The sequence below is a fragment of the Thamnophis sirtalis genome, unplaced genomic scaffold (genome assembly GCF_051295495.1).
Source record: "Thamnophis sirtalis isolate CommonGarterSnake01/CBP01778 unplaced genomic scaffold, rThaSir2_p1.2 scaffold_7, whole genome shotgun sequence".
Taxonomy (NCBI): Eukaryota; Metazoa; Chordata; class Lepidosauria; order Squamata; family Natricidae; genus Thamnophis; species Thamnophis sirtalis.
Genome location: NW_028261387.1, coordinates 93,612,006 through 93,677,005, shown reverse-complemented (window position 1 = coordinate 93,677,005; position 65,000 = coordinate 93,612,006). Strand labels below are relative to the sequence as shown.

At 46.3% G+C, this 65,000-nt stretch overlaps 1 protein-coding gene across 2 annotated transcripts; it reads left to right on the top strand.

Moving 5' to 3' along the window:
- Positions 1 to 17,196: 17,196 nt before the first annotated feature.
- Positions 17,197 to 41,492, top strand: LOC106548325 (serine/threonine-protein kinase 35). 2 transcript variants are annotated; one of them, XM_087720636.1, is made up of 3 exons: positions 17,197 to 17,964; positions 32,049 to 32,806; positions 41,111 to 41,492. In XM_087720636.1, exons 1-2 carry the CDS (start codon positions 17,460 to 17,462, stop codon positions 32,768 to 32,770), a joined length of 1,227 nt encoding a protein of 408 aa, XP_087576762.1. In that variant the 5' UTR covers positions 17,197 to 17,459; the 3' UTR covers positions 32,771 to 32,806; positions 41,111 to 41,492. The 2 variants fall into 2 exon arrangements, with proteins under 2 accessions (XP_087576762.1, XP_087576761.1); XM_087720635.1 differs by having other exon boundaries at positions 17,198 to 17,964; positions 41,093 to 41,492.
- The last annotated feature ends 23,508 nt before the right edge of the window (positions 41,493 to 65,000 follow it).

Genomic DNA, 65,000 nt, shown 5'->3' with positions numbered 1-65,000 from the left:
TACCTAGATACACCCAATATCGCTCGCGCGGCTGCATTCTGGACCAATTGTAGTCTCCGAACAGCTTCAACTCTTCTGGGAAGGCTGTCCACAAGGTTCAGGAGTGTGTGTCAGCCTCTGCTTTGCTGCTGCTTCGGCTGCCATGAAATGGGGAGGGAGGGCATGGTATTTGGGAGGGGTTTACTAATTGTGCTGGAGGAAGATTTTGGAGCTCTGCTGCCTGTCGGACTGCGCATGCGGAGGAGGTTCCCGCCAAGGCCAACGGCACCGACATTCCATCTTCGTGATGCCTTTTGAAGTTATCTCACACCTGACACTTGGGAGAATTATGATTGGACTGTAACTGGGATGCCAAGGGGTGGGGAATGGGTTATTCTATATATCAATCGCTTTCGCGCCTAAATAATCAGTCTTCGCTTCGCTACGCCTTTAATCATTTATAATTAGTAAAAGTACACTTGATTTCTACCTATGGAGTCTCGTGGTCTTCTTTCCTAATTACCCAATGAAGAGGTGCTGACAGTGTGTTTATGGGAATTTGTCACCATTCTTCCAGAAGCGCATTTGTGAGGTCACACACTGATATTGGACGAGTTTACATGGCCTACCACTTCGTTGTTGTCATTCCCAAACACTTCCACGTTCTTATAATACAGCTGACAATTGACTGTGGAATATTTAGGAGCGAGGAAATGTCACAACTGGATTTGTTGCGCAGGTGGCATCCTATCCCAGTTCCACGCTGGAATTCACTGAGCTCCTGAGAGCGACCCATTCTTTCCCCAATGTTTGTCAAAACAGTCTGCATGCCTCGGTACTTGATTTTATGGAAGTGTTTGGAACACCTGATTCTGATTACTTGGATGGGTGAGCGAATACTTTTGGCAATATAGTGTGTCTCTATATCTCTATCTATATCTTTAAAACAATTATTGTGTGTGTGTGTCTCTGTGTGTGTGTGCCCCGGAATAACTCTGGAACGCCTGGAGCAATTTCAACCAAACTTGGTACACAGATGATTTACTCTCTGGGAAAAAATACTGAGGTGGTAAGAAACCCCTAACACCCCCCGGGGTGTGTGTTCGGTTAAGATGCAGCCTGTTGTGCCTTAAAATGGCTTCTACTGTACTGCCGTAAAATGGCTTCTACTGTACAGCGCAGTGCGGTTGCCGTGGTTAACGGCTTCCCTATACTCCACCAGGGGGCTCTCTCTGGTAAGGGGAGAAAAATCCAACATTAGAAATCACGTTTGATCCGGATATTTTCCCCCTATAAATAAATAAATAATGGCTAGTCGATACTCCGGCAACACTGGAGTATCGACTAGCCATTTTTTAAAGGAACAAACCTATTCTGACATCCGACTTTTCCAGCAAATTATTCACCCTTGTTAAATGTGGTGTCCAGCAGAGTTCAAATAAAATCTTTGGATATACATCAGTTTTAATCTTCAAACCCGCTGAAAGCAATTTAAATTTAAGGCCTGTGACCGTTTTATTCTCAGGTTTTTTCAATTCTTTCATCCGCTTTAAGCCGTACCTGTTTTTAATGTCAATTTGAATTTTTGACAAAAGGGCTTCGGTGATTCCAAAGCTTGCTGGCGGTGTTGAAACAATATTTATTAGATATAATCATCTTGTTCTTCTGGTTGTTTATTTATTGAGAGTCACTGGGTTTATGCTTACTCGGTAGCGGGGGGAATTATTTTCGATCAACTTCTAAAACCCTTCAGTGAGTTTTATTAATCTCAGGCTGCTGGCAATATTTAGGGAACATGTTCCATCAAGTGCAGGCAAACCCTTTGTCGATTTCACACACACACACACACAAGAAAACTATCCTGGTTAGGATCACACAACTTCTTTAATCAAGTCACGGAAATATCTAACAGTTCCATTTGCATACTAGGTAATCCTGGTTAGCATTTGATCTGGTTAATGGTCATGTGTTCCTTAGTGGTTTGAACTAACCCAATTTATCAGTTGGCTGAAATTTTATATACTGTGTAAGGTATGAATGGGACGTGGTGGCTCAGTGGCTAAGACGCTGAGCTTGCCGATCAGAAAGATCGGCAGTTCGGCGGTTCGAATCCCTGCCACCGCATAACAGATTGAGTGTCAGGGTTCCAAATAGCTTCCAAAAGTAAATCAGAGTCCAAGGCAAAAGTATTGCTCAAAGTTCCAATTGATTAAGAGAGACATGTTGGCACATCTGGGGAAACCCGAATCTGAAAGCTTCCCGGTTTCCCCCACCCAGTTGAAAGTTCAAGATCTTGCCCCCCACACCCACAAGTCCATCCCACGGTCCAATCTCCCACTGCCATGCTGGCAGCTTCCACCCATCCAGTTCCGGTCAGGTGAAGAGGTGCAGAGACAAAGGATGACCTTGGCTTTCTAGAAAGAATGTTGTTATGGCTACATATCATCTAACTCCGTACAATCCCCCCTCCCGTTTTCCCACCATAGAAAATGCACAGTAGAATAATAGAAAGTGTGGCAGGCCAAAGACCCATAAGAAAAGATGGCTGCAGGCCTCACAGTGAGCTCCCGTGACTTGTCCCAGATTCTGCCAACCTAGCAGTTCGAAAGCACGTAAAAAATGCAAGTAGAAAAATAGGGATCCCCTTTGGTGGGAAGGGAACAGCGTTCCGTGAACCTTTGGTGGTTAGTCATGCCATCCACATGACCACGGAGAAATCTTTGGACAGTGCTGGCTCTTCAGCTTTGAAACATGGATGAGCACTGCCCCCTAGAATCAGGAACGGCTAGCACATATGTGCGATGGGAACCTTTACCTTTATGATGTATGAATACATCTATTCTATTCTATTCTATTCCTATTCTACTTCTATTCTTTATTCTATTCTATTCCTATTTCTATTCTATCCTATTCTATTCTTATTCTTATTCTATTTCTATTCTATTCCTATTTCTATTCTATTCCTATTTCTATTCTATTCCTATTTCTATTCTATTCCTATTTCTATTCTATTCTATTCTATTCGTATTCTATTCCTATTCTATTCTTTCTTTATTCTATTCCTATTCCTATTCCTATTCCTATTCCTATTCCTATTCCTATTCTATTTCTATTCCTATTCTATTCTTTATTCTATTCTGTTCTATTCCTATTTCTATTCTATTCCTAGTTCTATTCCATTCTCTATTCTCTATTCTCTATTCTCATTCTCTATTCTCTATTCTCTATTCTCTATTCTCTATTCTCTATTCTCTATTCTCTATTCTCTATTCTCTATTCTCTATTCTATTCCCATTTCTATTCTATTCCCATTTCTATTATATTCTCTATTCCACTCTGACAGGATGGTGGGGAGTGAAAGGATATATACTCCTTGGAGACCGCTGGTCATTTTCATCCTTTTAGAGGGTCGTTGAGGCCACTTGGAGGTTCATCTGTGTCCTCAGGGTCACCTGAGTGGTGCAAATGGTTCCTGTAGTCTGCCATTTTTCCTTCTGGAAATTCTTTCCTACTCCCACACCTTTCCAAGGGTCTTCATTCCAAATTGTATGGCTAAACATCTGTAGCTGATAACCCAGCATTGTCCTGGCATTTATTTATAGGAGGAAAATGTCTGGACCAAACGTAATTTTTAATATTGGATTTTCCCCCTTACCAGAGGGAGCTCCACCATGGCAACTCCACTGCGCTGTACAGTAGAAGCCATTTTAAGGCACAATAGGCTGTATCTTAACAGAACGCCCCCCCCCACACACACACACAGGGATTTTAGGAGTGTCCTATCGCCATGGTATTTGTTTCCAGAGAGTAAGTTTTCCGTGTATCAAGTTTGGCCGAAATTACTGGAGTAATGCTGGAACACACATACACACAGAGCCGATATATCACAGATATATATCTCCGCATTGTGATGGGCGACGGAAAAGAAATTGAAATGGTGAGTCTTCCTGGCTTTCCCAGATACATTTTAGAGGGAATTTGCTTTTGAATCTGAAAATACATTGATTTTTGGCAATTTAATTAACATAGATCCGGCATAGTGGAAGGAACCATAAAATGCATCAAAATTGCACATAGCTCTTGTCTCGAAGCCTTCAGTGATATCTCAAAAAAAAAAAAAAGAAAAAAGGAAGGGAAGGCAAAGAAAGAAAGAGTAGAGCAACTGACATCAAATTGATAATAATAAGCCTATTTAAAAACATTGTCTGATGCACCCAGAATAATTATAGCATTCTCTCAACTCCAATTCCCACGGGAATATCCAAGCTTTGCTTTCAAGGACAAAAGGCTGAGCTTTTTACGAATTCATATCATACGGGGGTAGGGAGGTGAGGGGGGGGGAATAATAATAACCAGACATTCATGCTGCAAATTTTCTTATCAACGGCATCAAATAAAAGCAGGTTAATTTTTTTTTTAGGGGGGGGGGAATCTGATGAAGCAGCCAAGTAGGGAAATCTCTGGTTTGCTGTAAAATGAAAGGAGATTCTTGCTGAACATCCGAAGAGAAAGAAAAACAAGCATTCATAATTACTAGGTGAGAGAGTGATCTTCTCCAAACGATTAAGTGGAATCTAAACCAGGTTGATATTCTGGGATGTTTTCAGTCACTGGATTGAAATGGATCGATTGCCAAAATAAATCAGGCATGTTTGTGGAGAGGAGGGAGGGGGGGAGGGAGAGTGGGAGGACTGTGGGGGGTCTTTGGAGTCAATTATTGACTCCAAAATTTCTGTTGCTAAGGAAGAAATGTGTGAGTGTTGCCTCATTTTACGATTTTTTCACATTTTTTTCAGTGCTGTCATAACTTTGGTTCACTAAACGGGACTTCGGTAAGTTGAGGACTGCCTCTGCAAGGTTTTCTGCCCTGAACAAGGGGTTGGACTAGAAGACCTCTGAAGTCCCTTCCAGCCCTAGGATTCTCTGTTCTTGCAAACCGCTAGCCCTGTGTCCTGTTCCAAGGTATTTCGGGAGCTGTGTCTGGTAGAAAAAACTGTTGTGGTAGACTCAGGCAGTGAGGAGGTTGGGGAGGAAGATGGGCCAGTCCTGGAGTCTGGGGAAGGCTCTGACGAGGGTTCTGCATCGGAGGCAGAGAGGGGGCCAGGGCTGTCTGACAGTTATCAGCTGCCTTCTGAGTCAGAGATCAGTGAGGCAGAAGAACAGCTGGAGCCTGTTCCCAGTGTGTGTATTTGCAGAGTTGCCAGACGAAGGGAGCAGTTAAGGAACAAGGGCTGACTCGGGAGTAAAGGCATGGGTGGACAGTGAATGGGTGGGTTCCTACCAGTACGCACCTATTCGGTAGAACCGGTTCGTCAAATCTACCGAACCGATTAGAAGAGGTTCCACCAGTGGACCCGGAAAGCAGGCCACACCTACAGAAGAGGTTCCACCACTGACACACACAGACAGACACACACATACACACACAGAGAGACTCACACAGAGAGAGAAAGAGAAAGAAAGGAAGGAAGAAAGAAAGAAAGAAAGAAAGAAAGAAAGAAAGAAAGAAAAAAAGAAAAAAGGAAAAAAGGAAAAAAGGAAAAAAGAAAAAAAGAAAAAAGAAAAAAAGAAAAAAGAAAAAAAGAAAAAAGAAAGAAAAAGTGAGAGAGAGATGAAAGAAAAAAAGGAAAAAGGGACAGAGAGACAAAAGGAAGGAGAGAGAGAGAGAGAGAGAGAGAGAACACATGGCTGGCAAGCCACCCCCACCAGGTCACATGGCCAGCAAGCCATTCCCACCAGGTCACATGGCCGGCAAGCCACTCCCACAAAGGAGGCCACACCCACAGAGTAGGTTCGAAAAAAATTTGAAACCCACCACTGGTGTTTATCAACATTCCCCTGAAAGACTGTGGCAACTCGAGCAGACTTCTGTCGGAATCTTCACAGGCTGTTTGTTGAAGCCTTGCGGGCTGTGAATGACCATAATTCACAGCCGTATAAATAAAAGTGAGTTTATGGGACTAAGATTGTGATTTATGCTTCCTCGTGGAAGCCTAGTCAGAAAAGAAAGTCCATGACTCGCTGACATCGTTGAGGTCCTCGGCAAGAGGGAGGTGAGGAATGAATTGCACAATTAATGTATGAGGTCAAGGGAGGAAGACCGAGAAAGTAGATGGTTGAACAACCTCGATGAGACCCTCTCAAGAAGAGTTAGATGAGGTCGAGAGAAGAAGAAGAAAATCAGGGTTGAACAGCGTCTGATGAGAACCTTTCAAGAAGAGTTAGATGGGGTCAAGAGCGGAAGAGCGAGGAAGTTGATGGTTGAACAACGTCTGATGAGATCCACTCAAGAAGAGTTAGATGGGGTCAAGACAGAGTGAAAGAGAATCGAGGCTGAGCAATATGGATGAGATCTTCAAGAGTCAGATGGGGATAAAAGATAATGTATGGAGCACTTTATAGACATGGGGAAAATATAACATCGGTTTGAAAACAACCGCTTCGCAAATGCATGGCACAACGTAGGCAGTGGTGGGATTCAAAAATGTTTATGAACGGTTCTGTGGGCGGGGAAAGGATACTGCAAAATCCACATTCTCCCCCCACTCCTGGGGAAGATACCGCAAAATCCACATTCCCTCCCCACTCCAGGGAGAGGATACTGCAAAATCCCCATTCCCTCCCCACTCCAGGGAGAGGATACTGCAAAATCCCCATTCTCCCCCCACTCCAGGGAGAGGATACTGCAAAATCCCCATTCCTACCCGACTCCAGAAAAAGGACACTGCAAAATACCTATTCCTATCCCACTCCAGGGAAAGGATTCTGCAAAATCCCCATTCCCTTCCCACTCCAGGGGAAGGATACTGCAAAATCCCCATTCCCTCCCCACTCCAGGGGAAGGATATTGCAAAATCCCCATTCCCTCCCCACTCCAGGGGAAGGATACTGCAAAATCCCTATTCCCTCCCCACTCCAGGGGAAGGATACTGCAAAATCCCCATTCCCTCCCCACTCCAGGGGAAGGATACTGCAAAATCCCTATTCCCTCCCCACTCCAGGGGAAGGATACTGCAAAATCTCCATTCCCTTCCCACTCCAGGGGAAGGATACTGCAAAATCCCCATTCTCTTCCCACTCCAGGGGAAGATACTGCAAAATCCCCATTCCTACCCCACTCCAGGGGAAGGACATTGCAAAATCCCCATTCCTACCCCACTCCAGGGGAAGGACATTGCAAAATCCCCATTCCCTCCCCACTCCAGGGAGAGGATACTGCAAAATCCCCATTCTCGCCCCACTCCAGGGGAAGGATACTGCAAAATCCGCATTCTCTCCCCACTCCAGGGGAAGGATACTGCAAAATCCCCATTCCCTTCCGACTCCAGGGGAAGGTTACTGTAAAATCCCCATTCCCTCCCCACTCCAGGGGAAGGATACTGAAAAATCCCCATTCTCCCCCCACTCCAGGGAAAGGATACTCCAAATCCCCATTCCCTCCCACTCCAGGGGAAGATAATGCAAAATCCCCATTCTCTCCCCACTCCAGGGGAAGGATACTGCAATATTTCCGACTCCGAAGGCAGCTGATTGTCAGAGGGCCTTGGCCCCATCTCTCCCTCCGATGCAGAGCCCTCGTCGGAACCTTCCCCAGACTCCAGGACTGGCTCATGTTCCTCCCCAACTTTCTCACTGTCCAAATCTGTTGCCAAATCCGTTGCCACAACAGCTTGAAAAAACTTTTTTTTTCAAAGCTTGGAAAAGTACTGGGAAATCATAGGTGTTCACCAGCTTTATCTAACTTTCCCTTTCTTTCGCTTAAACTGTAAATCCTTGGGGCTTATTCCTCCATAACTCTTTTCTTTATGCTTCGCCTTATGTTTATTTCACCGTTTATATCTATCTATTGAATTTATATAGCCATCCATCTCACATCCGTGGCTCTGGATGGCTCGCATGATTAAAACAGCACCCCCCCCCCTCCCGAAAAAAAAACCACGATAAGTAAAATACAGATGACAGTAGAACAACAGCCCCATTAAAACTGAATTAAAATCCATAAAACATAACCAGGAGGAGAGTACAGCTTATGAGTCAGTCAATAGATGCATCTCGGCTGCATATTATCATCAGCTCCGCTGGCAAGAAATCGGAGGATTTGAAAGGCAGGGAGGGAGGGGGGGGGGGAGATTGAAAGGGAGGGGGAGTTTGGTCTAATGCTTAACGGAGTAAAGTAGAAACTACGAGACGGCGAGTTCTAGTCCCACTTTGGGCATGAAAGCCATCTAGGTGACTATGGGCCAAACAAGAAGAGACTGTGAGTTCTAGTCCCACTTTAGGCACGAAAGCTCTCTGGGTGACTTTGGGCCAATCACTAGGAGACCGTGAGTTCTAGTCCTGCTTTAGGCATGAAAGCAGGCTGGGTGACTTTGGACCAATCACCAGGAGACTGGGAGTTCTAGTTCCGTCTTAAGTATGAAATCCAGCTAGGTGACTATGGGCCAATCACCAGGAGACCGTCAGTTCTAGTCCTGCTTTAGGCATGAAAGCAGGCTGGGTGACTTTGGACCAATCACCAGGAGACTGGGAGTTCTAGTTCCGTCTTAGGTATGAAATCCAGCGACTATGGGCCAATCACCAGGAGATAGTGAGTTCTAGTCCTGCTTTAGGCATGAAAGCAGGCTGGGTGACTATGGGCCAATCACCAGGAGACAGTGAGTTCTAATTCCGTCTTAGGTATGAAATCCAGCTAGGTGACTATGGGCCAATCACCAGGAGACCGTGAGTTCTAGTCCTGCTTTGGGCATGAAAGCAGGCTGGATGACTATGGGCCAATCACCAGGAGACTGGGAGTTCTAGTTCCGTCTTAGGTATGAAATCCAGCTAGGTGACTATGGGCCAATCACCAGGAGACCGTGAGTTCTAGTCCTGCTTTAGGCATGAAAGCAGGCTGGGTGACTTTGGGCCAATCATCAGGAGACAGTGAGTTCTAGTTCTGTCTTAGGTATGAAAGCCAGCTGGGTGACTCTGGGTCAATCACCAGGAGACTGAGAGTTCTAGTCTCACTTTAATCCTTAAAGCCACCTGGGTGACTTTAGGCCAGTCCCTCTCTCTTTCAGCCCAGTCCACCTCATAGTTTTTGTTTTTGTGGAGAAACTAGGAAGAAGGATTCTTAAATATGTTTGCCACCTTGGGTTGCTTACAAAAATAATTAAACTTGGGGTATCAATACATTTCAAAAACCACAATGTACAGCCTAACGGTTGGAGGTGTGGTTCTCTCGATGCTACATATTTTCATATATGGTGGACCTGCCAAAAGGTTAAGGCATTTTGGATAAAATCATGGTGGATTATGCAAAATATCTTTAAAAGAAGGATAAAGTTTACTCCTCAGTTATTCTTACTAGGTATATGTACTGACTTTACACTGGTAGAGACTAACTTGGTTCTGCACCTAATAACGGCGGCAAGACTGTTGGTGGCGCAATATTGGAAGAAGGAAGACTTGCCTACAACTCAAGAATGGAGATTGAAAGTCACAAACTTAGCCGAGATGGCTAAAATATCGGCATATCTTAAAGATCACTCAAATGAGAGATATAAACGAGACTGGAAAAAATGGATTGACTATATACAAAACAAATACGGGACTAAGAAATTCCAGATAGCCTATGCTTAAGATTAGGAATGATTTAAACTGTTCAAAGTTAGTGTAGCAGGAAGAAGCTAAGATCAATGTAGAGATGTTATTAACCTCTTTTTTTATTTCTTTTTTCTCAATATATTTTAGATTGTGTTTGTTAAAAATCTATACCATGTACGGGCTATGGGAAGTCGGGGGGGGAGGTGGGGTGTTGGGGGGGAGGGTGGGGGGAGAGGGGGATATATACCATGTGTTAGATTTCAATGTAATGCGACTTCACATGTATACTGTTTCTCTTTAATTTCTCTGTAAAAATAGGACAAGTTGAGTACATTGACATATAGTAGAAATACACCAAGGGGAGGAGGAGTGGGATAGAAGAAAGATGGGTAGAGAGGGCGGGAGAGAGGATGGGAGGGAGGGTGAGAAGGAAGGGAGGGAGTGGATCGGGAGAGAGGAGTGGTTAGAGGGGGAGGGGAAGTAGGGTAGAGGGGAATGATGGAGGGAAGAAAGTTGGAGGGGGGCGGAAGAAAGAGGTGTATGGAGAGTGGAAGAGGTATATTGGGTTTCTATTTTGGGGGGTATTGTTGACAAGAGGAATTGTTGTGATTATTGTTTAATGTTGTATGGCCCCGGCTATGCACAGTATATATGTGAGTGTATGAAAATGGAAAATGGAAAATAAAAACAGTTTAATAGACATAAAAAAAACCACAATATATATAGGCTCCAAGGGGATGATATTCCCAAGGGGTGGGTACCCTGTGTATCTTACCCTAAAAAGGGGTTAGCTAGATATTCCCACAGGTATTGTGGAATTACATCTGTAATTATACTGTCAACATATATTCCAGTATATATACAGTATGTTGGTCTAGGTAATTATATTGTCAAAGTAATTGGAAACATCTGGCCATCCTTGCCTGATCTTGAAAAATTAAGTAGGTTTGTTCTTCATACTTTTATGAGATTATTTTTCTTTAAAAAAAACTGATTGATTCTATGCCATCAAGTTGTTTTCGACTCCTAAATAAACAGATCTTCTCTATTATGGGCCATTCCTAACCTGTTTTTTTCAGGGGTGTGTTCAAGAGGCAGTCTTGTATAGTGGTTAAAAAGCATGACATTAGGAACTAGGAGGCAACTAAGCTCACGGATCCCTTCTTTCTTCTCCTCCTCCTCCTCCTTTTTACAAAACTCACCCCCTTCTAGCACTGATGATGTTGCCTAGTTGGGTAATGAAACACCTGCAAGAAAACCACCAAGCTCAGAGAGCACCAAGGACCTAACAGTTCTTCTCCTCCTCCTCCTCCTAAACCCCATCCCTTTCTAGCATTGATGACGTTACCTTGTTGAGTAAGGAAATGTCTTCAAGAAAACTACCAAGCTCAGAGAGCATCAAGGACCCCTCTGTTGTGGCCCGCCAGTGGAGCTGGCAGCAGAGTCAGAAAGTGAGGAGGTTGGGGAGGAAGATGGGCCAGTCCTGGAGTCTGGGGAAGCCTCGGATGAGGGCTCTGTGTCGGAGGCAGAGAGGGGGACAGGGCCGTCTGACAGTTCTCAGCTGCCTTCGGAGACAGACATCAGTGAGGCAGAAGAACAGCTGGAGCCTCTTCCCAGTGTTCGTATGCGCAGAGCTGCCAGAAGAAAAGAACGGCTCAGAAATCAGGGTGGACTTGGGAGTAAAGTCACAGGTGGATGGTGAATGGCCCCTCCCATAGGAAATAAAAGAGGAGCAAAAGGGGAGGGGGCTTTTGCAGGAAACAATTCCTTCGTTCATTTCAGGAGTGTGAAGATCTGTCCGTGAATCTCAGAGACTCTGTGCCCAGCCTTTCCTCGCACAGCACCTCATTTGGGAAATATTGACATGGCAGCTTTCCAAGCTAGATAAGGTCTGTGCTCATAAATCCACCTTTGAAAGACTGTTTCTCAGGCCTTGGCTGAAGGGGAACTTGAGGAATTCACATGAGTTGAATGAAAGGGGTTTTGTGGGGACCAGGAATCTGCCTGGTGTTTTTAGGGGAAGGGAACAGCCTCAGTTCGACCTTGAGCTATAAATATTCTCTTTAATCAGAAAGTTTGGAAGACTATCTGGGACCCTGCCTCTTTTCTGCAAAGTTTGTCTCCATGCAATGACCTAATTTCTGCCTCCCTCCCCCAAATCATAAGCACGCCAAGGTGTTTGCCTGCTCATCAGGGACACAAGGGACACAAGGCCATCTCCATTGCATTGTGAAGACACAAGGGGTAAACATCGGCTGCCAATGCTGGCAAAGAAGGAGAAATGAGTTTCTTGGACCCCATCTGCTGGCCTTCAGAAGAAACAAACATTTTTACATCTCCCTAACACAGGACACTCTATCATCTCCAAGCCAACAGGACAGATCATGAAAACTGGGGCGGGGGGGAGAGGGAGGGAGGGGGAGGGAGAGAAAGAGGGAGAGAGAGGGAGAGAAGGAGAGGGAAAGGGAGAGGGAGGCAGAGAGGGAGAGAAAGAGGGAGATAGAGAAAGAGGGAGAGGGAGAGAAAAAGAGAGAGGGAGGGAAAGAAAGAGGAAGAGAGAGAGAGAAAGAGAGGGAGGGAGAGAGAGAGGGAAAGGGAGAGAAAAAGAGAGAGGGAGGGAGAGAAAGAGGAAGAGAGAGAGAAAGAGGGAGGGAGAGAGAGAGAGGGAAAGGGAGAGGGAGAGGGAAGGAGAGGGAGGGAGAGAAAAAGAGAGAGGGAGAGGGAGGAAGGGGGAGAAAGAGGGAGAGAAAGAGAGGGAGAGAAAGAGGGAGAGGGAGGGAAGGAGAGGGAAAGGGAGAGAGGGAGAAGGAGGGAGAGAAAGAGAAAGAGTGGGAGGGAAAAGGAGAGAGGGAGAGAGAAAGAGGGAGTGATAGGGAAAGGGAGAGGGAGAGAAAAAAGGGAGAGAGAAAGGGAGGGAGGGAGAGAAAAGAGAGGAGAGGGAGGGAGAGAAAGAGGGAGAGGGAGGGAGAGAAACAGGGAGAGAGAGGGAGAGGGAGAGAGAGAGGGAGAGAAAAAGAGAGAAGGAGAGGGAGGGAGAGAGGGAGAGAGAGAAAGAGGGAGAGGGGGGAGAGAGTTGAATGATAAGGGATTAAAGGTCAGGGTCAAGGTTCCCCTTGCACATAGGTGCTAGTCGTTCCTGACTCTAGGGGGCGCTGCTCATCTCTGTTTCAAAGCCGAAGAGCCAGCGCTGTCCAAAGACGTCTTTGTGGTCATGTGGCCGGCATGACTAAATGCTGAAGGCGCATGGAACACTGTTTCCACCAAAGGTGGCTCCTATTTTTCTACTTGCATTTTTTACGTGCTCTCGAACTACTAGGTTGGCAGAAGCTGGGACAAGTCACGGGAGCTCACTCCGTTACGCGGCGCTAGGGATTCGAACCGCCAAACTGCCGACCTTTCTGCTCGGCAAGCTCAGCATCTTAGCCACTGAGCCCTCGCACCCCCTGCAAGATTTATTTCATATTCAAACATGCTTTTCTCAGCCGGCCACCAACTTGTCACTTCGATTGCGGCCGCATAGCTATCATTTTCATAAAGCCATATATTCCTCCGAAATTGTGTTTGGCCACGTTCAGAGAAACCGGCCGACCGAGTGACATCAGCAGAGACACAGCAGCCCAAGATAGATGTCCCTGAACAGGCCGGCTGTTAATTGAATCTTAGCCGGGCTCTGAATTTATGAGCTGTGAGGTTTTATTGAGTCGGCTGTTGTCGGCGTTTAATTTCAGAGAGTCGCTCTGGAGGAGTGGGGGTGGGAAGGCGGGAGATGGCTCACGTCAGCGAATGAGGTGTGCCCATTCAGGTAAGTTGGGATTTGGGGAGAATAGAATAGAATAGAATAGAATGAGGAATGGAATGGAATAGAATAGAAAATATGGAATGGAATAGAATAGAGAAGGAAAATAATAGAAAGAGGAATGGAATAGAATAGAAAATATGGAATGGAATAGAATAGAGAAGGAATAGAATAGAATGAGAAATGGAATGGAGTAGAGTAGAATAGAATAGAATAGAATAGAATGAGGAATGGAATAGAATAGAATAGAATAGAATAGAATAAGGAATGGAATGGAATGGAATAGAATCGAAAATATGGAATGGAATGGAATAGAATAGAGAAGGAATAGAATAGAATGAGGAATGGAATGGAGTAGAGTAGAGTAGAGTAGAGTAGAGTAGAGTAGAATAGAATAGAATAGAATAGAATAAGGAATGGAATAGAATAGAATAGAATAGAATGTGGACTAGAATAGAATGAGGACTAGAATAGAATAGAAAAGAAAATATGGAATGGAATAGAATAAGAATAGGAATGGAATAGTTGGAAGGGACCTTGGGGGTCTTCTAGTCCAACCCCCTGCTTATGCAGGAAACCCTACACCACTTCAGACAAATGGTTATCCAACATCCACTTAAAAACTTCCAGTGTTGGGGCGTTCACAACTTCTGGAGGCAACTTCTGTTCCACTGATTGATTGTTCTCACTGTCAGGAAATTTCTCCTCCATTCTAAGTTGCTTCTCTCCTTGATTAGTTTCCACCCATTGCTTCTTGGTCCTGCCTTCAGGTGCCTTGGAGAATAGTTTGACTCCCTCTTCTTTGTGGCAACCCCTGAGATATTGGAAGGCTGCTATCAGGTCTCCCCTGGTCCTTTTTTTCATTAAACTAGACACACCCAGTTCCTGCAACCATTCTTCATATGTTTAAGTCTCCAATCCCCTAATCCTCTTTGTTGCTCTTCTCTGCACTCTTTCCAGAGTCGCCACATCTTTTCTACATTGTGGCGACCAAAACTGAATGCAAATATTCCAAGTGTGGCCTTCCCAAGGCCTTATAAAGTGGCATCAACACTTCACCTGATCTTGATTCTCTCCCTCTGTTGATGCAGCCTAGAACTGTGTTGGCTTTTTTGGCAGCTGCTGCACACGGCTGGCTCCTATTTAAATGGTTGTCCACTAGGACTCCAAGACCCCTCTCACAGTTACAACTATTAAATCTCATCTTAAAAACATGGCAGAGTTCTCAACCAGAGAACTGAAAAACTGATCCCATAGAGCAGGAAGGAAGACCATCTAGTTTCTGATCTCATCTAATCATCTAAATAAAAAGTCAAACCAGAATTCTCGGTGGAGTTTCGGTAGACAATATAGATAGTCCTGGACTTAACGACGATTTGTTTAGTGACTGAACTTACAACGGCACTGAAAACTGTGACTTACGAGTGTTCCAGACTTACGACTGTTGCAGCATTCCCAGGGTCACGTCCTCAAAATTTAAATGCTTGACCACTGGTTCATATTTATATCCCAGAGTCCCGTGATCAAAATCTGGACACTTTTGACAATTGGTGTGTATTTGTGACAGTTGCAGTGTCCTGTGTTCTCTCTTTGCGACCTTAAAGTCATTGGGGAAGCTGGATTCACTTAACAACCATGTCATTAACTTGACAATGGCAGTGATTCACTTAACAACAGTGGCAAGAAACAATCTTTTCTTATTATTCTTTTTTTTATTTACAAACATACAAAATACACACACACACACAGAGAAATTAGACGTACACTACATTTACACAATACAGTATAAACAGGAACTTCCTGTTCCTTCGAATAGCAATTTCAAATCGGTACAATTCTCCTTGTGTTATTTCCCCTTCGAATATATTTCATTTGAGCTTCACCATTTTTAACCCTCCTATTTTTACTCATCTATCTGATATATTGGGTGATTACCTCTAATAAATTTAAACTCTCTTGAATGCATATATTTAATTTAATTTAATTTAATTTATTAGATTTATAGGCTGCCCAATCCTGGAGGACTCCGGGCGGCTTACACAGAACAAAACAAACAAAATAAAAATAAAAAATAAAAAATTTAAATTTAAAAAATTTAATGTTAATTCTCCTTAACTTCTATTTGGGGGCTTTATTAACTCCTTTCATTGATCCTTGTTTCTTTCCTCCATCCACCTATACCATTTTTCCCATATCTGATAATATTCTGTTTGGCAAGAAACATTGTAAAATGGGGCAAAGCTCACTTAACTGTGTTAATTAACAACCAAGGCACCTGAGGGCAGGACAAGAAGCAATGGGTGGAAACTGAACAAGGAGAAATTCAACCTAGAAATACGGAGGAAGTTTCTGACAGTGAGAGCAATCAAACAATGGGACAGAAGTTGTCTTCCGAAGTTGTGGGGGCTTCATCACTTGAGACTTTCAAGAAGAGATTGGACTGCCATTCGTCAGAAGTGGTGTAGGGTCTCCCTCTTGGGCACGGGGGGGGGAGGGTGGACTAGAAGACCTCCAAGGTCCCTTCCAACTCTTATTATTCTGTTATTGGGGGAGCTGAGGCGCCTCTAGGAATTCCAGGGAGTTGGTGCGTCTCTAGGAACCGCCGGGCGGATCTCCTCTCCTCCATCCAGCCAGGTTCTCCTGCTTCAGCAGGGGGCTGGACTAGAAGACCTCCAAGGTCCCTTCCAACACTTATTATTCTGTTATTGGGGGAGTTGATGCGTCTCTAGGAATTCCAGGGAGTTGGTGCGTCTCTAGGAACCGCCAGGCGGATCTCCCCTCCTCCATCCAGCTAGGTTCTCCTGCTTCAGCAGGGGGCTGGACTAGAAGACCTCCAAGGTCCCTTCCAACTCTTATTATTCTGTTATTTGGGGGGGGGGCAGCTGATGCGTTTCTTGGACCGCCAGGCGGATCTCTTCTGCTCCAGCCAGCCAGGTTCTCCTCCTGCTTCAGCAGGGGGCTGGACTAGAAGACCTCCAAGGTCCCTTCCAATTCTGTTATTCTCTTTGGGGGGAGGGGAGTTGATGCGTCTCTTGGACCGCCAGCCGGATCTCCTCTCCTCCACCCAGCCAGGCTGTTCGTGCGGCTTAGCAGGTGCCTGCCCGGGCCCCCCTTTCCTTCTCCGGGGACGCTTACATAAGGCGCTTATGCAACGCCTCCCCCCCTTGCTTTCGCCCCGAGGTGGGCAGCGGCAGCGGCAGCTCCGCGTCTCTATCCTTTTCAGAGTCGCCAAGCATCTCTAACCTCCATTCATGCGAGCGCGGGCGCCGGCATCTCCAAAGCAGGCGAGGGGAGCAGTCACTACAGACCTCAAATACGGGAAGGGGGGTTCCATTAATCCGACCGCAACCCCACATCTGGATCTCCTGGACGGAGATTGATCTACTGTGGATGAAGATTAAGGAATGCCCTAAACTAAAAAGAGGCAAAAGAGACCAGAATTCGCTCTCGTTTCCCCCCCCCTCCCTGAGATGGAATGGACCGTCCCGCCTTCCAGACGCTATGAATGAAATATTTGCCGCGAAAGGGAAGGGAGCAGACCATTCTAACGAAAGGGGAGGTTGTCATTAACCACAGCTGCGAATTTAGGGCCCGACGCACGGAGACCTTCGGGGTGCGTGTTTTATTTTTAGAAAGGAAAAGAAGAGATACGGAGCACACTCCGGAAGAGGCGAGATTCCTTAAATCAGCGGAGTGGAGGATTTCATGATTTCTTCACACACCCCTTTCGTTTCGGAACAATAGTTCAACCCGATCCCGCTCCCACCACGGTGGGCGGGCAGCGCCGCTATTGGCTGGGCGCATTTTAAAGGGGCAGACAAGGCGCGCTTTTTCTATCCTCCGACCCTTCCTTTCCTCTCGTTTCAAATCTCGCCTCAGCCGCTCCGGCCGACCAGCCGCAGCCAGCCAGCCAGCCAGCCAGACGGGCGGACGGGCGAGGAAGCGAGCCGGAAAAGCAGCGAACGTGAGCCTCCGTCGAGCCCCGGTCCGGCGGGGCGGGCGGCATGAAGAGGGGCGATCCCCGCCCGCGACGACTCCGACCACGACGGCCAAAAAGGCGGCGGCGACTGCGGCGGGTAGGCCCCGCCGCGGCGTTGTTATGGAAACGGGCGGCGACGGCGGCCGCCGAGGGACAGAAAGGTTGCCCGAGCGGCGCCTGAGGCGCGCCGAGCGCGAGCGGCTCCCGCCGCCGCCGCCTCCTCCTCCTCCTCTGCCGTTTCTGAGGGGCGCCTCGGCCGCCATGGAAGGCCGGCCGGTGGGTCGCCCGAGCCGGGCCTCTCCACCGGCCAAAGCCGCCTTGGCTTCCCCTCCTCGCTACCGCCTGGTGTCGGAAATCGGGCGCGGGGCCTACGGCGTGGTCTACGAAGCGGTGTCGGGCCGCAGCGGCGCCCGCCTGGCCGTCAAGCGGCTGCGTTGCGACGCTCCCGAGAACGTGGAGCTGGCCCTGGCCGAGTTCTGGGCCCTAACCAGCCTCCGCCGCCACCACCCCAACGTGGTGCGCTTCGAGGAGTGCGTCCTGCAGCGCGACGGGCTCGGGCAGCGCATGAGCCACGGCAACAAGCAGAGCGCGCTGTACCTCCGCCTGGTCGAGACCTCCCTCAAGGGTGAGGAGAAAGGGGGGGGGGGACGGGAGGGGTCGTCTGAACGGGGTCCCGGGGGAGGACGCGTGTCGGGCGGTTCGCACGACCCGGGGGGCGGGGAAGGGAGGGTGCTGCGCTCTGGGAGGCGGGGATGGGGAGGGTGAAGGGGGGATGTTTGGGGAGGGGGGGGTCTGAGGTATGGCCTTTTGAGGTGGGTGGGCGGCGGGGGTGGATGGGTGGCTTTGGAGACGTCTCAGGACCCAGCTAGGGAACGTCATCAGTGTTAAAGGAGGGGAGCACCTCTTTGGGTCCTTGGTGGTCTCTGAGCTGGGGGAGGGGGGTGGAGGTCTTGCAAGCATCTCAGGACCCAACTAGGGAACATCATCAGTGTTAGAAGGGAGTGAGAGGGAGGATCTCTTTGGGTCCTTGGTGGTCTCTGAGCTGAGGGGATGGAAGTCTTGCAAGCATCTCAGGACCCAACTAGGGAACATCATCAGTGTTAGAAGGGAGTGAGAGGGAGGATCTCTGGGTCCTTGGTGGTCTCTGAGCTGAGGGGATGGAGGTCTTGCAAGCATCTCAGGACCCAGCTAGGGAACATCATCAGTGTTAGAGGGAAGTATGGTATGGGAGAAAAAGGAAGACAACTTTGGATCCTTGGTGGTCTTTGAGCTGGTTTTGTGTGTGTGTGTGTGTGTGTGTGTGTGTGTGTGTGTGAGTGTGAGGGGGGGGTGTCTTGCATGCGTCTCAGGACCCAACTAGGGAACATCATCAGTGTTAGAAGGGAGTGAGAGGGAGGATCTCTTTGGGTCCTTGGTGGTCTCTGAGCTGGGGGGTGGGGGTCTTGCAAGCATCTCAGGACCCAACTAGGGAACATCATCAGTGTTAGAAGGAAGTATGGTATGGGAGAAGAAGGAAGACAACTTTGGATCCTTGGTGGTCTTTGAGCTGGTTGTGTGTGTGTGAGAGAGAGAGAGAGAGAAAGGGGGGGGGGTATCTTGCATGCATCTCAGGACCCAACTAGGGAACATCATCAGTGTTAGAAGGCAGTGTTAGAAGGGAGAGGGAGGATCTCTTTGGGTCCTTGGTGGTCTCTGAGCTGGGGGGGTGTGTGTCTTGCAAGCATCTCAGGACCCAACTAGGGAACATCATCAGTGTTAGAAGGAAGTATGGTATGGGAGAAGAAGGAAGACAACTTTGGATCCTTGATGGTCTCTGAGCTGGGTGTGTGTGTGTGTGTGAGGGGGGGGGGTATCTTGCATGCATCTCAGGACCCAACTAGGGAACATCATCAGTGTTAGAAGGAAGTATGGTATGGGAGAAGAAGGAAGACAACTTTGGATCCTTGATGGTCTCTGAGCTGGGTGTGTGTGTGTGTGTGTGTGAGGGGGGGGGGGTATCTTGCAAGCATCTCAGGACCCAGCTAGGGAACATCATCAGTGTTAGAAGGGAGTGAGAGGGAGGATCTCTTTGGGTCCTTGGTGGTCTCTGAGCTGGGGGAGTGGAGGTCTTGCAAGCATCTCAGGACCCAACTAGGGAACATCATCAGTGTTAGAAGGGAGTGAGAGGGAGGATCTCTTTGGGTCCTTGGTGGTCTCTGAGCTGTGTGTGGGGGGGGTATCTTGCATGCATCTCAGGACCCAACTAGGGAACATCATCAGTGTTAGAAGGGAGTGAGAGGGAGGATCTCTTTGGGTCCTTGGTGGTCTCTGAGCTGGGGGGGTGGGGGTTGCAAGCATCTCAGGACCCAGCTAGGGAATGTCATCAGTGCTGGAAGGGAGAGGGATGTGTGGGGAAAGAAGGAGGACAGGTTTGGGGCTGGTGGGGGGAGGTCTTGGGGACTTCTCAGGACCCAACTAAGGGACATCATCAGTGTTAGAAGGGAGTATGGTGTGGGGGGAGAAGGAAGACAACTTTGGGTGCTTTGTGGTCTGGGGCGGGGGTCTCGGGACCCAGCTAAGGAGCGTCATCAGTGTTAGAAGGGAGTGGGGGGAGGATCTCTTTGGGTCCTTGGTGGTCTCTGAGCTGCGGGGTGGGGGTCTTGCAAGCATCTCAGGATCCAGCTAGGGATTGTCATCAGTGCTGGAAGGGAGAAGGGGTGTGGGGGGGGGGGAAAGGACAGGTTTGGGCTGAGGGGGGAGGTCTTGAAGACGTCTCAGGACCCAACTAGGGAACATCATCAGTGTTAGAAGGGAGTATGGTGTGGGGGAAGAAGGAAGACAACTAGGTGCTTTGTGGTGGCGGTGGGTGTCTCAGGACCCAGCTAGGGAACATCATCAGTGTTAGAAGGGAGTAAGGTTTGCAGAGGGGGAGAGGAGGGGGGATTGTGGGGTCCTTGGTGCTCTCTGAACATGGGGGTTTCCTTGTAGACGTTTCATGACCCAGCTAGGGAACATCATCAGTGTTAGATGGGAGCATGGTGTGAGGTAAGAAGGAAGACAACTTTAGGTTCTTGGTGGTCTCTGAGCTGTGTGTGTGTGTGTGTAGGGTGGGTGTCTTGCAGACATCTCAGGACCCAGCTAGGGAATGTCATCAGTGCTGGAAGGGAGAGAGGTGTGGGAAGGAGTTTGCTTGTTTCCTTGCAAATGTTTCATAACCCAACTAAGGAACAGCATCAGTGCTGGAAGGGAGTGGGGGAAGGAAGAAGACCACATTGTGTCCTTGTTGGTCTCTGAGCTCTGTGTGTGTTGGTGTGTGTGTGTGTCTTGCAGACATCTCTGGTCCCAGCTAGGGAACATCATCAGTGCTGGAAGGGAGTAAGGTTTGCAGAGGGGAGGAAGATGAGAGGGATTGTGGGGTCCTTGATGCTGTGTGAACATGGTGGTTTTCTTGCAGACGTCTCAGGACCAAGCTTGGTAACATGATTTGTGCTAGAAGGGAAGAGGGGCTTGGGAAGAGGAGGAGAATTGCATACTGCTGAGGGCAGGGTGATAAAAAGGAAGAGGATGGGGGGGGGGAATGTTTGTGGAGAGGAGCAGTTGAACTTGAGTGAATGGGTGTCCCATGTGTTCTCTGAGCTGGGGGGTGGGAAATCTTAGAGACATCTCAGGACCCAGCTAGGGAACGTTAACGGGTGGAAGGGCGAAGGAGGTTTATGGGGTCCTTGATGCACTCTGAGCTAGGTGGTTTTCTTGCAGACGTTTCGGGACCCAACTAGGTAACACCATCAGTGCTAGAAGGGAGTGGAGTGGAATGGAGGAAAGAAAAAAGGGGAGGAGGACTTTGGGGTCCTTGGTGCTCTCTGAACTTGGTGGTTTTCTTGCAGACGTTTTGGGGGGGGACATACAGACCCCAGTCCATTTTTGCTCCTAGGAGGCTGCAAGGAGGCCTACTAGGACCAAAATGAGTCGCCCGGAGTAGAGTGGGTGTTGCATGCGCATTGCATTATGGGTTGTGGGTGTGATGTTGCAGCCACGTGCACAAAAAGGTTAGCCATCACTGACATAGGACCCTCTTTACAGTAGCATCTTGAGTAGGTGTGTCCAAACTTAGAAACTTTAAGACTTGTAGACTTCAACTCCCAGAATTCCCCCAGCCAGCATGGCTGGCCGGGGGAATTCTGGGAGTTGGAAGCCCACAAGTCTTAAAGTTCCTAAGTTCGGAGACCCCTGATCTTTAGTATATGCAACATTGGTTCTTTTGTTGGCTCAGAATTGATCGGCCCTCGAAATGCAATTTTTAAAATTGAGTCAGAAGCGAAGAGAATTGCCCCTAGGCAATAGCTGAAGAAGAAGAATCTGGATAAAGAAATATAAAACTGTCGAGTCCCATCATTGATTCACTCAGTATAATGTTTATGTAACGTTGACAGCGTTACGTAGTTTGGTAACGAAATGCCTGGAAGAACTCAACCAAGCCCAGAAAACACCAAGGACCTCATAAAGTTTATTAATTATGTCATCAAGTCATTTCTGACTTCCAATTTTCACATAGTTTCTCTGTGAAAGGTTTGCCCTTGATTTTTTAGGTCTACTGAACACGCACCAATCACTATTTTAACCAAGATCACCCACCTTTGCTGCTGGTGACCCTCTTCATTTTCCTTCCATTTTTCCCAGCGTTAGCAATCTAATAATGTAGGCTAGAGGGACTTAACCACCTCTCTGTGGGTTTGTCCCATTTTTGAGTTGCCTAAAGATAGCCTCGTCCTTGATTACAACGCTGTTGATTCCTGGGCAAAATAGGCCATTTGCAATGGTTGAGTGACTGCTTTCCGTCTCAAAAAACTCAATTTCCCACCGAAAGCTGTAGACACAAACGGAGGCAAGTGGAATCCTGCTCCTTAAAATGCTCCGTGTAGCCTAATTCCAAGCCTTCATTTGGAACCAGCCTTCCTGTAACTTTAAATCCATGGTTTTGTGGGGGGGTCCTTGGTGCTCTCTGATCTTGGTTGCCTTCTTGCAGGCGTTTTATTACCAAACTAGGTAACGTTATCTGTCCTACGTAAGCATTATTCTGAGGGAACCAGTGGTGGCATTGATGATGTTACTTAGTTGGGATAATGAAACATCTGCAAGAAATCAACCCAGCACAGAGACCACCACAAACTTCCCTCTTTTCAACCCTTACAAATATTCTCCTCTTTTGGTACCCTTGTTTTGCCTTATGCTTTCTGGAATATGAGAGAGAGAGAGAGAAGGTAATTGACTCGAGAGCCTTTTCTAAACACCCCCCCCCCTTAAAAATGCTGGGAATTCATACATTCAAACCCTCCAAGTCGTGGTGCAGTCACTCTGAATCCCCTGCTCTCTTGTTTTGAGCTTTTTCAAGCCAGGGGAACTTTTCACAGGCACCGTTTAGCGTTGCTCGCAAAGAAGGGTCTCTTAACTAAGGAAAGCAGGGCCCTCCAAACTTGGCAACTTTTAAGACCAAGAGCCAAGGTGGCGCAGTGGTTAAATGCAGCACTGCAGGCTACTGCTAGATCAGCAGGTCAGCGGTTCAAATCTCACCGGCTCAGGGTTGACTCAGCCTTCCATCCTTCCGAGGTGGGTAAAATGAGGACCCAGATTGTTGGGGGCAATATGCTGACTCTCTGTAAACCGCTTAGAGAGGCCTGAAAGGCCTATGAAGCGGTATATAAGTCTACTGCTATTGCTATTGCTATAAGACCTGTGAACTTTGACTCCCTTGCATAACTGGCTGGGGAATTCTGGGACTTAGTTGCCAAGTTCGTAAGACCCCTGCAGTAAAGCAAGCCCACGTAGGTGGATGGTGATTTAACATTTATACGTTAGGGTGTAGTACGTATATGTGTATATAGCATATCTATATCTGTGTGACGTATGTTTATCCTTTTGAGAGCAGTCAACGGAATATCATTTTTAATGTGTGCCGGAGTGCCCACAGGGGGGAAAAAATGAGAATAAGAGTTCTCTATGTAGGAATAATGTCCAATTGACCGAATTATTGTATCCAGATCTTCTGGCTTTGTGTAGAGATGCTATCCTCTACAGCAGTGTTTCTCAACCTTGGCAACTTGAAGATGTCCGGACTTCAACTCCCAGAATTCCCCAGCCAGCGAATGCTGGCTGGGGAATTCTGGGAGTTGAAGTCCGGACATCTTCAAGTTGCCAAGGTTGAGAAACACTGCTCTACAGTTCTTTTGCAAGAGCTTCTACTGTGTTCCCCATTAAAATATGAATATTTAACAGAGAGAGGGAGCAAAAAGCTGGATTTAAATAGGAGATTCTACACTATTGCTATAGGAGCTGCTGTTCTTATGTGAAGCTCCCTGGAAGATGTGGTGGATTTGATGTTTTTCAGCCTGTGGTCTTCGGTGTCTTTTTTAGCAGATATACAAGGTGTGGGGTAAACTCTTTAAGGAGCCATTGGTGGCCACCAAGTAGAAGATGATGCTTTTCCTCTCTACTGTACTCACAGTCCTTGATTTGTAACAGTCTGTTTAGTGACCGTTGAAAGAGACAATGGCACTTTTTTTTTTTAAGTGACTTTTTTATACTTGGGACCATTGCAACATCCCCACAGGCGCTTGGGAACCGACTTGTATTTATGACGGTTGCAGTGTCCCCGGGGGGTCTTTTGGAGCCCGACAAAGTCGAGGGGGGAAGTCACACTCACTTTACAGCCGTGTTATTAACAACTGCAGTGATTCACTTAACAACCGTGGCAAGAAAAAATACAGGCCAAGCTCATTTAACAACCGCCTTGCTTGGCAAGAGAAATTTTGGGGCTGAATTGTGGTCGTAAGTCAAGGACTGCCTGTTTAGATGAAGGTGCCCCCCCCCCCCCCTTTTTCATTATTCGAAGCCTTTGTGGTTTTATCTGAAACTTGGGTGGTGTTCCTTCTTAAATTACGAATTTGCCAGAATAACAAGGAAAGCCCAATGCTAGCTTGGGCTTCCAGTAGCCCAGGGATATCCAAACTTGGGAACTTTAAGACTTGTGGACTTCAACTCCCAGAATTCCCCAGCCCTGGCTGGGGAATTCTGGGAGTTGAAGTCCACAAGTCTTAAAGTTCCCAAATTTGGACACCTCTGCAGAAGCCAGTTCTTCAGCAGACTGTGGTGGCTGCCGGTAAATGTCATTTCTTTATATTTAATGTAAATCTGGTTTTAAGGAGATATCCTATAAACTCAAGTGAACTTTACCGTTTAATTGAAAACAGGATGGTGGAGGGGAGAGTGGAGACAAAACCACATGACCGAACATCGTGCCTGGTCACCGCATAACCAGGCATGGGCTGGGGGGGTCACGCATGTATGGTGCGTGTTTTGTTTTTTATTTTGAGCAGGACTAGCTTCTTCTCAAATAAGCCAGACCCTTTCACGTGTCGGCCAGCCTGCCTGCTGCAGATGTGGTTCAGCGAGGGGATGTGCCAGAGTGGGCAGATGGGCACCGAGCAAGCATTGTGCCTCATTCATTTGCCGGGCATCAGCAGTCTTTGTGTGCTTCTAGTTATATCATCTGTCATGTGGCTAATTGCTGGCTGTAATCTCTTGGGCATAACACGAAGGGGTCAACACAGAATAAGCGGTCACCGAGTGGAATTAATACTACACGCTCCATCTGATCTAGAGAAGCGGGACGCCGATCCCTTTGTTGTCAAACCAACCGATGGATTCTGTCGGAACGTTTTTTACAAACAATTTTTGTGGAATGGAACAGTGAAAGATTACATAAAGCAGAAGAGGGGAAAAAAACCGCAAGAAAAATAATGCATAAAAAGAACTCCCCTCCCCTCCCCAGAAAGTGACTTCTCACCACAATGACAAGTGTAAACAATTCCCTGAGCTCTTCAAACAGCTCCATCCGTTAATCCACCTGCTAACAATAGGCAAATCAAGTAAGTCATGTCTTGTTCAATCCAGTGACCAGCAAAAGAGGGACAGACAAAGCGAGTGTCAAACATTTCTAAGGTGAGAACAAGCTGCGGATTAAAAGGAAACCTGTGGCATAAATAAAATCTGTACTTCTAAGCACATTTTCTTGGAAGGATTCCCGTTGGATTCCAGAAAGGTGTTTTTTTTACGTAACAATTTACCCAGATACCCCATTGGAACCTTACTACATAAAAACCAACTTTTTGGGTGTATGTTTATATTGGATGGATGTTGTTAGTTGCAAAGTTGTGTCCGATCCATTGCGACCCCATGGACAACGTTCCTCCAAGCCTTCCTGTCCTGGCTGCTTCGGTGACTCCATCCAGCCACCTCATTCTCTGCCATCCCAGTTCAGTTCAGTTCAGTTTATTACATTTATATGCTGCTCTTTTCCCCCAAAGGGGACTCAGGGCGGCTCACAACTCAATCAGGGAAGGGGAATACAGACAAAAATTTAAAAAACAAAGCATAACAATGCATAATTTAAAAACATACAACAGTCATACCATTCGAGACGGGGACAACAGTCCCCTTCTTCTTCTGCCCTCCATCGTTCCCAGCATGAGGCTCTTCTCCAGGGAGTCCTTCTTCCTTCTCATTAGGTGGCCCAAGTCTTTTGAGTTTCCTCTTCAGGATCTGGCCTTCTAAAGAGCAGTCAGGGTTGATGATCTCTAGGACCGACCCGTTGGATGGCCTTGCAGTCCAAGGGACTCAATGCAGGAGTCTTCGCCAGCACCAGAGTCCAAAGGCCTCCATTCTTTGGCACTCAACCTTTCTTATGGTCCAACTTTCACAGCCATCCATTGCAACTGGGAAAACCATAAGCCTTGACTTTAGTTGGCAGGATGGATGGATATTGTAGTGTATAAATTAGCCCTCCATCTAGTTGTGTTGGGCTACAACTGCCAGCGTTTTCATTGTGTGTATCAATTTCCCCTGCTAGGTACAGATTCTGGGGGATGTACCACATTTCAAGGACCCCAAGTGTGTGTGGGGGGGGGAACCCCTGTTTAAACGTTTTTTTAATTTCTTCTGCTTATGGTTATGAGTGGAACGAGCTCCCCGTGATTCGGACCCTCACCTCTCTCCAGGCCTTCCGAAAAGCCGTTAAAACCTGGCTGTGTCGGCAGGCCTGGGGTCGATGAGTTCCCTTCCCCTCTCGAATCGTGTGGCTGTTGGTTGTTTTAAATGCCCTGTACTTTTTGTAGTTTTTGTGTTTTTCCCTCCCCCCTCCTTGGGTTTGTGCGCCGCCCTGAGTCCCTCTGGGAAGAGGGCGGCATATAAATAAAGTGAACCTCGAACCTCGAGTTTTCTTACCTGTACAGGTAGTCCTCAACGAAAAGAATTTGAGTCCCAAATTTCTGCTAAGGGGAGACATTTGTTAAGTGGGTTTTGTCCTGTTTTACAACCTTCCTTGCCACAGTTGGTAGGTGTATCAGTTACCCTTGATAAGTTGGCCACACTGTTGTTGAGGGAATCCGGCTTCCCCATTGACTTTGCTTGTCGGAAAGTCCCAAAAAGTGATCACATGACCCTGGCATTCGTAAGTATGGAGCGATTGCCAAGCACCTGAATTTTGGTCACGTGACCACGGGGTTGCTACAAAGGCTGTGTGAAAAACAATCATAAGTCACCCTTTTCAGTGCCGTGGTAACTTCGAAGGGTCACTAAGTGAACTGTTCACTAATCATTTGTTTAGTAACCATTCTAAATTACTTGGCGCTGAAAAAAAGGGACTTCTGGTTCTGCATCTGAATTTTCACCATTTGACCCTGGGGATGCTCTAACGGTCATAAATGCGAAAAATGGTCATTAAATCCCTTTCTCGGTGCTGTCGTAGCTTCAAACGAACGGTTTCTAAGTCAAGGCAACCTATAAGATTTTTATTTTATTTTTCCTTTTAAAAGAAATGTTTTTATTAAACAGGTTTTCCCCCCCATTTTTTAAAACACAAATATCATCTTTGCAACATTCCCACATCAGTAAGCCTCCATTATACTCTTTTTATCTGTACATGTATACCTTTATATCTATGTTTTTACACATTTTACATTACTCATATGGCAATTTATACTTATATGTCTTCTACACATATTACTCTTTCAATGTACTTATTTCTATACAATACATCTTATATCATTCCACGTACATATATTCCTCTTATAACTATTATCCCGTACTATTTTATATACAATCTCTTACATTCCCCCCCCCCTTATTACTTATGTGGTTTTATGATTGTTTTCTAATGTCTTAATCTTAATGCTTTCTTATTCTTTGCAGATTTCCTCTAGTCCTTTGTACCATAAATTCCATCCTAATCCTGAGTAAGATTTTAGTGGGTCAGAAATCAACATTATTCTCTTCTGGTTATTTCTATACATCAGGGCCCATATGGTAGTGGCAGTTAAACATCTGTCATATTTGCCCAAAGTCTCTAACTTCGAACCTGCACAACCTGTTGGTATTGAATCATAGAAAGAAATAGTTAAGTGGCTAAAAGCAATAAAACACCTGCCTCCTAACTTCATCTCTTATAAATCACCTGCAGTCTGAATTCCATATATATATATGTATGCCAAAGTACCATCTGGTCTGGATCTGTCTTTGAAGGACCTTTCTGAAGCTGGGATAAATGTTGGCATAGCTCCTTTTTTCTTTGAAAAGTCAGGATGGGGTGAACAGCAAGCAGTCCTTGACTTACGACCACAATGAAACCCCCCCCCCCCCAAATTTCTGTTGCTAAGCAAAAACAATTGTTAAGGGATTTCAAGTGAGGGAGTGGGGTTTGTGGGGAGGAGGGGGAAGACTGTGGAGTCCTTGGTGCTCTCTGAGCTCGGTTGTTTTCTTACAGACATTTCATTACCAGACTAAGTACCATCATCAGTGCTAGAAGGGAGTAGGGTTTGCTCTCTTTTTCTATACAGGTATTCCTCAACGTACGAGCACAATTGAGCCCAACATTTATGTTGCTAAGTGAGAAAGTTGTTCATTGAGTTTTGCCCCATTCTACGGCCTTTTTTGCCACAGTTGTTAAGTGAATCACTGCAGTCGTTAAGTCAGTAACATGGTGGTTAAGTGAATCTGGCTTCCCCGTTGACTTTGCTGGTCAGAAAGTTGCTAAAGATGATCGTATGATCCTGGGATGCTCCAACTGTCAGAAATGTGATAGCCAAGCCTCTGAATTTTGATCATGTGACGATGCTGCAACAGTCGTTAAGCGTGAAAAGCAGCTGTAAGTCACTTTTTTCAGTGCCGTTGTAACTTTGAAGGATCATTAAATGTTTTGTTGTAAGTCGAGAACTATCTGTAGTCTTTGGAAGAGATGGATCCTTGTGGGAATTTTTTCCGAATATGGGTAGTCTTCGACATACAACAGTTCATTTAGTGACCGTTCAAAGTTATAACGGGACGAGAAAAGTGACTTATGACCGTTTCCCACACTTATGACTGTTGCAGCATCCCCCGTGGGCAAGTGGTCAAAATTCAGGTGCTGGGCAACTGACTCATATTTATGACGGTCGCAGTCTCCCTGGGTCATGTGGTCGGTCCCCTTTTGCGACCTTCTGACAAGCAAAGTCAATGGGGAAGACCGATTCGCTTAACAACCAGATTGCTAACTTAATAACAGCGGTGATTCACTTAACAACTGTGGCAAGAAAGATCGTAAAATGGGGCAAGCCTCACAACAGGTGTGTCACTTAGCAACATAAATTTTGAGTTCAACTGGTCGTAAGTCAGGCAATATGCTGACTGTAACCGCTTAGGGAGGGCTGTAAAGCACTGTAAAGCGGTATATAAGTCTAAGTGCTATTGCTATTACTTGTACAATATTTCCTTTTTCGTGGTCTGAGAGACAAAGCAAACTTGAAGCATTCTTCCGCATCTTCCTAATAAATGAAAAAGCAGAATTATTACTGAAGAACAAGCTTTATTTCTTAGCCAATAACCGGGTGTTGCCAGGGTATTTATTTATAGGGGAAAATGTCCGGACCAAACATAATTTCTAATACTGGATTTTCACCCCTTACCAGAGGGAGCCCCCTTGTGGAGTACTGTGAAGCCGTTACCATGGCAGCTCCACTGCGCTGCACAGTAGAAGCCATTTTACGACAGTACAGTAGAAGCCATTTTAAGGCACAACAGGCTTTACCTTAACAGAACATACACCCCGAGGGGTTTTAGGGATGTCTTCCCCCCCGCCCCCAGTACTTGTTCCAGAGAGTAAGTCATCTGTGTACCAAGTTTGGTTGGAATTGCTCAAGGCATTCCAGAGTTATGCTGGAACATACACACGCACACAAAACCATTTAGATAGATGGATGGAGAGAGAGAGAGAGATAGTGGATGGGTGGATGGATAGATGAAGAGAGAGAGAGAGAAGATAGATAGATTGATTGATTGATAGATAGATAGATAGATATTTGATAGAGGATGGATGGATGGAGAGAGAGAAAATTGATAGAGAGATAGATATGAGATAGAAGATGGATGGACAGAAAGACAGGTATGACTTAGAGGATGGATGTATGTTTGGATGGATAGATAGATGATAGATAGATAGATAGATAGATAGATAGATAGATAGATAGATAGATAGATAGATAGATAGATAGATAGATAGATAGATAGATGATAGATAGATAGATAGATGATAGATAGATAGATAGATATTTGATAGAGGATGGATGGAGAGAGAAAGAGAGAGAAGATAGAGAGATAGATATGAGATAGAAGATGGACGGACAGACAGATAGATATGACTTAGAGGATGGATGGATATTTGGATGGATAGATAGATAGATGATGGATAGATAAGAGATAGATAGATAGATAGATAGATAGATAGATAGATAGATAGATAGATAGATAGATAGATAGATAGATAGATAGATATTTGATAGGAGATGGATGGAGAGAGAGAGAGAAGATTGATAGAGAGATAGATATGAGATAGAGGATGGACGGACAGACAGATAGATATGACAGAGGATGGATGGATGTTTGAATGGATAGATAGATAGATGATGGATAAATATAGGTAGATAGATAGACAGACAGACAGACAGATAGATAGATAGATAGATATAGACAGATAGATAATTTAATCTTGAAGATGAATGTATCTTGTAACCCCTGACTGCCGAAGATCTCTCTGTTTTGAATGCAGCCACCGTAGAGTTTTTAGAGTTTGGCCCTGCCTTTCCTCTCCATGTTCGTTTCCCAGCAGAGATTTAGAGGGGAGGGGGAGAAATAGGATGAGAACAATCTCCTTTATGTGAGATTAAGCCCTTTGATCCTCCAGGCTTGTAGTTCACACCCATTATGATGATGTTTTTCTTTTACAACATGTTTTCTTTGTTCAGGAGGAAGCCCGTCCAAATTTTGATAGGACCTTCAATTGCCATAGTAATCGTCATGGTGACAGACATTGTTTATGCAAATAAACAGCACTTCTCACCATCCTTTATGGCCAAAATGATAAAAACAAAATCTAGACACAGGTAGCCTTCGACTTACGACTACAATTGAGCCCACAATCCCTGTTGTTAAGTGAGACATTTTTAAGGGTTTTTTTGCCCCGTTTTACGACCTTCCTTGCCACAGTCGTTAAGTGAATCACTGCAGTTGATAAATTAGTAACCTTGTTTTTCGTGTTTATGACCGTTGTCGTGTCCCAGAGTCATGCGATCCCCATTTGCAAACTTCCGACAAGCTAAATCAATGTGGAAACCCGATTCGTTTAACAACCGTATCACTAACTTAACAACCGCAGGGATTCACTGCCGTTGTTAAGTTAGTAATACGGTTGTTAGATGCAGGTGCCAATAACTGTGGCAAGAAATGACCTAAATAGAGCAAATTCATTTTGAGCCATGGTTACACAATGGTTAGAGTGCAGTACTGCAGGCTACTTCTGCTGACTGCTATCAGTTTGGCAGTTCAAGTCCCACCGGCTCAAGGTTGACTTAGGTCAGTAAAATAAGGACCTAGATCAGTGTTTCTCAACCTTGGCGACTTTAAGCCCTGTAGACGTCAACTCCCAGAATCCCCCAGCCAGCACAGCTGGCTGGGGAATTCTGGGAGTTGAAGTCCACAGGGCTTAAAGTCGCCAAGGTTGAGAAACACTGACCTAAATTGTTGGGTGTAAGATGCTGAGTCAGTTAATCGCTTAGAGAGGGCTGTAAAGCTGTGTGAAGCAGTATATAAATTTATTTATTATTAAAATTTATATGCCGCCCAATCCCGACGGACTCCGGGCGGCTTACAGAAATCTAAGTGCTAAAAATCTAAATCTAAGTGCTATTGATATTGTCCTTCCTTCCCTTCCCTCCTTCCTTCCTTCCTTCTTTTGAGAATGTAGCATTGCAGGCTAACTGCCCACTGACATGAGTTCGAACCCAACAGGCTGAAAGCTGACTCAGCCTCCCATCCTTCTGAAGTGGGTAAAAAGAGGACCCAGATTGTTGGGGGCAACAGACTGACTCTCTAAAACCGCTTAGAGAGGGTTGTAAAGCATTGTGAAGCGGTATATAAGTCTTAAGTGCTATTGCTAAATTCACTTAGCAACATAAATCATGGGCTCAGTTCTGGTCACAAGTTGAAGACTCTTCTGGGGTCTTAACCTGTGCGAATCCCACATGAATGGTTTCAATGAATGGTTTCAATCCGTTCTAACTGATTCAGATTTTGATTCTAACTGATTTTGGTTCTAACTGATTCCGTTTTGCTCAAGGCAGTAATTATTCTTCTCTTTTCTCCCTCCACCAGGCGAGAGGATTCTGGGTTACGCCGAAGAGCCCTGTTACCTGTGGTTCGTCATGGAGTACTGCGAAGGGGGAGACCTGAACCAGTACATTCTTTCCCGCAGGCCCGACCCGGCCACCAACAAGAGTTTCATGCTCCAGCTGACCAGCGCCATTGCGTTCCTGCACAAAAACCACATCGTGCACCGAGACCTGAAGCCGGACAATATCCTGATCACCGAGCAGTCGGGAGCTCCGGTTCTCAAAGTCGCCGACTTTGGGCTGAGCAAAGTGTGCGCGGGATTGACCGCCCGAGGCAAGGGTGGCGGCGGCGGCGACGACGATGACAAAAATGTGAATGTGAACAAGTACTGGTTGTCCTCGGCTTGCGGTTCGGATTTCTACATGGCCCCCGAAGTGTGGGAGGGACACTACACGGCCAAGGCGGACATCTTTGCGCTGGGCATCATTATCTGGGCCATGATCGAGCGGATCACCTTCATCGACGCCGAGACCAAGAAGGAACTCTTGGGGACGTACGTCAAGCAGGGGGGCGAGATCGTACCCGTCGGGGAGGCTCTGCTAGAGAACCCAAAGATGGAGCTGCACATTCCTCAGAAACGCAGGACTTCCATGTCTGAAGGGATCAAGCAGCTCCTGAAAGACATGTTGGCTGCTAACCCACAGGATCGACCCGATGCCTTTGAGCTTGAATCCAGAATGGACCAGGTTACTTGTGCTGCTTAAACTCAGGTCAAAGTCTCGGTGGGCTCTGAAAACAGGGTAAGCTTCGTCCCTTCCTTCTCTTTCTCTGCCTGTTCAAATGGTGTGGTCAGGAATGGATATTTACACACTTGTGGGTAGCAACAGCAATAGCAATAGCAGTTAGACTTATGTATCGCTTCATAGGGCTTTCAGCCCTCTCTAAGCGGTTTACAGAGAGTCAGCATATCGCCCCCAACAACAATCCGGGTCCTCATTTTACCCACCTCGGAAGGATGGAAGGCTGAGTCAACCCTGAGCCGGTGAGATTTGAACCGCTGAACTGCTGATCTAGCAGTAGCCTGCAGTGCTGCATTTAACCACTGCGCCACCTTGGCTCAGGGTAGGGCGGGGATGGCAAACTTTTAGGGCACCCAGTGCCCAAATCGGAACACGCATGCATGCCCCAGAGCACCAAAGACCAGCTGTCCGGTGTGCATTCATGCACCAGCCAGATGGTCTTCGGGTTTCCAGTACAGGCCGGCCAGCTGGACTTCGCCCGCAGCGGAGCACCAGAAATCTGAGGACCAGCAGGCCAGTACACGCATGCCTGTTTTTTGCCAGTTTTCAGGCACACGCATGAAGCCAGGCCCCATTGGTTCACGGACAAACCCCTCTCCAGTCCCCGGTGCTCAAAATTTTGGGGAGACCGCTGCTTTGGAGCACTCTGTGGGCTGTTTATAATATAGAGCATGATTTGCACCTTGCCCCCAAGAACCCGGATCCTCCTTTAACCAACCCTGGAAGGATAGAAGACTTGAGTCTACCACTATGAATTTAAGTCCAGGTAAAGAGCCCAGGTGGCGCAGTGGTTAGAGTGCTGACTGCTAAGCTGCAGTTCGGCGGTTCAAATCTCACCGGCTCAAAGGTTGACTCAGCCTTCCATCCTTCCGAGGTGGGTAAAATGAGGACCCGGATTGTTGTTGGGGGCAATATGCTGACTCTGTAAACCGCTTAGAGAGGGCTGAAAGCCCTATGAAGCGGTATATAAGTCTAACTGCTATTGCTATTGCTATAAAGAACTTTCTGGAACTTTCCCTTACTTTTTAAATGCAGGGTGAGCTGGCTCTTTTAAGTTGCATGTGGAAAGGAGACTCTCCTTGTTATGACGACCAGAATGTTTGCTGTTAAGCAAAGAGGTTGTTAAATGAGTCAGGCCCAATTTTACCCTTTGGGCTGCCGTTATTAAGTGAATGTCACTTTTCCCAGTGCCGTTGCCACTTCACTCACTAAACAAATGGTTATAGAACGAGGACTGCCTGCAGTTTCTCCAGACTGGTGTTGCGCAACCTTAGCACATTTGAGACACTGGCCGGGAGGATTCTGGGAATAGAATAACAGAGTTGGAAGGGACCTTGGAGGTCTTCCAGTCCAACCCCCTGCCTAGGCAGGAAACCTTATACCGTTTCAGACAAATGGTTGTCCAACATCTTTTTAAAGACTTCCAGTGTTGGGGCATTCACAACTTCTGGAGGCAACTGATTAATTGTTCTAACTGTCAGGAAATTTCTCCTCGACTCTAGGTTGCTTCTCTCTTTGATTAGTTTCCACCCATTGCTTCCTGTTCTACCCTCAGGTGCCTTGGAGAATAACTTGACTCCCTCTTCTTTGTGGCAGCCCCTGAGATATTGGAAGACTGCTATCCTGTCTCCCCTGGTCCTTCTTTTCATTAAACTGGACATGCCCAGTTCCTGCAACCGTTCTTCATATGTTTTAGGGAGTTGTAGTCCAGGGCCTCACTGAGGTTGAGAGAGCATGGCCGGCCAGCAAGAGTCGTGAGTGGCCGGCTGTGGCTGTTGACCTCACCCACTGCTCACAAGTTAATTCCAGCAGGAGGGGTCTGTTTTTTTTTTCCTTTGGGCTCCAAGCGAGGCCAGGCAGAGAGACACGCAAAGGCTCAGCTCTCCAGAGACATTCCAGACATAGCAAGATGCTTTTCCAAACACCGCCACCGTGTCACGAACAATAGTTCCGGCTTACGCAGGCTCTGAAGTAGCATAACAGTTACTCCCTGGAGATCCTGCACTCACTCTCTCTCTCTCTTTTCTCTCTCTCCTCCTCCTCTCCCCCCACCCCCCCAGAAGCCAACCAGAGAAACCTCTAACCACTGCCTGCAATTTTAAATAATTGCCAGGCTGCTGTCACCCAAACCCCTGTGTTTCTGCCTCACTGAATTGAGCCTGGGGGGGCAGCTAAGGGGAATTCTTCTGTTTTCGAGGGGCGTCCACGCTTGCAAATTAGGTGTTTAGGAACAAGAGTTTGGAGAGTTCTTCCCCCCCCCTCCCCCGGGCCTTCCCCGCTGCTTTGAGTGGCTTTAAAAAGCCCGTTTTGCTTCTTGACTCCAAACAGGAAGAAGAGATGCTCTTCTACAGAGCAGTCTGAAGGATTTTATTCACTAAAACAAGGCGGGGTGCATCCCACCCACCCCAAAGAGGCAACTGGGCTTTTTGGTTTCTCTTTGAAGACGTTTCGCTCCTCATCCGAGAAGATTCTTCAGCTCCGAGCTGCAACTTCTTAAATGAGAAGCGAAACTTCTTCAAAGAAAAAAAAACAGTTAAGTCCAGTTTCCTCTTGGGGAAAAAAAAGCACCTTTTGGGACAACTGTGACCTGGACCAAGTGGTCTTCCAACCTTGGCAATTTTAAGACTTGTGGACTTCAACTCCCAGATTTCCTCAGCCAGTTTTGCTGGCTGAGGAACTCTGGGAGTTGAAGTCCCCAGGTCTTAAAGTTGCCAAGGTTGGAAGACCACTGAACTGGAGAATGGAGAATCTCCATAGAGGAGGAGAGGGATACTATATTATCCTCTAGGCCAGGGGTGTCGAAACTTGGGAACTGTAAGACTTGTGGACTTCAACTTCCAGAATTCCCCAGCCACCTGGCTGGGGAATTCTGGGAGTTGAAGTCCACAAGACTTACAGTTCCCAAGTTTCGACACCCCTGGCCTAAGCTGTCTACCTCTGTACTGGAACGAAGTGTCCAAATTCTGAAAACTTGTCAGTTTTGCTTGGCAGAAATTTGAAAATAGAATCAGTTCAGTAGTAGTGGTGAAGATGCCAGCCTAGAAACCAGGGGACTGAATTCTAGCCTTGCCTTAGGCACGAAAGCAGCTGGGTGACTTTGAGCCAATCCCCAGGAGATGGTGAGTTCTAGTCCTGCCTTAGGAATGAAAGCTGGCTGGGTGATTTTGGGCCAATCACCAGTGAGTTCTAATCCTGCCTTAAGCATGAAAGCCAGCTGCGGGGGTTTGGGCCAATCACCTGGTGACAGTGAGTTCTAGTCCCACCTTAGGAATAAAAGCTACATGGGGCTGCCCCTGAAGACTGTTCGAAGACTACAGTTGGTCCAGAACGCAGCCGCGTGAGTGATATGGGGTGTATCTAGATACACCCATATTACACCTATCTTCCGCGAGCTGCACTGGCTTCCTATTGGTCTCCAGATGCGCTTCAAGGTGCTAGTCGTTACTTTTAAAGCCTTTCATGGTTTAGGACTTGGCTACCTGAGAGACCGCCTCCTGCCACTTACCTCCCAACGACCAACAAGATCGCATAGGTTGGGCCTCCTCCGGGTGCCGTCAGCAGGACAATGCCGGCTGGCGACTCCCCGGGGGCCTTCTCTGTTGCTGCGCCGGCCCTATGGAACGACCTACCTGCAGAGATCCGGACCCTTACCTTCCGTAAAGCCGTCAAGACCTGGCTGTTCCGGCAGGCCTGGGGCTGTTGATTGATATCCAGCCCCGTTTAGATGGAATGGGTGATATGAATTTTAATACTGTATTTTTATTTTTATCTCTATTTTTTAAAATTAAATGTTTTTTGTCTGTTGTGAGCCGCCCAGAGTCCCTATGGGAGTGGGAGGCATACAAATTCTAATGAACTTGAAACTTGAAAAGCAACTGGGTGACTTAAGACCAATCACCAGGAGATGGTGAATTCTAGTCCTGCCTTAAGCATGAAAACCAGCTGGGTGGCTTTGAGCCAATCGCCAGGAGATGATGAGTTCTAGTCCTGCCTTAGGAATGAAAGTGACTGGGTGACTTAGGACCAATCACCAGGAGATGATGAGTTCTAGTCCTGCCTTAAGCATGAAAGCCAGCTGGGTGACTTTGGGCCAGTCAATCTCTCAGCCCTACTCACCTCACAGAATGGTAGTTGTGGAGAAAATAGGAGAAAGCAGTAAAATAAAATAAAAAGACAGGATAAAAAATAAATTGGTTAATATTATGAAATGCCAATATGAGTCTTTTAAGATTAAAAAGGGTTAGGGAAACAGATGCCCATTGGGAGGAAGTCTTTGTAGTTTCCTTGAATTGGAAGCCCCTTGGGTTCAATGAAACAATTAAATTGCCCGATTGGTACCCGGTACCCACACAAGGTGGGTTACCTGGGATGTATGACCACCCTCCCCTTTGGAGTTAGAAGGGAAATCCCATCCAGTCCTCTTCAGAAAAATGGCACGAAAGAAATTCTCTGTTTCGCTTCCCAGTTTATTTTGGGTGAGCATCTTGCCCTCAAGAACCCATCCCAGAAAGTATGTTGATGCATTGATTATACATCAGTTGAGAACGCACTTTGGATTAAAATGTTAGCACCCGAAGCCCCTTAGCGGGTAGTTGCTCTGAAATGAAGCCGGGATGAAGTGTTTTGCTAGTATTGATCGTGTTGTTTTCAGTTGTAGGTAATTAATTTAACATGGATACCTGCTGTTTGATCAGTCATTAAAAACAATAAATCACATTCACCAAGTTTGGTATCCAAATATCAAAGGAGTATAGGTATTCCTCCACTTATGACCCCAGTTGAACCCCAAATTACCATTGCTAAGCAGAACAGTTAATTGAGTTCTACCCCATTTTTTTAAACTATTATTATCTCTCTTGCCTCAGTTGTTAAGTGAATCACTGGAGTTTAGCCTCGCAGGCATCTTCTCCGGCACCAGAGTTCAAAAGCCGCCATTCTTTGTTCCGTATGGTTTCATTAAATTAGACATACCCCAAAACTATTCATGTTTTAGCCTCCAGCCCCCCTAATCCTCTTGGTTGCTCTTCTCTGCACTCTTTCCAGAGTCTCCACATCTTTTTTTAATATCGTGGCAACCAAAACTTAACTGCAATATTCCAAGTGTGGCCTTCCCACGGCCTCATAAAGCGAGGAAGGTGTGTTGGATGTGTTTTGGCGCCTCGAGCCCTTTGTAGAAATAATAAAGGCAGGGTCCAAACAAATACAATAAAAAAAAAAAAATATTTGCCACGTGACGGAAGAAGCCTCGCCTGACCTCTCCGTAATTCGAATACAAGCGATAATTCCATTCCCGTTCGTTTTTTATTTATTTTAAAAAAGCCACATGCTTTGGATTAATCCCAGGACCAAGAGTGAAGTTTTGCATCCCCCGGGACATGACTGTACCTTTTGAAGAGCACCTGTCCACATCTTTTTTTTTTTTTTTATCCTTTCCGTAGACATCTGCTTCTCAGGCACAGAGATGATTATGGATTATGTAAGATGCTCGGGCATCGCCAGACTTGTTTATGAGGGCATCAAAGCCTCCGGAGGAATGCTTTCCTTCCTCTCGGGCCGGCTTCGGAGCATTGATGTTGCCTTCAATCTCTGTTTATTTCCTTTTTTTTTTTTGGTCTGTTTTGAGCCCATCCTCCACCACCCAGTTTCCCCCCCTCCCCCCAAAATCGTCTGCGTATGCCATTTGCGATCGTTCCTGTGCCCGTAACAAGGCAATGCGGGGTTGCATAACCAGGCTGTGCCCTCTGGGGGGAAAAAAAAACCCTTTCAAAATTCAGGATGCTTACACGCAAGTCCAATCAACACAAACGGCCTGGATGCATTGGCTGTTTGTTTGGGGTGGGGTGGGGGTTCCCTATCACACACACACCCTTGGACCTGAGTCAGGAATGGGTCTTCTCCGAAAAACACAAGAGGGCTGCTCCTTATATAACAGAAAAGGAGTGGGGGGGGGGAGAAACACACACTGGCTGACCCCTTGCGTGCTTCGGAGCGAGAGGATTGCCTTGTTTACACAAACTCAGTTGCACGCGGCATTTTCTATCTTTTGAACTTGTGGGAAGCCGGTTTCTTGCCGTGACAGCGTCTCTTGAGAAGTGGCTTGTAGCCAGATGATGTGTGTTTCTGTCTACATTCGGGTTCTCCCTCTGTAAATCCTCAGTCGTAAGTCGAGGTATTCCTCAACGTAACGACGGCAATTGAGCTCCCGAGTTTCTGTTGCTGAGCCAGACGGGTCGTTTGAGCAGAGGGTTGGTCTACAAGACCTCCGAGGGGTCCTTACAACGCTTGTGTTAAATATTCGACTTGGGCAGCAGTAAAAATGGGATGTGCCATGTTTGGTCCTGCACATTGGAAGGATTTTGCCAGATCAGATCTCCCAGAACAGTCTAGCATCGCTGTTATTCTACATCCTATGCTGTCTCTCAACCTTAAGCCTTTAAATGTCTCGGTATGTCTAGTTTAAAGAAAAGAAGGACTAGGGGTGATTTAATGTCAGTCTTCCAATGTCTTAAGGGGCAGCCACAAAGAGTCAAAGTTATTCTCCAGAGCACCAGAAGGCAGGACAAGAAGCAATGGGTGGAAACTAATCAAGGAGAGAAGCAACTTAGAACTAAGGAGAAATTTCCTGACAGCGAGAACCAGTGGAACAGCTGGCCACCAGAAGATGTAGGTGCTCCAACACCGGAGGTTTCTAAGAGACTGGACAACCATTTGTCTGAAGTGATGTAGGGTTTCCTGCCTAAGTCAGGGGGGTTGGATTAGAAGACCTCCAAGGTCCCTTCCAACTCGGTTATTCTGTTCTGTACAAGTGCCAAAAATGGATACTTAACAACAAAACATAAATGAAAGTTAGTCACCATAAATGAAATGGTGGAGGAAAGCTGCTGGGGGGAACCAAAAGAGAAAAAAAAAATCAGAAAGGAGACCACCCAAGAAAGAATTAGCGTAGAAGAACCAATCTTCAAACTACAGGAAGGGGGTTGGGCTAGAAGACCTCCGAGGTCCCTTCCAACTCTTGTTATATATCCTGTTGTGTTAAAATACTCGATTCGGGCAGTAAAAAAAATAAAATTGGAGATGTCATTTATTTATGGTCCTGCACATCAGAAGGATTTTGGTCGGATCAGATCTTCCAGAGCAGTTTCCTTTGCCTTCCAGTCTTTTATTCTTTTTCCATTTTTATTATTATTATTAAGAGTTTTATCTGCTTTAGCTGATTCCGTAGAAGAAGAGCTGGTCCTGCTTTGCTTGACTTGAGGCCAATTATAGCAGCCTCAGCAGAATTCAATTCTCCTAAGGGGCCAGTTTTGACACTCGGCGGCTCCAGTTTCAGAAACACCCTTTTGCCCAATCCAGCAAGGAAATTGGAGCATGAGGAAAAGCCTTTTCTAATTATTGCATGCTTTTTTTAGCCATTGTTTTCTTCCGACGGCTAATTGGGCCTTTCCACTGGGGACACTGGGGGATTCGTCCCAGGAAACTTTGGTCGACTTGAGTTTGGAGGCTAGACGCTAAAAGCCAGGCCAATGTCAGTTTCCCTTGTGACCCAGGTAAATTAGGAGGCAAACTTTGTGAATTACTGATGGTGTCGCTGACTTTGATGTGTGTTTATCTTCCTGGCCTGCTGGCTCTCAAAGTACAGGTAGTCCTCAAAGATGGGGGGGCTTTGCAGTAGTTGAGTTTGGGGGGGGGTTCCTTTGGTGCTCCCTGAGATTGGTGGTTTTCTTGCCAACATTCGTAAACCTAATTAGGTAACTGCCTTGTAACACTGATGATGTTACCTAGTTGGGTCATGAAATGTCTGCCAGAAAACGACTAATCTCAGAGTGCCAAGGACACCCCTCCCCCCAGTACTCCTCCTTCTCCTCCTCCTCCTCGTGTGGGTCTCCCCACAAGACCCATTCCCTTCTAGTACTGATGACATTACCTAGTTGGGTGATGAAACGCCTGCCAGAAAACATCCAAACTCAGAAAGCACCAAGGACCTCACAGTCGTCCTCACTACGCAAACCCCACTCCCTTCTAGCACTGATGACGTTACCTAGTCAGGTAACGAAATATCTGCAAGAAAGCGTCCAAGCTCGGAGAGCGCCCGGGACCCCATCTCAAGGAATTCCAGGAAGTTCGCTTCTCCAGCGGCACTTAAGAATCACTCAGATTCAGACCCTTCATTGTACAGTTTCTCCATAATCAATTATCATATCTCAGCGTAATTATATGAAGTACATTCATAGGGCTCCGTTAACAGACATTTCAACAGCCTTTTCTTTTTTCTTCCTTTCCTTATAGGATTTTATTTTTTTACAGGGACCGAGAGTCTCCCCGACGGACAGACAAACTGAAGAAGCGACTAACACGGACACCCAAGTTCTCTCTGGTAACCGCGAAACTTTTGAGACTCGTCCGGAGAGCCCCAGGAGATTCAAGACGGGCGGGAGCTGCTCTGCGACCTACTTCATTATAAGATTATTAAATCCTCTTTTCTTTTCTTTTTTTACATTTCCCCTTCCTTTCCCTCCCGCCCCCTCCGCCAGCTCACCTTTGCTTATTCATTCGATCTGTGCAGTTCGTCTGGAATTCCTCTTTCACTCAAAATACTGAAAGAAAAGAAAAAAAAAACAGTCACCCCAGCAAATAATTTTCTGTTGCTGCTACTGTTAAGGACCAGAATTCTGGGACAAAATGTACATGAGGTTTTGGATTTCCCCCTCCTCCGTCTCCTAATGTCGTTGAGCAGGATGATATTTAGTTGGAGAGTAGGAAGATCTGTGAACATTTTATTTTATTTTTTTTGTTTCTGGTTGCTGCTGCTTAGCCCCTAAAGCTAGAAACACAGTTGAACACATAATTCTCCTGCTCCCCTTTTTTTGTCAAAACAACCTAGATCGTGGGAGGGGGGACCTAAAATATGTGATATATCAGATAGGGATATTTAAGGCAGACACACACACACAGAGACACCCCTTTCCAGTTGGCTGCTGGGTTAGAAACCCACATCTAACTCATCACAGCAGCCGGTGTTTGTGTACCAAATTTTACAGAAAAGTGTTTAGAAGTGACCCCCCAAAAAAGCATCCATAGAAACGGTCTTTAGGTAGAAAAAGTGATCTTAAAGTCTGTCTCTAGGGCAGAGATGGCAAACCTTTTCGGTCCAGAGTGGAACATGCGTGCATGTGTGTGTATGTGCATGCATCAGAAACACGAAAACCAGCTGGCCGACATGTGCATGCCTGTTTTCAGGCCATTTTCAGGATATTTTCGGGCTGTTTTTCAGGCGAAAAATAGCCCCCAAAACAGCCTAAAATGGCCTGGAAAACAGCCCCACAAAAGTGTGGGGGGGTTTTTGGCCATTTTTCGGGCTGTTTTCCGGCACTGGTGCCCGCAAAGACCATCTGACATCCATGCTGGAATCAGAAGAGCAGCTAGCGATGGCACACTTACCCACACAGAGGTTCACCATCAAAGCTCTAGGGCAGTGTTTTTCAACCTTGGCGACTTTAAGTCTTGTGGACTTCAACTCCCAGAATTCCCCAGCCAGCTATGCTGGCTGGGGGATTCTGGGAGTTGAAGTCCACAGGACTTAAAGTCGCCAAGGTTGAAAAACACTGCTCTAGGGGTTAGTAGCTTACTCAGCTAGTCCTTGGCTGGCTAAATCCAGCCAGCCTGAAACCCAAGTGGTCAGCTTAACATCACCTTTTCCTAGTTTAGCAGTCAATCTTCCTGAAATTTCTTCTTGAAAGCTTCTTCAAAGTTAAGAGTAACTTTTTCACCACTGCCGCCATCATGCCTCTACGTCTGCGCACCCACAAAAGAATCGTCCCCAATTTTTAAACACAGCCCTAAGTAGCTCTCCCCTAAGATGATCCTCCGTATCTTGAAAGTCTTCAGCCAATTGCTTCTCCCCAGCGACAGGGATTGCTAAACTGGCTTGGAATGGGCTGCCTTGCTCCTTTAAATCAGCCATAGGGGGTTTACCGCTCTTCGTTCAGCAGCAGGGAAGATCGGGGTCGGGGGTCAGCGTCATAAAACCGAATCGGTGCTTTGCCTTTTGCCCCTGGTCTTAAGACGAAGCGGGCCATTTGAATGGTTACCATCAATTTCTCAAGGATTGAATGCTGCAGCTATCGAGACGGATTTTACTCTACAAAATATCGGCGTTCCTTAGTTCTGCGCAGCCAAGGTTTAAACCATGAATGTCAGTCTTAATCGTGGATGTAACGTGGTTTGCAAGGTTATTAACATTTGCAAAACCCTGTTTAGGATTGACCAGGCCAATCCCACATAAGCTCCTTTTGAGATCCAGGATGAACTGATCTAAAATCAAAACTATTCCCCCAAGAGAAGTTTCACGCTACCGAATGTTTCTGTTATCGTCTGAACTAGCCAGGGTTTTTTTTTTTTGGGGGGGGGAGGTGGAAACAAAGAGTTGGATCCAAATTTGGGGTGATGACAAGCCCTGTTTTTTGAACCGGTTGCCCCGAATTAAGATTTGAGGGCTCCCCACTTTTCCTTACAGAGGTCCATTCAGCCAGGCATCCTATCCCCAGGGCACAAGCCATGCCGCGTTGCGTGTCAAAAGCCCCGTGTTTTCTCCCGCGAAGGGGCCTTCGTGTTTTCACATCTGCACTTTGAGGGGGGTGGGTGTGAGTGTGTGGAGGAAGCCTCGGGAGGGGGGAACGACACCATTGTGCGATTTCCGTGGTGAGGTGAACGCTCTTGTGGTGAGAGTTTAGATGTTTGTGGACTTCCAACTCCCAGAATTCTGGGAATTGAAGCCCACAAGTCTTAAATAAAGCTTAGACCTTATTAAAGTGCCTTATTGGAGGACTTTGAAAGCCTCTTGCGAGAAACGCATAAAAGCGAAGCCCTCTGGGTTGTGAGTTGTGCTTCGGTGTGTAGCCCCAGTTCTCCGCTTTGCAACCTCTTGTCCGCGTCGGTCCTCTTCTCGGCGGCCCACAAAAGCTCTTTCGAAATGGACCCCATGCTTCTTGGATTGGCTGCATCAGGGGCCAACCACACCTTCCTGGAGGCCAGCAGCTTCTAAGGAGGGTCTCCTCCTAAGACCTTTTTGCCTTCATTCCTAAGGACGAGTCTTTCTTCTGTCCACCGTTTTTGGTGTGACTTCCCTGTAACGGATGTGTTGTGTTAAGAAAGCAACAGACCTCTGGCCCCGGGATCCTGGTGCCTCCTGGGATTTAGACACAACAACTGGGGTTCCCAATAAGTTCTCTCCCCCCACCCTTCACTCAGAAGTCCTCCCCCCCCCTTCCAAGTCTCTGGTTAAATGAATTGAACGGAGATTGCTAATTTATTATTGAGAGCTTATCGGATCTCACCGGCGTTATTTGATGATCGATTGGCGTTTTTCTTCTCGAGTTTCTTTTAAGCTGTTTACATCTCAGTTTGCTGTTTACCGTGTGGGCGATGTCTTTCTGACCTTGGTCTTTCCGAGTTCAAACCTGTTGCTTTGACCTGTTTGCAGAATCTTCCTCCCCTCCCATCTCCTTTTCCCGATGACCGGATCTCTGCTTTTCATTGCAAGGAAGGCACCAAAGCCGGCATCATCTCGACGGCTTTTCTAAGAGTGCCACATTCTATCCACACCTGTCTTCTCTTTGTACATCTGGCTCTATCTTCCCGTTTCTCTTCTCTACACATTGCATTCTCAATTTGACTCTCAGCTTGGCAGAGAAATTAAAAAGAGGAGTCCATCGTGGGTAGTTCTGCTCCATCGAGAAACTAACTTTGAGCTGTCCTTCAGATTTGATCAGATTCTAGGCCACTAGGCCAGTCACTTGGGGGGGGGGAGGTGGACTATGCTCCCTTTATGACCTGCAAACTTCAACTCCCAGGCGTAGTTCCCCACTCATTCTAGGCCAAAAAAAGCTTTCTTGACAAGGTTTTGTGTCCATATCTCTTCCCCCCACCGTATGGTTGGAAAAAGAGAGGATTTTTGCTCTCTATAACTGAGTAGCCAAAGGTAGCAGCTACTACATCTGGATTGTAGAGAGCGTTGGAGTTGGATATCATACTTGGATCAACCCAATACTTGACATTCCTGGTGATAAGTCTTCCTTCCCATCCGCTTTGGGGCAGCTGGATACCTAGGTAGCAATAGATGTCACTAGCTTAAGGCCCGGAATCCTTTCGCCTGTTGAGGGAAGACCGGCCCTCAACCACGGTTGACGTTGGCCAAGATCTAGGCGTGCCCAACTCAATGGGTTGGGGTGGGGGAATCCCAGTTGTTAAATTGGCATTAGGAACTAGAAGCATGGCGTCTGGAGATCAATAGCGCGAGAGCCGGAGACCCTGCCTGGGGAACTCAGGCACCCCACTCCCCATCCCGAGGACTGCTCTCTTTGCAAGTTGATCACCTTCTAGTCTGTGCCTTGACCTTCCCAGCTGACCCGTGCGGAAGAGGGAGGGACTCAAGCCGTCGGGATTTCTACTTCCCCAGATGATGTGCTGAAGAGTTGAGGTCCTCCTCATCTAATACCTTCGGTCCCTCACTTTCCCACCCGCTGCCTCCGGGGGGGGGGGGGACACACACTCAAAACACACTGCCAGAGTCCTTTTATAGAGCAATAATTTTTTTTTAATCTGACTGTGCGCCCGCGTGCGAGGTAGATTCCAATTTGGATCTCTCGTCTTTCTCTTCAACGTATTGTAGTAGCTAGCTATCGTCTGGATTTAAGTCCTCGGTTGCCTGCTGAGCTTTACTAACCCATAGAAATGGCTGGCCCAAAGCGGGTCTGCTTTTCCAGTTGACCCAATGGTTAAATTTTAAGAATGCAGCCAAACGTTGCGATGCGGGCTGGGAACGTTCCTTCAAAACTAGATATTTAGCCAGTCCCCAGTTTTGCTGTGGCTGATGGGTGGACTAACTGCTAGATCTTCTCCTTTGTGGCCTCTGACACTACGTATATCCGCGGCGTCTCACCTTTGCAACTTTAAGACTTGTGGACTTCAACTCCCAGAATGCCCCAGCCTGCCTGGGGCATTCTGGGAGTTGAAGTCCACAAGTCTTAAAAGTTGCAAAGGTGAGACGCCGCGGATATATACCATGAGCCCAATGGTCCTAAATGAGAGAAGATGACTTGGACAGACATCGGAGAACTTGCGTAACATCTGGAGCTTTGCTCCTCAGAAAGGAGAAACCTTTTGGGGCACCCCGAGGCAAGCAGCAGCCCTCAAACCTGCACGGAATTCAATGATAGTTGCAAAAAAAACAAACTCTCAGAAGTTGACCACTCAATTCCTTTTTTTAAATAATAATAATCAGACGTTACTTCCTGGAATACCTGACTTGGATTAACACGATGGAAAAAGCTACCTCAATCCTTGCGGTTGAGTGGACAGTGGGGGTGCCTCGCTCCATGTGCTGAGGGTTCCGAAATTGTACACCGCTCGTATGGCACTGGGTACAGTTAGCCAACAAGGATCTTTTTGCCATGCTGAGTCGAAGAATCGAAGTCTTCCTCTTACAGAATTTCTTCTACCTGGCAAAACGCAGATCGCTGTCCAGGTCATCTGCTCTTTTGATTCCTTCTGCTGCTTTTCCAAAGGTCAAGAATTTTCCTGACTTGGAGGACCTCCAGATTTCTCTCAACGAGTAGGGATGTCTAGAACTAAGATCTCTAGATACCTAGTTTCTAGTAGAATTCGATATCTGGAACCAGATACCAACTGGATGAGATATCTAGAACTTTAGGGATATCTAGATCCAGATACCTAGATTATACTGGAACTAGATACCAATTGGTAGGGATATTTAGAACTTAATCTCTACCTAGTTCTAGTAGAATTAGATATCTGGAACCAGATACCAACTGGAAGGGATATCTAGAACTTTGGGGATATCTAGATCCAGATACCTAGATTATGCTAGAACTAGATACCAACTGGTAGAGATGTCTAGAACTTAAAAGAGATCTCTAGATACCTAGTTTCTAGTAGAATTAGATATCTGGAACCAGATACCAATGGTAGGGATATTTAGAACTTAAGGAATCTCTACCTAGTTCTAGTAGAATTAGATATCTGGAACTAGGTACCAACTGGTAGGGATATCTAGAACTTTAGGGATATCTAGATCCAGATACCTAGGTTATACTAGAACTAGATATCTGGAAGTGGATACCAACTGGTAGGGACATCTAGAACTTAACTGGAGGCCCATTGGGTTAAGGAAGCTGGAAGACCCTTAGGTCTAGATCAGGGTGTCGAAACCTGGCAATTTTAGGATTTGTGGACTTCAATTCCCAGAATTCCTCCAACCATTCCTGACTGAGGCATTCTGGGAGTTGAAGTCCACAGGTCTTAAAAGTTGCCCAATGTGGAGACTCCTGGTCTAGAAAAGCAGTGATTATGAAAGATGAAAATAGTCCATAAGTACCATCTTGTTATGATCACCGTTGTTGTTGTTTTTTTTAATCCTCTCTCCTGCAAGTACTCCTAAGGGAAAAGGGGGGAAATCCCCTTTTTTCCACAGGGTGCAGGCCCAGACATGGCCCGTTGCAAACATGGACACAGATCCCAGGGGGGTGGGGGGAGGGATAATAATTGAATGTCCAGAAGGAACATCTTAAATCCCACATTTCAAGGGGCTGTTTCCCCGTGCTAGTCTTAGAGAATTCTCTTCCCTTTTCTTTGCACAGAAGCTGGTAACTTCAGGACCCGTGTGTGAATAAATATTTTATCGTTTCTATTTTTATTTTTTATTTGGTTTACTTGGGTTGGTGTGCGACCTTGTATTTAAATTCCCGGAACACTGTGGAAATCCTGATTGTGTATGAATGACAGCAGCTTTGTAAATTAAAACGTTTGTGTGAATAAAGCTAGTGGGTGGGATTGAAAAGCCCTTCCCAGTTTTGAAACGAAACCTCTCTGCCTCTGTTTTTTTTTTATTATTATTATTTTAAGAAAAACCTCCCTTTTGGATCTTGTCTTTATTTCCATCATGATCAGACACACAGGAATGCATTTCGGGCGTGATAAAAGAATTTCCAGGAATAAAATACTAAACCCTCCCCAAAAATTCAGGCCTGAATCTAATAGTTCTCCGCAGCAAAGAGTGAACGTCAGAGATAAAATTGGAGGACAGAACAGAAGGGACCTCTCAAAAAGAATTGCGGTACATTTTTAAAACTGGAATTACAGTGTTTAATAAGGTTTTAAATCCTTTTTTGCAACTTTAAGACTTGTGGACTTCAGCTCCCAGAATTGAAGTTCACAAGTCTTAAAGTTGCCACGGTTGGGAAACACTGGCTTAAAATTTAAACTGCATCTTCTCCCTTGTTGTGGCCCACCAGCTACAAGTGGAACTGGCAGGAAACTGGGGCAATAAGGAGGTTGGGGAGGAAATTGGGCCAGTTCTGGAGCCTGGAGAGGCTCCGATGGATGCTCTGCGTTGGACGCAGAGATAGAGCCAGGGCCGTCTGACATTTCCCAGCCATCGAAGAGGCAGCTGCCCTTGGAGGCGGAGATAAGTGAGGAGGAAGAACAGCTGGGGCCTGTCCCAGGTGCATGTATGCTCAGAGCAGTTAGGAGAGGAGAAGAATGGAGGACAAGTAGTCGACTTGGGAAGCAAAGCACATGTGGACACTGAATGGCCCCTCCCTGTCTGGGGAATAAATAGAAGGAAAGGTGTGGTCGTAGGAGACAACAGTTCGTATTTCTGAAGATTTTGCTCATTTGGGTTTCTTGCCACAAAGACTGCTTGCCAGAACTTAATTTGCAGCCTTGCTCACGGCCTTGCAATTATCGCAAAGAACTGATAAGGTCTGTACTGCAGTTGACTCCTTGAAGGACTATTCGGTGTGAATGCCATTCATTAAGAGCCGAGGTGGCGCAGTGGTTAAATGCAGCACTGCAGGCTACTTCAGCTGACTGCAGTTCGGCAGTTCAAATCTCACCGGCTCAGGGCTGACTCAGCCTTCCATCCTTCTGAGGTGGGTAAAATGAGGACCCGGATTGTTGTTGGGGGCAATATGCTGACTCTGTAAACTGCTTAGAGAGGGCTGAAAGCCCTATGAAGCGGTATATAAGTCTTAACTGCTATTGCTATTCACAAGAGGTAAATAAAGAGGGGGATTTTGTGACAAGGAGTCTTGTTTCTTGCTTCTGCTAAGCCTGGGTCAGAACACTGCTCCCAAAACCCTGTTTGCGGCGTTCTTGCAAAAAGGACGCTTCTTGTAAAAAGTAGTTTGGGTTTTAAGTGGGGGGTTCTAAAAACAGTGGAGAGTTTTTGGCTCGTTGCTTTAAAAAGTTTGCCAGCTGCAATGCCCTCCTGGATTTCAGCCACTGCCACTGTTCAATGCTTCCCAAGCTTAGGGTGGGGAAAGGCATGAGTTTAACTTACTTTTGGCTCTTTCGGATTTGCAGAGGAGGAGGAGGAGGACTGTGGGGTCCTGGGTGCTCTCTGAGCCTGGTTGTTTTCTTGCAGACGTTTCATGGCCCAACTAGGTAACATCATCAGGGCTAGAAGGGAGTGGGATTTGCACAAAGGAGGAGGCGGAAAAGGAGGAGGAGGAGGAGGAAGACTGTGGGGTGATTGATGCTCTCTGAGCTTGGTTGTTTTCTTGCAGATGTTTCATGGCCCGACTAGGTAACGTCATCAGTGCTAGAAGGGAATGGGGCTTCTGGGGAGGAAGAGCAGGAGGAAGAGGACTGTGGGCTTGGTGGTTTTCTGACAGACGTTTCATGACCCAACTAAGTTACCACATCAATGCTAGAAGCAAGTGGGGGTTTGCTGTCCTGGGGTCACCTGATCCCTTTTTAGAACCTTCTGACGTGCAAAGTCAATGAATGGGGAAGCCAGATCCACTTAACAACCGTGTTGTTAATTTAACAGATTCCCTTAACAAATGTGGCGAGAAAAGTCGTAAAAACAGGGCAAACCTCACTTTTAACAAACGTCTCACTTAGCAACAAAAATTGTGGGGCTCAATGGTTCTAAGTTGAAGAGTACCTGCGTATAAAGACAGGCAGCCGCAGCAGAGGGTCGAAAGAGCCGCATGTGGCTCCGGAGCCGCAAGTTGCCAACACTCGATAAAAAGATTGTGAAGTGGAGCTGGACTTAGTTCATACATTGGCTGTCTGTCTTGCTTCCTGCCAGAACCTACCAAACCAAATTTTCCACCTTTTAAGATTGGATGCTTGCATCCCTTTCCCAAATGTGCTCGGACGGCATGCTGGCTCACGCCGTTCGGAGATGGTTTTCCGAGGATTTGCAAAGTCTTTCGGTTAATCGGGTTTGTGGGATTTGCAGATGTCCAGCTAAGCAGCCGTTGCGCTTGCTATTTTCGTCCCAGGGAACGAGCCGGGAGGAGAAAACTCCCGTCAGCAATTGCATAACCCCATCGCGTTATGTAATCTGTCAAAGCCTGAACTCTTGATTTGTTTTGACCGGGCTTCGCAGCCCAGGCCCTTTGGCGTCGGTTGGTACCAGGTGCAGATGGGAAGAGAGTCAGGGTATGCAAAACACAGAGCCAAAACAGCCAGTGGCTCTTGGAAATGGAACATCTCCGTATTGTGGCTCGTAATGTCCCCGGACAATGCTCTAAAACTGATTCTTTCCAGCTGACCGGCTTTGAATGATGCTTGTATATATCCCAGTCAGAGGGCAAGTTAAGGAAGCGAGACGGAGCTTCCTTTGTGCCAAGATTGCTCCTTCCGACTCGAGTCTGATCCGTGTTCGGAATCCGGATTCCCAAGATCGTGAAGCCGGCTCCTCGTCCCGATAAAATCTCCTTTATTTAGGTGAAAGGGAATTCCTTAAAGAGCCAAGGTGGCGCAGTGGTTAAATGCAGCACTGCAGGCTACTGCTAGATCAGCAGGTCAGCGGTTCAAATCTCACCGGCTCAGGGTTGACTCAGCCTTCCATCCTTCCGAGGTGGGTAAAATGAGGACCCAGATTGTTGGGGGCAATATGCTGACTCTCTGTAAACCGCTTAGAGAGGCCTGAAAGGCCTATGAAGCGGTATATAAGTCTACTGCTATTGCTATTGCTATTCCTCTCCAGCAAAGTCCCGGCCGACAGTCTTTCAAGAGATTTCACAACAACAGACCTTTGTCAGGCTTGGAGAGCTGCCAGCAGGGGTGGGTTTCAACCGGCTCGCGGCGGTCCCTGCGAACCGGTTGGTCGGCGAACCCAGAAGTAAGTAACTTCCGGGAACGGCAACTGGCCCACCCGCCCGCCCGCGTTCCTTACCCGGTTTTGACGAGTTCTGCGCTTCCACGCATGCGCAGGACGCATACAGCGCCTGCGCGATCCTCCAGGAGCAGCTGGAGCATCGCACAGACGCTAGTATGCATGCGTGCGCCGCGCGCGTGCACGAGGACGCCGCCGGCCCCGTTCCAACCGAACCGGTTGGAACGGGGCGAGAAACCCACCCCTGGCTGCCAGGCTGATATCTTGCAAACTCCACGTTGTAGCCGCAATTACTTGGCAAGAAGTCAGGAAGAGATCTTCCCGCTAATGAATGGAACTAATTGTCTCCTGCAAACTCCACTCCCCTTTCGCTCCTCTTTTATTCCCTCTGGGAGGGGCCATTCACTGTCCACCTGTGCCTTTACTTCCAAGTCGGCCCTTGTTCCTTAGCTGTTCCCTTTGTCTGGCAACACAGCATACGTGCACTGTCAGGCCTGCAATTATATCCCTTTTAGAATTTTGGCCTGCCACACTTTCTCTTATTTCATTACGCTGTTTCATTAGTATAGTTGATGGGAGGAGGGAATAGAAAGGAGTAGGATTGTGGAATGTATTGTTGTCGTTCTTTTCTAGAAGACCAAGGTCATCTTTTGTCTCCGCACCTTCACACTTGACCGGAAGCAGTTGGATGGAGACGCCAGTGTGGAAGAAGATGATTGGACCATGTGATGGATTGTGGGTGTGGGGACAAGATCATGAACTTTTAACTGGATGGGATTGTGGTGTAATTTCCAGAATTGGGATTCCACAGCAATGTGCTAAGATGTCTGCTTTATTAAATTGGAACTTTAAGGATCGTTTTGCCTTGGACTCTGATTTAATTCTACATGATACTTGGAACGCTGACACGCACACTGGGAACAGGCTCCAGCTGTTCTTCTGCCTCATAATCTCCGACTCCGAAGGCAGCTGATAACTGGCATACGGCCCTGGCCCCATTTCTGCCTCTAACGCAGGCAGCCCGCATCAGAGCCTTCCCCAGACTCCAGGACTGGCCCATGTTCCTCCCCAACCTTCTCACTACCCGAGTCTGCTACCAGCTCCGACGGCCTCTGGCGGGCCCAACAATCCATGAGGTCTTTGGTGCTCTCTGAGTGGTTTTCTTGCAGACGTTTCATGAGCCAGCTAGGTAACATCATCAATGCTAGAAGGGAGTGTGGGGTGTGATGGAAGAGGAGGGGGGAGCAGGGGGAGGAGGAGAATAACTGGGATCAGTGTCTCTGAGCTCGGTTGATTTCTTGCAGACGTTTCATGGCCCAACTAGGTAACATTATCAGTGCTAACAGGGAGTGGGTTTCGCAGATGTTTCATTACCCAACTAACTAACATAATCAGTGGAGGGAAAGAGTGGGGTTTTTTTAGTGCCTTGCTCTGTCAGCCTGCCCTGTACAGGCAAGTCCTTGACTTACAACGGTTCATTTAGTGACTGGTCAAAGTTACAGCAGCACTAAAAAAAATGACTTAAGACCATTGTTCACACTTACGACCGTTGCAGCATGTGATTTGCATTTGGATGCTTGACAGCTGATTCATATTTATGACGGTTCCAGTGTCCCGGGGTCGCGTGATCCCTTTTTAGAACCTTCCGACACGCAAAGTCAATGAATGGGGAAGCCAGATCCACTTAACAACCGTGTTGCTAATTTAACAGATTCCCTTAACAAATGTGGTGAGAAAAGTCGTAAAACGGGGCAAACCTCACTTTTAACAAATGTCTCACTTAGCAACATGTCCCAGTGTTTTTTTTCTTTTTCTGTGGGAAATGGGTCCAAATGGCTCTTTTTGAGTGTTTTAAGGTTGCAGAACCCTGCTTTTATTTGGGGGGGATTTTTTTCTGGGATCCATCTGGAGCCATTCCAGAAAATGAACCCCCAAGGTTTGACAGTCTTGATCCCTTGAAGACAGATGGACTTCAACTCCCCAGGGGAATTCTGGGAGTTGAAGTCCACCCATCTTTCTGCAGCAAAGACCGAGAAACACTTAAAAACTCTTAATTCACAAGCATATTTTTGCACACTGTTCTTTAATAGTCATGGGCAGAGGTGGGTTCCTACCAGTTCGCACCTATTCGGTAGAACCGGTTCGTCAAATCTACCGAACCGGTTAGAAGAGGTTCCACCAGTGGACCCGGAAAGCAGGCCACACCTACAGAAGAGGTTCCAAAAATTTTTGAAACCCACCACTGCCACACACACACACACACACAGAGACGGACAGACAGACAGACTGACACAGAGAAAGAGAGAAAGAGAAAGAAAGGAAGAAATAAATAAAAAAAGAAAAAAGAAAGAAAAATAGTGAGAGAGAGATGAAAGAAAAAAAGAAAAAAGGGACAGAGAGACAAAAGGAAGGAAAGAGAGAAAGAAAGAAAGAAAGGAAGGAAGAAATAAATAAACAAAAAAAGAAAAAAGAGAGAGAGAGATGAAAGAAAAAAAAGAAAAAAGGGACAGACACAAAAGGAAGGAAAGAGAGAGAGAGAGAGAGAGAGAGAAAGAAAGAAAGAAAGAAAGAAAGAAAGAAAGAAAGAAAGAAAGAAAGAAAGAAAGAAAGAAAGAAAGAAAGAAAGAAAGAAAGAAAAAACATGGCTGGCAAGCCACTCCCACCAGGTCACATGGCTGGCAAGCCACTCCCACAAAGAGTAGGTTCCAAAAAATTTTGAAACCCACCACTGGTCACGGGGGTTCGCCTGTCTCCAGATCTGGTCACTAAACAGGGTTCACCACACCCCAAGAATCTATATAAACAGTAAGGGATGTCAGGATCAAATTATGGGGTACCCAATAACCCCCAAGAGTGCTCATTCTGAAGCATACAAAAGTTAAGCCTAACTTTTATCGTTAGAGAGCCTGTTTATGAAGTCGAATTGCAATGTCTTCACTTCCTTCTTAATACCATTTTTTTTGGGGGGGGGGGGCTTGGCACAGTTTCCCAATCAAACCTGGTTTGATTCGAAGCCACCATCTAACCATTCTCAAATGTTTGTTACGGGGTTGTAGCCTTTCACAACTTCACAAAAACACATCAAACGGAGGAATATTTTTTTAAAAAAGAGAGAGCACAGACTCATTAAATCAAGATGGGGCCCAAGGAAGAAATGTCATGTCATCAAAAACGTAGGATAAAAACACTCTTTTTGTCCAGGAAGGAAAACAGAGTTAGAAGGGACCTTGGAGGTCTTCTAGTCCAACCCCCTGCTCAAGCAGGAAACCCTATGCCATCTCTCGCCCTTCACTTTCGCACGGTCAACAGATTTCTTAGCTCAAAGTCTCCCAGTCAGCTTTCATGGCTAAGGCGAGACTAGAACTCACCGACTCCTGCTGATTGGCCCAAAAGTCTCCCAGTCAGCTTTCACGGCTAAGGCGGGACTAGAACTCACCGACTCCTGCTGATTGGCCCAAAGTCTCCCAGTCAGCTTTCACGGCTAAGGCGGGACTAGAACTCACCGACTCCTGCTGATTGGCCCAAAAGTCTCCCAGTCAGCTTTCACGGCTAAGGCGGGACTAGAACTCACCGACTCCTGCTGATTGGCCCAAAGTCTCCCAGTCAGCTTTCACGGCTAAGGCGGGACTAGAACTCGCCGACTCCTGCTGATTGGCCCAAAGTCTCCCAGTCAGCTTTCACGGCTAAGGTGGGACTAGAACTCGCCGACTCCTGCTGATTGGCCCCAAGTCTCCCAGTCAGCTTTCACGGCTAAGGCGGGACTAGAAGTCACCGACTCCTGCTGATTGGCCCAAAGTCTCCCAGTCAGCTTTCACGGCTAAGGCGGGACTAGAACTCGCCGACTCCTGCTGATTGGCCCAAAGTCTCCCAGTCAGCTTTCACGGCTAAGGCGGGACTAGAACTCGCCGACTCCTGCTGATTGGCGCAAAGTCTCCCAGTCAGCTTTCACGGCTAAGGCGGGACTAGAACTCACCGACTCCTGCTGATTGGCCCAAAGTCTCCCAGTCCGCTTTCATGGCTAAGGCGGGACTAGAACTCGCCGACTCCTGCTGATTGGCGCAAAGTCTCCCAGTCAGCTTTCACGGCTAAGGCGGGACTAGAACTCACCGACTCCTGCTGATTGGCCCAAAGTCTCCCAGTCCGCTTTCACGGCTAAGGCGGGACTAGAACTCGCCGACTCCTGCTGATTGGCGCAAAGTCTCCCAGTCAGCTTTCACGGCTAAGGCGGGACTAGAACTCACCGACTCCTGCTGATTGGCCCAAAGTCTCCCAGTCCGCTTTCATGGCTAAGGCGGGACTAGAAGTCACCGACTCCTGCTGATTGGCCCATTTTTGATTTGATGGCTCTATTTCACCATTTCTGTGATTTTTTTGATCACCGGGTTTATTATTCAGCCATCTTGACCCGTTTTTATTCCTTTCGCTTTTCTTTTCCTTTTTCACATTTTAAGGCATTTGCAAATGACACCCAGCATCACTGGAAATCAGGTGATTTATAAATATAACACACATATTCCTTGACATGTGACCGTAATTGAGGCTGCAATTATGTTTGTAAGTCGTGACGGTCCTTAAATGAGTCATCGTGTAATGTTGCCTGGTTCTACATTCTTTTCTCCTTTTTTGCCACAATATATTTTAAGATTCTTGATGACTCTGCCAGTGATTTTAACTAAATGAACTCAATAACTGTAACAAGAGTTGGAAGGGACCTTGGAGGTCATCTAGCCCAACCCCCTGCTCACACAGGAGACCTACCTTTGACAAATGGCTCTCCAGTCGCTTCTTATTATAAATAATCATTATTATAATTATAATTGCAATTATTATTGTATGTATTATAATTATTATAAATTATAACTATGAATTATGTTTACTTTATATTTTTTATAAATTATATACTGAAATGTTATGTTATGTTTGTTATATTGTATTGTATTGTATTGTATTATATATTATGTTATATTATATTATGTTATGATATGATATATTATTATATTATATTATATTATTATATTTATTATATTATATTAATCATATTATATTATCATATTATATCATATTATATTTATTATATTATATTATTGAGCCAGTATGAGCCACAGTGGTGCAGTGGTTAGAGTGCCGTACACCAGGCTACTTCTGCTGACTGCTGGCTGCCTGCAATTTGGCAGTTCAAATCTCACCAGGCTCAAGGTTGACTCAGCCTTCCATCCTTTTTTTAAAAAATAGTTTTTTTATTTTTTGTTCTCTATATATAATTATAGGTATACATTCCCATAGTTATTATTCTTTTTTACATTCATCGTTCTTATACATTTGTCATTTCATTTTCAGGGTTATAATATACCATTTGGGTTGCTTTGTTTACCATCCCTCATCTGTTTTGACACCATCTTCTTTTCCCTTTCTATTCTCTCTCCCTCCCTCCCTTCTTCCTTCCTTCCTCTCTCCTTTCCCTTCCTTCTTCCTTTACCTCTCCCCTATTCCTCTCTTCCTCTTCCCCTTCCTGCCCCCTCTCCTTCTCCCTTCCATCTTCCTCTCCTCACCTCTATCTTCCTCCCTTCCTCTTCCTCTCCTCCTCTCTTCCTTTCTTTTTCTATTGTTGTAAGTGTCTCCTCCGGCTCTTAATTTTTATTTTCTTGGGGTGGTATTTCCGCAAACCCAAAAATAGTTGAATATCGTTCCTTGTTCCCTTTCCTTCTCAAATCTATCCTGATTATCTTTTCTCCCCCTTTGTATCTTACTTTTGAATATATACTTATATATTATTATTTTCTTCCCTATTTTTCCCCCTCTCTCCCACCTTTTCTACTTTCTACTCCTTCTGATGTCAGTAAAATGAGGACCCAGATTCTTGGAGGCAATAGGCTGATTGTAAACTGCTTAGAGAGGGCTGTAAAACACTGTAAAGAGGTATATAAGACTAATTGCTACTGCTATTAGAGCCGAGGTGGCACAGTGGTTAAATGCAGCACTCCAGGCTACTTCAGCTGACTGCAGTTCTGCAGTTCGGCTGTTCAAATCTCACGGGCTCAGGGTTGACTCAGCCTTCCATCCTTCCGAGGTGGGTGAAATGAGGACCCAGATTGTTGGGGGCAATACGCTGACTCTGTAAACCGCTTAGAGAGGGCTGAAAGCCCTATGAAGCGGTATATAAGTCTAACTGCTATTGCTATTGCTATTACTATATTGTTATATAGCTGAATCTATCTGATGTCCTTCTCATAACCCCAAAAGCTGTCACTCAAGCTCAACATCTTAAAATGCATCATTTTATAATCTCTTCATTTTCCTTCGGTGACTCATGTCTTGAAAATTGGAAAACACCCTTGTTTTGATGGTTTATGCCTTGCTTTTGAGTTATGCTCTGAATGTTTCTTTTGATGTGGCTGGATTAATAATCAATGCAGGCCAGCAACGCAGGTACTCACAACCGACTTACCACCATTCATTTAGTGACGGTTTGAAGTTGCGACGGCGCTGAAAAAAGTGACTTGCGACCAATTTCCCCGCTTATAATGTTGCAGCATCCGCATGAGCGTGTAATGGTGGTCATTAGGCTCCTCTCCAGACTATAAAAAAGACTGCTTGTGACACGCCCTTTTTGCAGAAGTCAACGCATTGACTAAAGAGAACGTAACTAACTTGGCAGGCTGGATTGCTGCCAAGGTCTGTCTGAATTGCTGCCAAGGTCCTTATCTGTTTGTTTGCTTGGCTTTCGGCCACCGAAATTTTGGCTTCTTGCTATTAAAAGTACATTCTAGTTAAGCTTGTCTTGGCTTCGTTACTGGACGGAAGAGGGGGGTCAGAACAATTTTACATTTTATTTTGTCAAGAGCAGGTGGCCTAAACTCGGCAAGTTTAACGACTTGTGGACTTCAACTTCCAGAATTCCCCAGCCAGCCATGGCTGGCTGGGGAATTCTGGGAATTGAAGTCCACAGATTGGTCGGTAACTCCCATTCTTCTTCCTTATCCCAGCTGCAACTTATTCTCGCCGTTTTATCTTGATCGCTGCTCTCTTGCAATGTTTGGGCCCCCCGTTGTCCTATAACCAACGTTTATAGCTATGCCTTTAAATGCCAAAAAAAAAACCCACCCTACCCTTCATTCTTCTCCCCAAAATATAATCAACCGTATTATGGAACGTTAGGGGCACATTAGAACATCTGTTAGGCCTTGGGCTCGGCTAATTCAAGGTCCTTTTAGCCTCGTTTTTATAGGTTGGAGAGAGGTTTTAGTGCTCCCCGGGGTGACTAAACTTCCTTTCCTGCTAATTGAGTCTTCCTCGCCAGCCCTCGGGCAGCCCTAGAAATGGGTTTTAATTAATTACTTAAGTACATCGGCCGTTCGGTTTGATTTGGATAGGGATCGACATTTGCGCTCCTTCCGGAGAGCATCTGCGATTAAGCTGCAATTGTGCGAACCAGGCAAGGGGGTAGATGCGCAGTTCCGTGGTTTGGAAAATGCTCCTCTGCTACTAAGAGCGGAGAATGTTGGCAGCCCTGAGTTGAACTGTGGGGAATCCCTGGTGATCTCTGAGCTTGGTTGTTTCCTTGCTGACGGTTCATTACCCAATTAGGTAACATCATCAGTGATAGAGGGGAGTGGGGTTGGAGGAGGAGGAGGAGGAGGAGGAGGAGGAGGAGGAGGAGGAGGAGGAGTGGGAGGGAGGAGGAGGAGGAGGAGGAGGAGGAGGAGGAGGAGGAGGAGGAGAACTGTGAGGTTCTTACAGAGGTAGTATTCAGCAGATTGTGACCAGTTCTGGAGAACCAGTAGCATAAATTTTGAGTAGTTCAGAGAACCGATAAATACCACCTCTGGCTGGCCACGCCCACATCTATTCTCTGCCTCCAGAGTCCCAGCTGATCGGGAGGAAATGGGGATTTTGCAGTATCCTTCCCTTGACATGCCTACCAAGCCACGCCCACCAAGCCATGCCACACCCATCAAACCATACCCACAGAAACGGTAGTAAAAAATTTTTTAATCCAACCACTGATTTCTTAGTGCTCTCTGAAGTTGGTGGTTTCTTGCAGACATCTCTTGACCCAACCAGGTAACAACACCTGTGCTAGAAGGGAGGGTGTTTGTCGAGAGGAGGAGGAAGAAGAGGAGGAGCAGGAGAAGGAGGAGACATGATTTGAAATTGAGCAGCAGAAGGCCGAATGTGACGTTTTTTTGTGAAAAATCAGAAGACTATTTTATATTTAATTCTTGATTCCCCACCCACCCACCCACCGCCACACAAACTCAGATTTATCTTTCCACCACTGCTTAAGTGGTACAACAGTTGCCAGAATAAGCATTGTTCGAACAAAAAAAAACACCCCTTGGCAAAACATTAATTTCTATCACGAAGGTTCTCGCCAACAGTGACAATATTAATTTCTCTCTAATCTCATTCCATGTCTTAACATAATTATTCTGCTATAATATACGATTCGTATTAGTCACATCGAGAGCCAAATATTTCCCTTTTCTTTCTCCGTCTTAAAAGCAATTTTCCCATCAATGCCATTGGTTTTTCGAAGTGTGTATTCTCGGTTAATATCTCTGTTTAAAGCAAAAAAAGCTAAAATACTCTGAAGTCCATCAATATCCCATTAATATTCTTATTCCTTCCAGGGGCTCTTCAAAAAAAAAATGATTACAGGTTGTCGGCGAATCTTGCAATTTATAAGTTTCTCTTTTAATCTTCGTTCCATCCGTTCTGTCATCTTATCTTTATATCTCTCTTCAATCCAAGCTAAAATAAATAGCAGTGGGGCCAAGAGGCGCCTTTATCTAGTCCCTTATTCTATTTCACAGGAATTATTCATTAATTCGGCAATCGCAACAGGGAATTGTGCCTTTTGTGAACGTGTAAATTGATTTTGCCCATTTAATAAAAACCCTCCAAACTTTTGCACGCAGGAGTCTAGTTCCAATCGTCGAAGAATTTTTCTGCACCGGGAAAAAACAAATGCTGCCCATTCTTTTTAAAGTTAATTTAAATGTTCCGAAATATCTGTTGGTAGTCCTCGGTTTAAGACCATGGATTGGGACTGGGATGTCCGTGGCTAAGAAAGGGGGTTGCTATGGGAATCGCGCCTGGTTTTACAACCTTTCTGGATGCAGTTGAATCGGATTAAGTGAACAATGCAGTCGTTAAGCAAATCTAGTCCCGTCCCGCCCCATTGACTTTGCTTGTCAGATACTACTTGGGAAGATGTAAATGGCAATCACATGACGAGTGTCCAAATCTTGATCATGTGACCATAGGGATGCTACAGCTGTGGTACTCACTTGGGTAATGAAACATCTGCAAGAAAACAATCCTAGTTACAAAATGTATGTAAGAAAACAATTGAACTCAGAGAGCACCAAGATTCCCACCGTCCTTCCTCTCCTCCTCCTCCTCCTCCTCCACTTCTTCTTCTTCTCCTCCTCCTTTTCTTCTTCTTCTTCTCCTTTTTCTTCTTCTCTTCCTCCTCCTCCTCCTTTTCTTCTTCTTCTCCTCCTCCTCCTTTTCTTCTTCTCCTCCTCTTCCTCCTCTTCTTCTTCTCCTCCTCCTCTTCCTCCTCCTCTTCTTCTCCTCTTCCTCCTTTCTTCTTCTTCTTCTTCTCCTCCTCCTCCTCCCTCCTCCTCCTCCTTTTCTTCTCCTCCTCCTCTTCCTCCTCTTCTTCTCCTCTTCCTCCTTTTCTTCTTCTTCTTCTTCTTCTCCTCCTCCTTTCTTCCTTCTTCTTCTCTCCTCCTCCTCTTCCTCCCCTCTTCTTCTCCTCTTCCTCCTTCTTCTTCTCTTCTCCTCCTCCTCCCTTTCTTCTTCTTCTTCTCTTCCTCCTCTTCTTCTCCTCCTCCTCCTTTTCTTCTTCTTCTTCTTCTTCTTCTTTCTCCTCCTCCTCCTCCTCCCTCTTCTCTCCTCCTCCTCCTCCTCCTCCCTCTCCCCAAATCCTACTCCCTTCTAACACTGATGATGTTACCTAGTCAGATAACAAAATATCTGTAAGACTACAACTAAACCCAAAGAGGCACAAAGATGCCACAGTCCTCCTCCTCCTCCTCCTCCTCCTCCTCCTCCCCTCCTCCTCCTCCTCCTCCTCCTCCTCCTTTTCTTCTTCTCCACAAAGCTCACTCCTTTCTAACACTGATGATGTTACCTGGTTGGGTCATGAAAAGTCTGCAACAAAACCACCAACCTCAGAGAGCACTAAGGACCCCACAGTCCTCCTCCTCCTCCTCTTGACAAACGCCCTCCTTTCTAGCACTGATGATGTTACCCAGTTGGGTCATGAAATGTCTGCAAGAAAACGTCAAGCTCAAAGAGCTCTAAGGATCCCACACAGTTCTCCCCCTCCGCCTCTTCCTAAACCCCACTCCCTTCCCATCCCTTGTGATGTTACCTAGTTGGGTCCAGAAACGTCTGCAAGAAAACCACCCAGCCCAGAGACCCCACAGTTCAATCCCCGAGTTATAAATATTCTCCTTTCTAGATCTCATCCTGTTTGACGCGGATCCTCATCGGGTGCTTTCTGACCAAAAGCCTCTCAAACTTTTGACAACTTGAGAGTTAAACTGACTCCCAGCCTCAGATGGGTAAATAAAGATCGATATGGCCAGAGAAAGATGTTCTTTGGCAGAGCTCTTTCCTAATTCCAGGATCAACGGCGCTTGGCTCTCTCTCTCCACGTTCCGAGAATTAAACACCTGGAAAGGGAAGTTCAGAAACCCTCAGCAAATGAGAGCATTAAAACCTCATTATTCCCTGGGTGACAAGCAAAAGCCTTTTTCTCCAGCCTCAAACTTTGCGTATCGATCCTGACAGATTCATTTATTTCAGAAACATCTACGGCTGCTCAGGAGTTTCAGCTTAAGAAGTGAAGGGTGGGGGGGACATATTTTTAAACGCATGATAGCAGTGTAAGACCTCCGAGGTCCCTTCCAAACTCTGCTATTGTATTGTATTGAATTGTATTATAAATGTTGATCCTGTGACTCCACGATGCTGCAACTCTTGTAAATACATGTCGGTTCCCAAGGGCCCAAATTTTGATTTTTGTGAGTCTATGAATCATTGAATAATCCCATCCAGAGTCTCGCTGAAATCACAAATCACCAGGCTCAAGTGAACCCATCAATCAATCAATCAATCATTCAATCAAAGGGACTTTGAAGGTCTTCCAGTCCAACCCCCTGCCCAAGCAGGAGACCCCATACCATTTGAGACAAGCGTCTGTCCAATCTCTTCTTGAAAAAAGCTTCTGCTGGCCGATTGTGAAACAAAACAGATGATAAGTAATCTCCTTTGTTTGAATTCTTGTGACAATTAACAAAAAGTGTTCGTTATTACCGGAGAAACCAGCCTGCTCGGCGCCATTTTAAAGCCTCTAAGTAAAATAGTTTTTCGGAGGAGAAAAAGAAAAGAAGCTAAAATCTTGATAAACAATTATTGCCCACATAATACGGATCCAGCTCGTGATAAGATTAAATCAATCAAAACTTTGAACTGAGTGGGGGAGACCTACTTTGTCCTGCACAAGGCAGTTTGAAGTTCCCAGCACGGACAGCCGTTCTGCCTTGGGCTAGCCCCCTTTCCCTGCAAGCACAAAAGCTGCAAAAATCGAAGAGCATTTGCCAGCAAAACAATTTCTTCTTTCCTTCTTGCCTGAAGGATAAGAAAACCTGATAAGACGTCAGATGGAAGATACTCTAAACAGGTACGTAGCCAGGAATTCGGAGGCAGCTGATTTTTTGCTGCCACCACCAGCAGGCTCCTCCCAGGAAGTTTTCCGCCATCCGTTGTTTCTCGTCTTGCCTTTTGGTGCAAGAAGGCAAGAAGGAACTAGGCTTGGATCACTAGCTTTGATCCAAACCTAGTTTGGACACATTATGCGGAGAACCATCTCTCTCGGGAATAACAGAGCTGGAAGGGACCTTGGAGGCCTTCTACTCCAACTCCCTGCTCAAGGACCCAATGCCATTCTGGAAAAATGGCTGTCCAATCTTTTCTTGAGAACCTCCAGTGATGGAGCACCACAACTTCTGGAGGCAAGTCCTTCCACTGACTGATTGTCCTGTTAGGAAATTTCTCCTTCATTCTAGGTTGCTTCTCCTCCTTGCTTAGTTTCCATCCGTTGCTTCTTGTCCTGCCTCCAGGTGCTTTGGAGAAGAGGATGACACCCCCCCTCTTCTTTGTGGAAGCCCCTTGAATATTAGAACATGACTATCATGTCATTCCTGGTCCTTCCAGGCTACACATATCCAGATCCTGAAGATGAAACTCAAAGACTTTGGCCACCTGATGAGAAGAAGGACTCCCTGGAGAAGAGCTCATGCTGGGAACGACGGAGGGCAAAAGAAGAAGAAGGGGACGGCAGAGAAGGAGGTGGCTGGATGGAGTCACCGAAGCAGCCGCCTGAGCTTCAATGGACTCCAGAGGATGGGAGAGGACAGGAAGCCCTGGAGGAACATTGTCCATGGGGTCGTGATGGTTGGACATGACTTCGCAACTAATAACAATAATGAACATATTGTCAGGGTTCCAAATAGCATCCAATGTAAATCAGAGTCCCAGGCAAGAGATTCCTCAAAGTTCCAATTTATTAAAAGAGCCATGTGGCACATCTGGGAAAACCCGTATCTGAAAGCTTCCAGGTTTTCCACCCAGTTGAAAGTTCAAGATCCTGCCCCCACACCCATCAGTCTATCACATGGTCCAATGTCTCACTGCCACAAAGACAGATTCTCCCATCCAGTTCTGGCCCGGTGAAGAGACAAAGATGACCTTGACTTCCTAAGAAGAATGTTGTTATGGCTACATACCACCATCCCTCCCATTTTCCCACAGTAGAAAATGTGGCAGGCCTGACGTCCAAAAAGAAAAGATGGCTTGCAGGCATGACACATATCCAATTACTGCAAACGTTCTTCATACGTTTTAGCCTCCAGACTTCAAATTCATTGAAGTCCAAGAAATGAAATTCCCTGAAGTCCATAAAATGAAAAATGAAATCCATTAATCTGAGAAAAGGTGGAAGGAAGGAAGAAGACTGGCACCACTGAAAGAACGAAAGGACCAGTTGAAGACTACATGAAGATTGTCTTGGAGAAAAAAAATATCTATAGGGTTCCTGTTGTGGCCCAGCAGGAGCCGTTGGAACTGCCACAAGACTCCGACAGTGAGGGGCCCTATGAGTCGGCTCGGGAGGATGTGGAGGACCCTGGACAGGGTTCTGACTCCGAGCAGGGTGCAGAGAGGCTGGTTGGCCACCAGGTGGCACCTGAGCCTTGGACCAGTGGGGAGGAGATAAGGGCGAGTGAGCCGGACGCCAGCAGTGAGTTGTTCCTGGATGCACGCCATCGAAGAGCTACTAGGCGTCAGGAACAGTTGCGCAATTACAGGAGGTAATTGTGCTCAGCTGGTGGTCATTAGGCTCCTCTCCAGACTATAAAGAAGACTGCTTGTGACATGCCCTTCTTGCAGAAGTCAACACATTGACTAAAGAGAACGTAACTAACTTGGCAGGCTGGATTGCTGCCAAGGTCCTTATCTGTTTTGCTTGCTTGGCTTTCGGCCCCGAAATTTTGGCTTCTTGCTATTAAAGTACATTCTGGTTAAGCTTGTCTCGGCTTTCATTACTGGACGGAAGATGGGGGGTCAGAACAATTGCGTAATTGCGCTCAGCTGGTGATCATTAGGCTCCTCTCCAGACTACAAAAGGACTGCTTGTGCACACGCCCCTCTTGCAGAAGTCAATGCAGGAACGAATGTCGGAGAACATTACTGTGGGCTTGGCAGGCTGGATTGCTGCCAAGCCTTATCTGTGCTGGATTGCTGCCAAGGACCTGTCTGTCTGTTAATTAAATGCCGTAACTTATCTTTGGCTCGGAGTGTGTGTTGGTGTGAGATGACGGGGGGTCAGAACAGGTTCCTAAGACTCACCCCAACTTGATGGCAACTAATCAATTCATCTGGACAACTGAAGTCCTTTCCAGGTGCTGAGAAGGGGGATTTAATCCGTTTCCTAAGTAAAAATTTATTTCCCTTGAAGTCTAATCCCATTTA

Bases quoted from the DNA above. Each gene is read 5' to 3' on its own strand.
- LOC106548325 (XM_087720636.1), top strand. From the start codon at position 17,460: ATGGAAACGGGCGGCGACGGCGGCCGCCGAGGGACAGAAAGGTTGCCC. The intron at 17,965-32,048 runs GTGAGGAGAAAG...TCCCTCCACCAG, and splicing joins GGTCGAGACCTCCCTCAAGG to GCGAGAGGATTCTGGGTTAC.